This window comes from Aethalodelphis obliquidens, unplaced genomic scaffold (genome assembly GCF_003676395.1).
Source record: "Aethalodelphis obliquidens isolate GAN/ISIS:26980383/991018 unplaced genomic scaffold, ASM367639v1 scaffold42, whole genome shotgun sequence".
In the NCBI taxonomy this organism is placed as follows: domain Eukaryota; kingdom Metazoa; phylum Chordata; class Mammalia; order Artiodactyla; family Delphinidae; genus Aethalodelphis; species Aethalodelphis obliquidens.
This window is the reverse complement of record NW_020837986.1, coordinates 15,305,314-15,376,583: the sequence shown is the minus strand read 5'-3', so window position 1 is coordinate 15,376,583 and position 71,270 is coordinate 15,305,314. Positions and strand designations below refer to the sequence as shown.

The 71,270-nt window shown below is 47.7% G+C and overlaps 1 protein-coding gene across 5 annotated transcripts; it reads right to left on the bottom strand.

Moving 5' to 3' along the window:
- Window positions 1-16,572: 16,572 nt before the first annotated feature.
- STK35 (serine/threonine kinase 35) lies at window positions 16,573-57,923 on the bottom strand. Of its 5 annotated transcripts, XR_003427200.1 has the most exons (5): window positions 57,151-57,923; window positions 55,960-56,560; window positions 42,275-43,024; window positions 39,065-39,171; window positions 31,643-37,941 (listed from the first exon to the last, which is right to left on the bottom strand). XR_003427200.1 is itself a non-coding variant. In XM_027078724.1 (4 exons), the coding sequence occupies exons 1-3, from the start codon at window positions 57,454-57,456 to the stop codon at window positions 42,312-42,314; spliced, it is 1,620 nt and encodes a 539-aa protein (XP_026934525.1). In that variant the 5' UTR covers window positions 57,457-57,923; the 3' UTR covers window positions 16,573-16,680; window positions 42,275-42,311. The 5 variants fall into 5 exon arrangements, 4 of the variants coding, with proteins under 4 accessions (XP_026934525.1, XP_026934528.1, XP_026934527.1 ...); XM_027078724.1 differs by lacking the exons at window positions 31,643-37,941; window positions 39,065-39,171 and adding an exon at window positions 16,573-16,680; XM_027078727.1 differs by lacking the exon at window positions 39,065-39,171.
- Window positions 57,924-71,270: the final 13,347 nt, after the last annotated feature.

Below are 71,270 nucleotides of genomic sequence, written 5' to 3'. Positions count from 1 at the left end.
TCCCAACTTTTTAAAATAACAATTTTATTGAGGCATAGTTGACATATTTAAAGTGTGCAATTTAATAATTGTTTATGTGAATACATCCGGGAAACCATGTCCGTATTCAAGATAGTGAACACATCCATCACTCCCAAAAACCTCCTGGTGCGTTCCCATCCTCATTTCATAGTCCTCCCTCCAGCCCTTCACCATCCCCAGGCAACCACTGACCTGCTTTCAGTTACTATTGATTAGTTTGCATTTTCTAGAGCTTTATATATGAGAACTAAAACATTGCCTGCCATTTCAGTAAACAAAAGATGTTGTAGCCATCATGCCATCACATTACAGCTGCCCAGACGGTGAGCCCTGAGGGAACTCAGGATAGAGACAAACGGGGGCTGCCGACTGCCAAGCCCATCTAGCAGTCAGCCACTGCAGCCACCCTCACGTGCACCCTGAGGAAACTCAGGGTGAGAAAACACAGGAGGAATGATTTCAGTGAGCCCAGCCTCTTGCATCTTCCCATACATAGAAAATCACTAAATTCCTTAACTCGAGATGTCTGGTTTTCTTTTATTAACAGTAATCCTTTGATGTTCTGACTACCTGGTCTTTTGCTGTAAAAACTTCTGTATATCTGGCTTAACCCCCTTGCCTCTTTGGAACAGTTTTCTCAGCGTTATCTGAGATGCTGTGTCCTGGGTTTAAGTTCTCAGAAAGTCCGCCGAATAAAACATAACTCTCAACTTTCAGGTTGTGCATTTTTTTTCAGTTGACAGTATATACAGAATCACTTTTTTGTATTTTTTTTTTTAATGTCTGGTTGCTTTTTTTTTTTTTAATAAATTTATTTTATTTATTTATTTTTGGCTGCGTTGGGTCTTCGTTGTTGCACACAGGCTTTCTCTAGTTGCGGCAAGCGGGAGCTGCTCTTCGTTGCGGTGCGCTGCCTTCTTATTGCTTCTCTCGTTGCGGAGCACGGGCTCTAGTCGCCCGGGCTTCAGTAGTTGTGGCACGTGGGCTCAGCAGTTGTGGCTCACAGGCTCTAGAGCACAGGCTTAGCAGTTGTGGCGCACAGGCTTAGTTTGCTCCGCAGCATGTGGGATCTTCCCGGACCAGGGCTCGAACCCATGATCCCTGCATTGGTAGGCAGATTCTTAACCACTGCGCCACCAGGGAAGTCCCTCTGGTTGCTTTTAAGTCTAGTTCCTTTCACTCAGCATGGTACTTTGAGATTCATCCATGTTATTGTGTGTATTGAGTTCATTCCTTTCTGTTGCTGAGTAGCACTCCATTGTATGGATATATCACAATTTGCTTATCTGTATGTTGATAAGTTGATGAACATTTGGGTTGTTTCCAGTTTGTGACTATTACAAATAAAGCTTCTATGAGCATTCATGTAAGTCTTTGTATGGACATATATATTTTTTCTTTTTTCTTTTTATAAATACATATCAGTACCACTACTCTTTTTTAAAATTTTAATTAATTAATTAATTTATTTATTTATTTATGGCTGCGTTGTGTCCTCTTTGCTGCATGTGGGCTTTCTCTAGTTGCGGCAAGCGGGGGCCACTCTTCTTTGTGGTGCACGGGCTTCTCACTGTGGTGGCTTCTCCTGTTGCAGAGCACGGGCTCTAGGCATGCGGGCTTTAGTAGTTGTTGCTCGCGTGGTCTAGAGTGCAGGCTCAGTAGTTGTGGTACGTGGGCTTCCTTGTTCCGTGGCATGTGGGATCTTCCCAGACCAGGGTTCGAACCCCTGTCCCTTACATTGGCAGGCGGATTCTTAACCACTGAGCCACCAGGAAAGTCCCTATTTATTTTTCTTTTGGGTAAGTGCCTAGGAGTGGAATAGCTTGATCATATGGGAGTCATACGTTTAAGTTTTAAGAAACTATCAAAGTGTTTTCAGTGAGGTGATACCATTTTCCATTCCTTCCAGCAGTGTATAGGAGTTCCCGTTCCTCCACATACCCACCATGATTGCCATGGTCAGTGTTTTTAATTTTAGCCATTACATTAGGTGTGTAGTGATTATCTCATTGGGGTTTAATTTAATTTTTAAATTAATGACAAGTGATCTTGAGCATCTTTTCATGTACTATTTGCCATTTGTTTATTTTCTCTTGTTACATGTCTTTTCAAATCTCTTGCCAAATTTTTATTGGATTGTTTGTTTTCTTATTGTTCAGTTTTGAGAGTTCTTTAAATATTCCAGATACAAGTCTTTTTTATTAAATATATGCTTTGTAAAGTTTTTTTCCCAGTCTGTGTCTTGTCTTCTCATTCTCTTAAGTGACTCTTGAAGTGCAGAAGTTTTATATTTTGATGTAGTTCAATCCGTTCATTTGTTCCTTTATGGACTGTGCTATTGGTGGCATATTTAAGAGCTACTTGCCTAGCTAACACAAAGATTCTCCTATGTTTTCTTCCAGAAGTTTTATTGTTTCACATTTTACACTTAAGTCTATGATCCATTTCTTTCTTTTTTTTTGGCCGCACAGCATGGCATGTGGGATCATAGTTCCTCGACCAGGGATTGCACCCGTGCCCCCTGCAGTGGAAGCGTGGATTCTTAACCGCTGGACCACCAGGGAAGTCCCTCTGTGGTCCACTTTGAGTTAAATTTTGTACACGGTTTGAGGCATAAATTGAACTTAAAAAAAATGTTTATCCAGTTGTTCCAGTACCATTTGTTAAAAATGCTATTCTTTTTCCATGGAATTGCCTTCATAACTTTGTCAAAAATCAGTTGGCCAAATACGTGTGGGTCTATTTTTGGACTCTATTCTGTTATATTGATATACACGTCTCTCTTTATGCCAATACAATACTGTTCTGATTACTGTAGCTTCATAATAATTCTTGAAATCAGATAATGTTAGCCTTCTAACTTAGTTCTTTTTAAAATCTGTTTTGACCATTTTAGGTCCTTTATATTTCCATATGAACTTTAAAATCAGCTTGTCTGTTTCTACAGAAAATCCTGCTGAGATTTTGATTGGAATTGCATTGAATCTATAAATCAATCTGGGGAAAATTGCCATCTTAATATTGAGTTCTCTGACCCATGAACAAATACAGCTGAGTCTCTTTATTCCCAGTAGCTATTGTCTATACAATCACCATGAACACCGAATTGGTGAATACTGAGCCATCGCTCCTAGGGAAAATACAGGGTTAGTTTCCTGTGAACCTCTAATCACAGTTTTGTCAACTGATCGATAAGTAAACTTGTTTTATGTGTGTTTCTGTTTAAAGGTATCTTTTGTCATATCTACTGTTGATTTATTCACATTGAATTCACAGCCAACAGCATTATAACTCAGGCCTGAACAAAGTTTATCTAACACAGGAGTTTTTGTTAAGGCACCTCCCAGACTTCTTGCACAAAAGAGCACCAGAGAGCACTTCAGCACTATGCTTGGGGGTCATTTTAAAATCACCAACAAAAAGGACAAATGTGAAAAACGTAGTGCCAAATAGACTGGGAAAAGGACACTTACTAAGAGTCTGAAACAAGAAGACAGAGAGTCGGGGACCTCCCTGGTGGTGCAGTGGTTAAGAATCTGTCTGCCAATGCAGGGGACACAGGTTCGAGCCCTGGTCCGGGAAGATCCCACATGCCGCGGAGCAACTACGCCTGTGCACCACAACTACTGAGCCTGCACTCTAGAGCCCATGCGCCACAACTACTGAAGCCCGTGCGCCTAGAGCCTGTACTCCGCAACAAGAGAAGCCACCGCAATGAGAAGCCCTCGCACCGCAACGAAGAGTAGCCCCCACTCGCCGCAACTAGAGAAAGCCCGCGCAGCAACGAGGACACAACACAGCCAATAAATAAATAAATAAATTTATTTATTAAAAAAAAAAAAGAAGACAAGAGTGTCACTTTATTGACCTCAGCTGGGAACATGCGCGTTGTGCTGCCCTGGGTAGCCTGTGAATCTGTGGCAGCATTGCCATCACTGACTTGGGGTCGCAAATGAACTTTAGAGAGTAAGTGAATTCGCGAATGCGAGATCTACAAATGAGAATCGACTTTTTATATCTCTCCATTTGTAGGTTCTCTTTAATTTCTCTCAGCAGTGTTTTATAGTTTTCACTGTAAAAGTCTTTCATATGTTTTATCCCTAAGTAGTTCATTTTTTTTGATGATATTGTAAATGGCATTATTTTTTCTAATTCAATTCCCAATTTTTCATTGCTGGCATAGGGAAATACAATTGATTGTTGTATATTGATCTTGTATCCTGGAACCTTGCTAAACTCAATTAATTCTAGTAGCTTTTTTTTAGATTCTATTGGATTTTCTATATAATGTCATGTGCTAATCAAGAGTTTTACTTCTTTCTAATCTCATGCTTTTTCTTTCTTTAGTTTTACTTCTTGCCTCTTTGCACTGGCTAGAAACTCCAGTATAGTGTTGAATGGTAAGAGTGGACATCCTTTCTTGTTCTGATCTTAGGGGGAAAGCATTCAGTCTTTTACCATTAAGTATGATGTTAGTGGTAGTTTTTTCACAAACGCCCAAGGAAGGACAAACTTGGAAGGGGTTTAGACCTTGTTGGAAAAGGTATAGTTCAGCCGCCAGATAGCAGAGAAATTTGATGATTTAGCCAGGGTGGAGCTGGTCTGGAATTCCTGAGCAAGTAATAGGCAACCCTCCAGTGTATACGTGTGGGTACAGCAGGCCTTTAGCCAGCAGTGTCTCGGGCACTGGGAGAATGGGCATGTGCGGGGCAGGTGGACTGCAGGCTAACCGGACCACACACACAGGTTTGCAGAGGGGACACTACTGGGTCTGTGAGATGCTCCAGGCCACAGGCAGCTGCGTGCAGGCCACGAAGGAGCTGCAGTTTCAAGAGGGCTCTGGAAAAGTTATCACTGGGCCAAGGCTGCAAAGTTGCAGACGGATCGCATTCTGTTGCCCATGGCTAGGGTTGGAATCCACCGCAGACCTCCCGCCCTGAGCTGGAAATTGCAGGCAGCCTTTTCCTCCTGCCATGTCCTTCCAGAGTCTTCTACTGAGAGCTTAAATTCATGTTCACTTTAAAGAAGAAATGCGTAAAGGAATTCTGTTGCTAATCATACAGCATACATTGAAGGAGCATTTAGAACTGAGAGGCAATAATTAATACCTGACATAGGTGGGCAGAGCTCACTGTTTTAACCACCCTCCAAAGCTGGCTGGGGAGGGTATGTGAGGGTCTGAAGAAAGGGTGGAGCAGAGAGAAAGTGTCAAAGAAACTGCCCTGGGAAGTGAGTCTGGGGCCCTGAGAGCAGAGAACTGGCTGGCCTCTGAGGTGAAGGCAACTGGCTCAGCTCCGCAGGCATCCACAGCTAACCATCTTTTGTTCCCAGATTACTGTCCATCTGATGACTTGGGAAAACAAAGGACGGCTTTTCTGTGCTGGAATTGGGTGACCTCGTCCCCCAGAGTCCTGTCCACAGGCCTGGCTGCCTGTCCAGAACTATGGGACACAGACATGGACAGGCTGCATCCCACCAGAGACTGGCCCCAAGTCTCTTAGCCCCTTAGATCCATCTTGCCTGGACCAACGTTCTCAGGATATGTCCTCTGTGTGCCCCTCGCCTGACCCCCCACCTCTGCCTAGCTGCCTTCAGGACTGTCAGCTTGTGATGGGGGAATCAGGTCTAGATGTATTTCATCTATGAATCTGCAGCGCCCAGCAGAGTGGGTGCTCAGTGAATGCTCAAGGCGGCAGGAAGAAAGCGAAGTAGGTGTCGAGGAGCTCCGTGAGTCCATTGAAGAGATCACAGTGCTTTTATTCAGTGTTCAAAACACTTTATTGGTATTAGTTCATTGAACTCTCAGAATAATCTTGTGATGGTGTTTATCATCTTCTCCAACTTAGAGGTGAAGACAACGAAGCCCAGAGAGGTTAAATAAGTTGCCAAGGATCACACAGGAAGTGGCAGACCTGGGACTCTAACCAGGCACTGTATTTCAGACCCCACGCTCTTAATTGCCACAAAATACTGCCTCTTCACCCATCTCTTCTCTATCCTCAGCCTTAGAAGAGTGCTGACACATAGAGGCACTCGATACATATGTATTAACTAAATACCCAGCATCGGGTGGTTCCCCCGCTCGCGCCACACAGGTGGCCACTGTCCCAGCTCTGAATAAGGCACCCTGGATCTCTTCTGGCTAATTTGGTTATTTCCTTTCTTTTTGAGCCCAGGTCTGTAGCGCTGTTATTGATAATGGTAGTACCTAACCTTTATTAGAAGGAGCCATAGGCACACTCGCTACTTGCCTACCCAACACCCAGTCTCCCCTCAACCTTAGTGAGAGATCCACTGCCCCCTTGTGTCCCAGCCTCCTTGTGACCCAGTGCTAAGGTCTAGCCAGTGAGAGGTAAGTGGAAGGGTGGTGTGGGACTTCAGCGAAGTCCCCATAAAAGGAGAGGCAAGCTCTCTTCCTCCCTCCCTCCCTCTTTGCTATCACCTGGGATAAGGAGAAAACGCCTGAAACTCCAGCCGGCTTCCTGGACCGGGAGGCAACCTTAAAGGTGGAAGCCACTTGCTGAAGATGTTGGAGCAGGAAGCCAGAAGGAGACCCCTGATGACTCCATGGAATCAGCACCAGAGCCCTGGATTGCTACCTCACACTTCTTGTATGTGAGAGAGGAACTAACTTCCCTTTTGTGTCTCCTGTTTAGGCAGCCATACCGAAGCCTCACAGACACAGGTGCAGTTATTATCTCCATTTTACATATGAGGAAACTGAGTCCTTAAAGAGGTAGAGCCAGTTGGTGTGAACCAGGCAGTCTCACAGCGGGGAGTGTGTGCGGCTCCACTAACTACAGGAGCCTCCCAGCAGAGAGCGGCTGGGCTCTGCCAGCGTGGGAACCAGGAATGCGAGGGCTTTGGCAGTGGCCTTGGTCTGCTGGCTGGGGGAACTGCTCTCTGTGTTCTCACCACTTTCGAGTTGTCTGAACTGGGGCCCTACAGCACTTTGGCAGGGGACCCAGACCATGGTTATTAAATTCCTCATATTTTGGTCTGCCCTCAAGGAACCAGTTGACCCAACAGAAGCGATTATTTGGAGGCTTTTGCAAGAGGGAAGTGATTCCAGCCCCATGTGAAACATGATGGACGGCTGAAGTCCCCTGACAGGGAATTAGGATCTGAGAGCTGCAAAGATGATCTGTTTAGCATCTCTCAAAGTGGGCCTCAAAGCATTTTCCCAGAACACTAGTGTCAGGAGATGTTAATAGGCGTTCAATGTGGAAGAAATGATGATCCAAGAAGCTTGAGAAACAGAACTCACTACAGCACCTCTCATAACCTTTACTGTACATTGGGACGTGGAGCGGAGCTTTCCTTAACAGTATTTGAACTTTGAGCCTCCCACTCTTTTTTTGAGGAGCACCTTAAAGGATGTTTTTCCTCTGTAAAAAGGATTATCAATATCATTTATGGCCAGTTTACTGCCTGTGAGGCACTACGCTATGGAATATACATGCACTATCATTAATACTCAGAAGAATCTACGAAGTGGGGTAATGGTATTATTGCCATCTCACAGGTGAGGAAACAGGCTCAGAGAGTCACAGGTCATGGTCACAGGGCTGTCAGCATAAAGCGGTAATCCCAGCTTCTGTCTGGCCCTGAGCCCACCATCCGACCCAGAGACGAGAGACCTTGCCACAACCCGCGGCTGGTTGGAGGCAGTGCTGGATCTGGATTCAGGCTTCTTGACTCCTGTTCCAATTGTTTTCTCATACTTTTCTGCTTCTAAATTTATGAACATATGTCAGGTGGTGGGTGATGTCCATCTCCCCGCATTGTCCTTCCCTCCCCCACACCCAGAGCTGCGGCCGAAAGACCAGCTAGAGATGAAGCAGAGCCTCTGGGCCTGGTTCTCCCCCATCACCCTGCATGACCTCTTATTCACCCCTGTGGATGTGACACATGACCCAGGGCCACATCCCTGAGCTGGACCCATCAGTTCCAGGCCATGCTGTCTACCACAGGCCCAGCCGTAGACTGCTCTGGATGTGTGGTTTTTACATTTTGAAATGGTTGAAGAAAAATAATACTTTGTGATACTGTGGTGCCAGTCATATGAAATCCAAACTCCAGTGTCCACAACTAAAGTCTGATGGGCTCACAGCCACACTCACCTGCTTGCCTACTGTGCGTGGCTGCTCGCGTGGGAAAACGGCAGAGCTGGGCGGCGGCAACAGGGGCCCAGGGCCCGCGAAGCCCCGGGAATTAGGATCTGAGAGCTGAAGTGCTTACTTTTTGGCCCTTGACAGAAAAAGTTGGCGGATCCCTGTTCCAGATGAAAGAAATTAAAGCCCAGTAGTATCATCATCCACATCTGGTGATTCCTTCTCAAGTAGGTGGTTTCATTCCACTTCTCAGGGTTGGCAGGAATGAAATGGACTGTGACTAAACCTCAGGAACGGAGAAGAGTTGCAGGCCAGGCCAAGAGGGTGGAACGGGCTCAGGAGCCCGGGGCTCATGCGATGGGGCTGCTCCTGCCCTGCAGGCCCCTGAGCAAGTTCCTTCCACGGGGCCATGTTCCTGCAGATGCGATGTGCTCTCATGCATGTACTATGTAAACATGTAGTGAACGCCTACTATGGGCCATATCGGGCACTGTTTAAGGATGGGGAGATTATTTACATACATTCACAGACACGCTTGTGTATGTATTATATACATGTACGTAACATAGAACTTTCTGCTAGTGGTAACTGCCCTAAGGAAAAAGAAAGCACGTTAAAGAGAGAGAGGTGATGATGAGGCGTTCCTTTAAATAAGGGGCCCAGGAGAGCCCTCTCAAGTGCATGAGCAGAGACCTAAATGAAGCAATGAAGTAATGCCTTCCAGGCGGCAGGAACAGCAAGTGCAAAGGCCCTGAGACGGACATGTCCTGTGTGTGCTTAAAGGACAGCAGTAAGGTTGAGATGGCTAGAGGGTAGAGCCTGAGGGGCGCTGGTAGCAAGAGGGTCTGGGGAGTTAGAGGAGGAAGATGGAGAAGGGCCTATAGGCCAAGGAGAGGGTCTGGGTGATCCCCTAAGTGCAGTGGAGCCTCAGCAGGTTTGGGCCATGACCTGTTCTGATGATTTAAAAGGAAATCTGTGTGGAGGCTGGATTGAGGGGTGGGTCTCAATGCCACAGGCCCTCCTTTGGGTCCTCGGGGGGGATACGATGAGGCAAAGACCTCCTGGGAGGTGGGAAGATGCTGCAACTCTCCAAGTCAAAAGACTAACAAAGGCTGGGGTGCTGTGCCCACTGCAGTCTGTCAGGGCACTGCAGGCTGGGGGCCGCAGCACAGCCTGGAAAGGGCTGGGGGCCCGGGTCAGACAGCAGGTTGGACCAAGCGCAGGTTGGATCAAGCCTCCGGACTCACCTCGTCCAGCACGTTCCCACCACGCTCGCTCCACAGCCTGGGAAATTCCCTCTGTCTCAGGCCGGGCACACCATGGTGCACCTGTCTTCTCTGAGTCCTTCCTCCTCTGGATCTGGAGCTCCTGGCCCGCAGGGCCTACCTGGTTCACAAGCACCGAGTAGGTGGCTGGGAGCAGCTATCTACCCAGTGACTGAGCCAGAGGCTGGAGTCGGAGGGACTTGTGGGAGCAGGGTCGGCGGGGACAGGCAGTAAGGGCCCGCCCGGATGTGTGACCTCTCCTTCCATGGGAGAGGAGCTCTCCAGATCCCTCCCTCCAGGGCCTGGGTGACGCACTCTCTCCTCGGTAGAGCCTGGCCTTGAGAGACCCCGTGTCACAGTGATGCGTCCCACGTTCCTCATCACCACGCCCAAACCCGGCACACAGTGAGCCCCTCAGAGCCCCTCCATTTCTGATCCCGGCCCTAATTAACCCCACAGTGCCCAAGGCATGGGGAGAGAAGGAAATGCTCTGGAGTACCCACCACGTATGTGGCATGAAAACCTTCAGTCCTGCCAACCATCATATGAAGGGGATATTTACTATTTTGCAGATGAGAAAATCAAGTCAGAAAGGCGATCTGCCTCAAGGTCAAGGAGCCAACAAAACAGCAGAGATAGCGTGCGTCCTCTGAACGCACGTCCAGAACGTTCTCTGCACCCCACGCCTGCTGGAGCACTGACTGGATCTGAATCTAAAGTAGCTATCTACTATTCTCCCTTACCCGCCGTTAGCAGTATAGTGGCGAAGACATCTGTAACACCCACTAGGACGACCACAAAAGACAGTAACAAGTGTGGGCAAGGATGTGGAGAAGGTGAAACCCTAGCACATGGCTGGTGGGAATGTAAAATGGTGCACCCTCTTTGGAAAGCAATGTGGCAGCTTCTCGGAAATTATGCTTCTTTACCATATGATGTAGTCAGTCTACTGCCAAGTATGTATGTGCTGAAGAGCATTAAAAACACAGGTCCACGTAAAAACCTGTACATGAATCTTCATATTAGCATTATTTGTAATAGCCAAAAAAAATGGAAAAAATCCCAATGTCTATCAACTGGTGAGTGGATACATAAAATGTGGTATTTCCATGCAATGGAATACTATTCAGCAATAAGAAGGAACGATGCACTGGTATGTGCTAATGACGTGGATGAGCCTGAAAACTTGATGAAGTGAAAGAGGCCAGACACAAAAGGCCACACACTGTGTGATTCCATTTATATGGAATGTCCAGAACAGGCAAATCCATAGACACAAAAGGCAGATTACTGGTTGCCTACGGCTGGGGGGTGGGAGGAGCGTGCTTGGGAGGGGAGGACTGCAAATAGGCATGGGTTTCTTTTTTGAGGCGATAAAAATGTTCTGGAATTAGACAGTGGTGATGGTTGCACAACTCTGAATATGCTAAAAACCACTGTCGTGTACACTTCAAAAGGGTGAATTACCTCAGCAGTTATTTAAAAAAAAATGTACTTGTGGGTTGTTCTCCTAGCTCCAGGCTACTGCCCAGGCTAAGCACAGAAGTATCCTTTGCCAGAAGCTTCATCCCCAGCAGCCACTGGACACCAAAGCCCGGGCCTGGAATGCAGCCTGTTCACTTTCAGATTAGGCAGGGAGCCCCGTCTTATCTTTTCCTCTAAACCTACATTCCAAAGTCCTGACTCTGTCCTCCTGCAGCTCTATTATTCCTGGGCTCACCAAGTCTCCTCCGGAAGAGCCCAGGTGGTGGGTCCCACGTCAAACACCAACCCTTTCCAGACTTTTAAGCTTTACTGAGGCAGTGCAGTGCCAGGAGTCAGGGTCTGGAGTTCAGCAGGCTCCGGGAGAATCCCAAACCTGTCTCTTTGGAAAAAGCAACTATGGAACCATTTGTTGAGAGCCTACTAAGTGCTGGGCCCAATACTAGGTTTTTATGAGCCCTCAGCTGCTCTGAAGGTAGTTATCACCCACCACCACTGTACACGGGTACGCGAGGAAAGGGACATGCAGCCAGGCTGAAGCGCCTGTCCCAGCCGGCATGTGGCACGTGGCTTTTCCTGGTGCGCCAAGCACTCAACAGTCTGGATTTCTCTGGGCTTTAGTTTTCTCCTCAGCGAAGGGGCACACACTGCACCTACCACACAGGCCAGCGAAGGTAACAGAAGTGCCCGACTTTTAATAAAAGCCAGTCCGCACTCCGTATGGAATGTGGTTTCTGCTGGCTAGGCGGAGGGAGATAGATGGGCTATGTGCTCTGCCCTGCGCCCCTCCCCCACCCCCCGGCCAATCACTGGTCCCCGGACACGGGTGCTACCCCGTCACCTACAGAGCTGTTCCGTCCAGCTCCTTTGAGAGCCTGGCTCCCAGCTGAGCTTTCCAAAAATGTCCCCTTGCCTTTGCTGCCATGGTTGGGAGACTCATCTCTACATTAAAAATCCCTGAAGGCAGAACTTGCAGAAGCACAGAGCTGGGGCTGGAAGGGCCTTTGGATGTCCGGGGGGCTGGCAATGCTGGCTGGGCCCTGGGCCCCTGGGGAGAGCAGACCAGGCCTGGTGTGGTTTCCTGTCCCAGGTGTGGATGGGGAGGACCACCCAAGGCCACCAGGCGTCTTCTCATCAAGCAGCCGAGTGTCCTCTTCTCCTGCTGCTCACGCAACCAGGACCCAAACAAGCTCCTCCAAACAGGAGGCGACAAAACCACAAAGCACTTCTTTTCAAATCACGTATGGCTTCTTTGACCCCATCAAATAACTTTATTCACACAAACGTCCCTTAATTTACAAAGCCTCAGTCATTCATACACATTAGGGGGATCCACAGTGTTCAAGGAACTTAAATATAATGTATCATACCAACCCAAGTAAACCAAGTACAAAAAATATTCATATATAAAGTTGTTCACACGTAGGTCCTAGATTACCAGCTTCTGTGCAAAAAAAGAAAATAAAGAAAATAGATTTATTAACTAGTCTTTGAAACTAACCTTGTGCCTGGGTTAAACCCTCCCTCACACCCAAGTCGGCCCCACACGAATATGAATCATTGCAGCAACATTCTCTCCTGCTCTGATGGAAAGAGGCGCCTGGTACACAAGACGATTTCTTTAAAATGTCCCTAAATGAACTCCCTTCCTCCTGCGGCCTCTCAGGGAAAAAGACGCGGGGGCCTCCTTCCCATTACCCCCCGTCTAAGGACTCCTGGAGCTGCTGGCAGTGGACTCAGCCCTCGGCTACGGGTGCTGACATCAGCCTGGTCCCCCGCCTCCCAGGGCATCTCTCCAGACAGGAGCCCTGGCCATCTAAGCCTGGCAGGGCAGGATCAGAGACAGTCCACACTGTCCTGAAGGCTGCGCCTCAGCCACGAGCCAGGGGCCTGGAGAGCGGAGCAGTGTAAGCTCAGCTCTTCTCAGGTTGCCAGGTCCTACGAGACTCCAGCAGCTGGGCCCCCAGACAGGCCCAGGACAGGGAAGGAACAAGAACCTGAGCCCCACTCAGAGGCAGAGCCACCAGTGCCCCCAGGATGGGCAGGGAGGGAGCGGCACATGAGGAGCAAAGGTGGGTGGCGCACTTGGTGGGTAGGGCTGGGAGCCCGGGCGGCGGAGCCGAGTTAGGGGTGGAGGCCCGACTCCTACCTCTCCAAGCTTCCTAAGGCTGAAACCCAGACATCCACCCAAGTAAGATCTGTCTTCTAAAAAAGTGAACAGCCAACAGCAGGAAAAGAAAGAAGATTCCCACAATGCCCGCTCTTTTCCTTTTCTTAGAAAGACTCAAGCAAAAAAAAATTATCTTATTGCTCCAAACACTGGTTTTCTAGGAGACGCCTAAGTTATGGAGCGAGATCCCGGAGGAAGAGAATGAGGGGCGGGGAATGAGGCTGTGAGGAAGGTGGTGAGTGGTCTTAGCACCGCAGGGTTGGGGGCAGAGGGGGTGCAGGGCCTGTGCCCCGGTCCCCTGCCTTCATTCGCTCTGGGGTCACCACTGGCAGTGCCATAAAGGAGCCAGGCGCCGTCCAGAGAGTCAAATCTCCACCCAGCATGGGGCACGTTTCTCCTCCAGCTGTAAACATGGTATTTCTTAAGTAAACATTTAATACACTCCCTCAGAAAGGCAGCCATGGGGGCACGAACCACATGTGGGTGAGAGGAAAGAATTCCATTCTCTTGTCCCAGTGCCTCTGGGATGAGAGGGTGCTAAGGCCTGCGACCTTAGTCCTGGGGCCCAGGAGGGGGTCAGATGGAGCTGGTCTCCAGGGAAGAGACTGCATCCTCTGGGCTGGAGGTAAGAGGTGGGACGTGCTGGGGAGGAGGTGGCCGAGAGTGCACCTGTCTGCAGCACAGCCCTGTCCTCAGCAGAAGCTGCTAGTGAGCGCCCTGTGGTGGCTGGGGGTCACGTGCCTGGCTGCAGCTCTTAGGAAGGGATGGGGCAAAGACCGGGGCATCCATCCTCCCACGAGGCTATCTGTGGGCGAGGGGTGAGAGTTTGAGTGGCAGATGAACACCGAGAGGGAGAAAGAAGCCTTGTCCTGCCAACTGAGCCAGGCGGCCGGGCGGGGAGGGCAATGGAATAAGGCACTATGATCTGTCTTGCTGATTCCTCTCACTGAGGGGGAATGGAGCTCAGATCTGTAGGGCTGAGGCCCAGATCCTCCCTCCAAAGGCTATCCTTTTCACAGATCCCAGGAGACAAGAATAACTGACTGCTATTTTAAGGGTTGGAAACTCCTAGAACTTGGACAGGACTAACAAATTGGTGGCACTGAGATGATGCTCCCCAGAGCGGCTGCCAGGCCCGAGACCCAGGTAAAAGGCAGGAAGAGATGACAAGGCTGACTCCAGTGGGAAGAGGTGAACAGTGGCTAAGGGAGAGGACGGCTACCTGGGCCTAACCGAGGCTAGTCTGCCGACTGGGCAGAGCCAGCCTTGACTTCGGGCTGACTTCCACCCGGGTGCTGGGTGTCCAAGGTGGATGAAGTGGAGAACAGGGGAGGGAGAAGAGAGACAGGCACTTGGGGCTAACAAGGTAGGCCTCAGGAGCTAGGGAAGGAGGTCCTGCCACCAAGCAAGGACGGGCTGGGAGTCCTGCAAGACAAGGGTACGTGGAGGCTGCCCACCTCACCCGAAAGGTATGGCCACCTGTGACCTACAGCTCCAAGACCTTAGTCAGAGCTAAGAGACCTGGGGAGGGCGGAAGGGAAGGATAAGCAAAAGGTAAATAACCTGTTAGGCTTGAACCCTCACTAGGACTTCAGAGTGTGGGCTGCGGCCAGGGACAGGTGAGGGTGCCAAGTCCGGGGACTGTTTTTCCCACGTGCTCATGGACAGACAGACAGCTGCCCCAGAGGGAAGGCGGGAAGGTGGGGCAGAGAAGGGGTGCACACTGCAGTTAGGGGATGTGCTCTCCCAGCTGCAGCTCAGAGTAGACTCTAGGTTGTCTGAGAAGTCAGAGGGAAGAGACAAGAGACAGGTGATGACAAAGAATTTCGGCTGAGGGAGGGGAGGGAAGGGCCTAGTCACCTCCTGCTGCCCTGCTGGATCCTGCTAAGCACAGCTAGCCATCTGCCCAGGAGGAGGAAGAGGACTTGAGAAAAGGTGGAAAGAATGTGAGCAAACATATTGCTGAGTTTGCAAGTCTGGGCTGATGCTGTGCTGGTCTCTCCTAAACTCCCAGGGCCAAAGGGCTGCGGCTCTGGGGGGAAGCCCTCCTTGGTCACATACCAACTTAAATGCCCTCCAACATCTCCCCTATCCATCCTATGCTGGTTTAGAGAAAACAAACAAAAACAACTAAACACAAAAGAATTCCTTTTCCCTTCCTTGCTTTGCTGTAATGGGGTGAGAAGCCAGGTGAGGGGCAACAGGGACAGCTCTCCTTCTCCTGGCAAGGGGAGAGGACACCCCACTTCAGAAGCCCAGGAGTAGGGAGGTTGCAAGAGTCGTTGGAGAACGGAAGAAAGGCTACAGACAGACACTGGAGGTGGGGTCACAGGGTCACAGCCAACAAGCCCACAGGCACCTAATGGCCATGGTCCACCCCGTCAGCCAGGTCCATCCTTTCCCATCAGACACATTTACACTGAGGGGAGCCCCTAACAGTAAGTCCCTGCAGTGAGGGAGAGGATGCTCGGCACTGTCACCATACGTGACACCACGGGGCCGGCACGCAGGGCACACCCCTCACTGTGAGGAGACGACAGTGGCAGCCGGTTCAGGACACCCTGTTCCTATGGCAATGGTCACAACTGGGTCTTGGGGACTCAGGCGGTGTCTGACGACCTGGACATCTGGCGGGTACATCTGGGAAGACGACGATCCAGGAGGCAGGAGGTGATGGGTGCTGAGCTCACAGGAGTGACAGATGCCCGCCGAAGACCCACCTGTGTCCCAGGCAGAGGTTTGGCACACAGTTTTCTCTGGGAATCATCCTCTGGGAGGAAGATCACTAACAGAAAGGTAGGCTTGTAGAGCTGGGGTGGGCTGGCCGTTCAAACGCCAGGAAGTACGAGATGATCACCCTCTGCCCCTTCCCCCTCAGAACTCCTGGTTTTAAAGGGCAGTAGAGGGAATGGATTCCCTCTGTAAGTCCTGGTGTGGCCCTGGGCTTCCAACTGCTTAAAGAGGACAAACCCAAAATACAGATCTTCTTTCTTGAGTTCTCCTGGCAAAGCCCTGGTCCTCCCCTTCCAGGTGGTTCTTGGCCTCTGATCATCTCCAAGGCCCAAGGGCCAGCCAGGAGCAGGCCACCAGGGAGTCCAGCAGTTCCTGCACCTGGTGGGGAGGCAGCACAGAGGCCTCCTTCTGGCTTCATGTCCCCCATTCCAGGAGAAATCCCCAAATTCTCCATGGAGGGGCAGGCCTTCTCTGGGGAAGTGAGGTGTTATAAGCAGAACTAAGAGATGGGTAAAAGAAAGGAAACAGGAAAAATAAAGGACAAAAACAAAATAGCTCCCTAACCCCTTATAAAAATTAAAAATGAAATTTATACATATGCTTTGTCCATATTGAGTTTCTTTAAAGAAATTGATGCCTGTCCACAGCATAGCTTCCTGTTCTTCTGAAGTCTTAATCGTTTAAATTTTTAAAAAAAAGCGGGGGGGGGAGGAAGACAAAAAAATGAAAAATAAAAAAATTAAGCAAAACTAAAAGGAGGGGGAAAACCCAAACAAAAGCTTCACATTGCTGGAGATCCAGCTGTTGGGAGATCGCCAACCGGCCAAGCCACCGCCTGTACCCTCTGCCGTCCTCTGTGCGAGACATGATGAGACTGTGGGTCCCGAGGATCAACCTGAAAGACAGAAGGCAGGGAGAGTGGACGTGGGTCAGTGGGCATGGGGCACCTCCAAGCTCCAGAGCCCCCACTAGGTACCAGCACCCAACCCCGATGAACTCCGGAGCCGTGCTGTGCTGGGAGCCGGGGGAGCTGGGTTCTAAGCGCTCTCTATGGAGTGAATCCAGCCTCACTACAACCACCACGCCACGGACATGTTATCCCCCTTTTCAGATAAACTGTGGTGCGGCTTAAGCACCACGCCCCAAGTCACGTCACTGGAGGGTCAGACTCCAGACTCCAGGCACGCTGATCCCCGCTACAAATCCGAGCACGAGCCCCACCCCTCTGTCCTGGCTTCCCCGCACTGCTAGGAGAAAGATGCCCCAGGACCCAAGCGTTCCGTCCCCGCAGCCTTGGCAGCCCGAGTTCCCTCCCCTCCTCCCCCTCTGTGACCAATCATGCTGCACTGGAAGTTCACAGCAACCCTCTTACCCCATTTCAGAGACAAGAGAAGTGAGGCTCAGGCCTCTGAGAACCTGCACTAGGCTACCCCCCCAGGTCACAGAGGGGCCAGAGTCCCACAGGCAGGGATAGTGTTGGTCTCTGAGCCGCCCGCTGGGCCCCAGGCTGCAGGACACTGCCGTGCTTAGGAAGGAGGCTGCAGCCAGAACTGTGGTCCAGTCCACAGTCTCTGCCACTGGACTGCGGGCAAATTTGAGTCCTCTGGTTCTTTGGTCTTGTCACCTGTACCACATCACAGGTTACTACAAGGACCAAATGAACTAATACATGGAAAACTTACAACAGTGCCTGGCTGTACTGTTATTAGCTATTATTTGGGAATGGCCTTGGTGCCAGGCCTCAGAACGAGACCAGCGGCCAGCCTTTCAGGGACCTGTTCTAATGGAGGCCTAGAATACAAGAACCCGCAGAGATTAGCCCTGGGCCAGCCCCCACCCTGCCCAGCCCAACTTTCCCAGTCTGAGCCTGATTAGAGCTAAGTATAGCCCTAATACTGGGCAGGCGGGCCACCCAGGGCAGCAATGCTCCGTGGCGACCCATTGTCTCATCAGAGTTTCCAAGTGCCCACTCTCATCCTGAATGACTTAATCAGACAGTCTTACTCAGTGTGTGTGAAATCCCCCCACTGGCTTCAAGGCTCAGTAAGCTCGCTGCAGCCTGACAGGTATGCCCCCCCAGCCCTGCGTCCTCCCCACCATTGCCTGCCGCCTGTACAGTCATATCACACTGGCCTGTCATCCTCAGGTCCCAGGGAGATGCCTGGCTAGTCCTCACGAGAGGCAGCAGGGTACTGCAATATTGGACAGTTTTACTTCTCCCGGTCAGCCTTCATTTCCTCCTCTGAGAAATGGGGGCTCGTTTTCGAGGTTTGAGTGGAATACCGACTGTGAAGTACCTGGCCCACGGCAGGACCCAACTCCTCGACATCCCATCCTCTCCCAGCCATTTGTCCCCAACCAGAAATTATGAACGTGTCAGGCTTAACAGGCCGCGGTCCTCAGCCAGTGAACCATCCAAACTGCTTCCAGCCGGGCGAAGGTGCCACGGCAAGGACACGCACTCCACTGGAGGAGTGTGACAAAGCCTTCTAGGAAGCAATTTGGCAACGTTTTCAGAGCTTCAAATGGATTGAGACCCTATAATTACACTTCTGGAAATCTAGTCTAACTGATTATCCTAAATACGAAACGGACTTTATGAATAAAGATGTCCACTGAAGTAGTATTTAAATTGAGGTAATAATCGCAAATCCAAAAATGAGAGATTGAAGCAAATGACCCATCTACTCAATGATACATTACAGAGGAAATGAGAAAGCTGTGTGGCATTTTTTTTTTTTTTTTGCGGTATGCGGGCCTCTCACTGTTGCGGCCTCTCACTGTTGCGGCCTCTCCCGTTGCGGAGCACAGGCTCCAGACGCGCAGGCTCAGCGGCCATGGCTCACGGGCCCAGCCGCTCCGCGGCATGTGGGATCTTCCCGGACCGGGGCACGAACCCGTGTCCCCTGCATCGGCAGGCGGACTCTCAACCACTGCGCCACCAGGGAAGCCCCACACTTCACTTTTTAATGGGAAAAAAAAGTGTATTTAATGAATAAAGAAAGCTGGCAGCCCCATGAGAAAGGTCTCTGGAGTAGCGAGGGGTCCCAGAGGCCAGACCCAGGCTCTTCTTTGGCCTCTTCCACACACAGTGGACAGTGGAGAATCTTCCACACCTGTCAGACGAGAGGCTAGACTGTGTGATTCCTTCCTCCACTGCACAGGTGAGGGGTGACTCAGGGTCCATGTGTGGAATCAAGTGGGGATGGATGATAAAGGCATTGGAAAAGTATTTGATCCAAGTATTTGATCTCAGGCCCAGCCTTTTATTCTACTGCTTCTGTTTCCCTACCTGTTAATTCCCCTCAACAAACATCCACTGGTGGGTTTTATATGCCAGTTTTGACTTGGAAAAATACAATCATCATGAGCACATCCTGTGACGGTCCAGCAGCCACCTCAAACCTAGCTTTATTCAGCAGGCCTAAGGGCCTTCTCCCTGTTGCTTTCAGTAGATGAAGCAGAGCAACCAGAAGATTGGGGGAGGGAGGGCTTGGGGGAACCTCACCATCTAAGATGCTAAGTGCTTGTGAGAAAGAAGAAAGGCCCGGGAAGTTGTATGGTCATGTGTGATTTGCTAAGATAATCTTTGGAACCAGTTATGACCTGTTTAACACTGCTTTCCTACCTCCCCTGGTTGGACCCAAGCTGAGGACAACCTCAAATGGATGACCATCACAGCAGGAAGGTGACGCACGGCAGCAGAAAAGCGGTGTCGACAGGGAGGCAGAAGTCTCTTTACATAATAAACTAGCAGAACAGACTGTGCCTGCAAAAGGTCACACCAAGCACCCAGCACTGCGAGAGTGCCTGACACCAGCGTCATGACCACTCTAACCCTGGCTCCCCTGCCAGGAAGCGGCTGACATTTCCCACAGGCTCCTCCACACTCCCTCCCTCCAGCTTTGGCACTGGCTCTGGCCCTCCTGGTAGGACGCCTCAGGACAGGTTCGCCTCCTTCTGCCCAGTGGGCAGGGACAAGAGAAATAGGGTTCCTTCTTCCACAGAGAGAACCCCGGCTTTGCATTCCTTTCCCGTCTTCCATTAGAGAAGGTGTACCTTCCCCCAGGGAGCCAATAGCTGCGACCCCCCTGGAAAGGGGGGGTGGGGGGTGGGGGGTGGGTGGGCGGGGTGGGGCTTTTTACAGCCCCAGGTAGGAAGGGCTCAGACCACGTGGCTCTGGGGTAAAGTAGCAGCAGGCCCTCCCAGGCACCTGCTGGAACAATGAATGGTTTAGGTCCCAGCCCAGTGGGCCCTTGCCCTTCGTCCTAGTAGATGCCACACCTCCACTCCGACTGCCTGGGCTATGGCTCGACTGCCTGATTGCCGGCGTCAGCCAGGACTTGCCATGTCCCTTTCAGTTGGAACGCTGACTTCTGAGCACAGAGCCCTCCTAGAGGGCAAAGCCACCCCTCTGAGCACAGTGAAAAGCAGTGATGTGGTTAACCTGCAGGTGACGCCTGTAGTGCACTCCCATCTCTCACCTGCCTGACAAGTTCATCCAGCGAGGAGTTAACGAGTGAACAGGTCCAGAGATGGAGCCACTTGCCCCACACCAGAGCAGCAGGACTGGCACTCAGCCCCATCTTCTCCGGCCTCACTGCCCACAGCCTTTCTACTACGAGCCTCCATTTAGTGCTTCCAGAGCCGGCTCTGCCGTGGCTCTAACAGCCTGCATTTGAGATGGTCCCCTGCGGGAAAGGTGTCCAGGAAGGTGCTGGCAAATGCTTCCCTTTCTTATTTCAGCTCTCGGACTAAGTTCCCTCAGTACATCCAAGCTCCTTATTTCTCTATGATGATCGTAACAGCAATCACTTACTCAGCATTGAATATGTGCAGGCATGTTCTACAATGGATAAAGGTAGGACACTTTTCTATGTAACAACCTGGTAAGGCTGTGTAGGAGGGCTGACAGCCTTACCAAGTTGTTACATATAAAAGTGTCCTACCTTTATCCATTGTCTCCCAGTGAGCCATGCCCTGCCGTATCCTGGGCCTGCCGCTTGCAGCCATGAGAGCCTGTGTCCTCGTTGTGCTGCGTGGGCTGCAGGTTGGGCTCAGCTGACACACATAGAGCCCACCTCCTCTTGGTGACATTCGTCCACTTTAAGGGAGACTCAGGTTCTGCTTGAAAGCCTGTAGAAGAGGGACCTCACCATCCTGCTGTTCTGTTTGGAAGGGCCCTGGTGCAGGAGCTGGAGTCGCCCTCCCTCCCTAACCCCCCATCACAGCGCCCAGGCCTCTTTTGCCTGGGAAGCCCGCATAGCACTCCTGTGCTGCCTTCTGGTTAGGGTGTTTCCTCAATCGAGAAGGAGCCTACAAAGCTCGTCTTGATTCTCAGTACTCCTTGGGTCCTGAGAATCTGAATGTTGAGGATATTCCTCCAGAAAAATTCATGTGACTTACACACACTGAGATGCTTCCTGTGCCTTCAAGGGGATTGCTGTGTGTGCATCCTTGGAGTTAGAAGGACCCTGGGTAAGGACCCCTGGTCCCAAGCCCCTCAGCACATGACAAAACCAGGTCCCCAGAGAAGAGTGGGGAGAGCTCGATGAGACTGGAAGCCGGCTTTCCTACCTGTACTCTCAACACTGGGCGGGTCAGTGTCTCTTTAAAAAAAAAAAAAAAAAAATTTATATGTATATATATATATATATATTTATCTTTGGCTGCATTGGGTCTTCGTTGCTGTGCACAGGCTTTCTCTAGTTGTGGCGAGCGGGGGCTACTCTTCATTGTGGTGCACGGGCTTCTCATTGCAGTGGCTTCTCTTGTTGAGGAGCACAGGCTCTAGGCACACGGGCTTCAGTAGTTGTGGTGCGCAGGCTCAGTAGTTGTGGGCTGTGTCATGGACCCAAGTGTTTTACATCTACTGCCTCATCTCACTCAACCACCCTACTAGGTAGGAGCTGATGTTGCCCCAGTTCTAGAGATGAGGAAATTAAAGTTCAGAGACAAGATGTGCATGGCTAGTAAGTGGTAGAAAAAAGGGTTGAACCTAGGTCTGACTCACTCCAAAGCTCCTGCTTTTAACATGTAACTTTGTAATGTAAAATCCCTTCCTAGAGAGACAAAAAGAGCTTAAGTGGAGTTTAAAACCCATTTAATCCCTTCACCTATAAACAGATTCCCTCAGAGAAGGCTTCCAGAAGGCTTGGCTGAAGTACCTCTGCATGGGTCTGGGGTCCAGAGCACAAAGGGGGATGCAGTGCCAACCAGGTGGTGAGCAGCCTTCTGGCAAGTTCCTCTGCCAGCCAAGCAGTTGTCCCTTCTGTCCAAGGAGACTGAGGAACCAAACTGCTCCCATTAAGGCCATCAGCAGGTTGGAGAACAGAGGCTGGGGAAAGCTGAGGTGGGAGCAGGCAGCCATGGGGCTGGGGACCCAATGGGCTCCCACGGCCAACTCCCTCCCCATGTCTTCAGCTCGCAGACTGGGAATGGCTGGGTGAACAAAAGATTACCCTTCATTCTAAAAGTATGGCCTTCCTACCCTGGTCAAAATGTCATTTCTTTGATGAAATGACGATGAAAGTATATGGGAGTGGTTTAAAAAACTGTTCTTCCATCTCCTACCCCCACCCCCGGCTTTGAAATTGTACTGTCCTTCAAAATGTGTAAGTTTGGCAACCACAGGATTTAAAAATCTCTGGGAGCCACAGCTAAGCTTTATTTTATTTTTATTTTTTTTTAAGTTATTTATTTTTGGCTGCATTGGGTCTTCATTGCTGTGTGCAGGCTTTCTCTAGTTGTGGCGAGCGGGGGCTACTCTTTGTTGCAGTGCAAGGGCTTTTCATTGCAGTGGCTTCTCTTGTTGTGGAGCACAGGCTCTAGGTGCGTGGGCTTCAGTAGTGGTGGCACGTGGGCTCAGTAGTTGTGGCTCGCGGGCTCTAGAGCACAGGCTCAGTAGTTGTGGCACATGGGCTTAGTCGCTCCGCGGCATGTGAGATCTTCCTGGATCAGGGCTCGAACCCGTGTCCCCTGCATTGGCAGGTGGATTCTTAACCACTGCGCCACGAGGGAAGCCCGGCAGGCGGATTCTTAACCACAGTGCCACCAGGGAAATCCCACAGCTAAGCTTTAACTCCGCACTTTTACTCCAGTGCAGGCTGTGGTGAACAGTCCTGGGTTCAGATTTGAGCTCTGCCGCTCACTAGCAGTTTACATTATCCGAGCCTCCTTTTCCTTCCTAGCAAATGGGGATGCTGCCAGTTCCACTCTGGGGTCAGCTGTAAGGAATGAGGATCCCCAGAAGTGGGGCAGTCAGGGAGCTCTACCTTGTTATTAGTTATGTTGATGGTCTTTTTGGTTTCTAGGGGGGTCACACACTCAACTATGTATAACTTATCCGGAGTCAAAGTTTAATTCAGGAACTTTCTCTCCTGTGTTTTCAAAATGGGAGATTGAAGAATGAGGGCAGTGAAGGTGATGGTGGAGGGGGAAGGGAAGGGTAGCTCTCCACTGCCACACCTTTACCATAATGCCCCAAGGACAGCCAGATGGTAGCAGAAGCATCCTCAGCACCTTTCGACCTGCTCAGGCCTAAAGGTGGATTTTTTTTTTTTTTTTTGATGTGGACCAGTTTTAAAGTCCTTACTGAATTTGTTACAATATCGCTTCAGTTTTATGTTTTGGTTTTTTGGCCGTGAGGCATGTGGGACATTGGAAGGCGAAGTCTTAACCACTGGACCGCCAGGGAGGTCCCCTAAAGGTGGATTTTTTGAAGTCCAGGGACCTAGAAATCAGAAATACCACCTGGCTGTTTGAGAGGACCAATTTTCTGTGGCTTCGCACAGAAGTGTCACAGCTACTCGTTCAAAGGGTGGGCCAGTTCCCCAGGTGACCACTGGTGCTCCTCAGGAGGGCTCCTGCAGGCTTCAGGGTGGCACTCGAGTTTGTGGTCTGTGCTAGGGTAAGCAGGAACGCTGAGCAAGAGTCCTCACAATACTCTTTACTTTATACAGACACATCTATCCATGAAAAAGGCTCTCCCCACGGATGAGGAATTTTAGTCTCAGAAGTTACTTAGCAAGTTGCAAAAGGTTAAATGGGTAGTAAATGGTTAACTGGGATTCAAATCTAAAGTCTAGTTTTCTCTATTCCTCTCTGCCTCTCACCTATTTAACAGGAAAGAAAGTCATCTGACTGGCATACTCAAGTCATGGTTTACTGGGTGGGAAGCCAAGAACTCACCCTTACCTAAGCTCCCCTAAGGTACAGCCTGGTCTTATCACTGTAGTTAATGATGCCTGTGATAAACTAGACACTATGCAAGGCCTGATATGCAAAGCCTCCTTTGTCCAGGCAAAGGACCATGTAGGAATTATCCCCATTTTACAGATGAGCAAACTGAGGCTCAGGTTATTTATTTTCAGCATATCATGCTGCAGAAGCCCAGAGGAAAGGTAATCTCAGGGTCACAGGGGGCAGGCCTCTCCTTCTAAGCAAGATTAGCTTCAAAATGAGTCATTTTTCATTTGTTTCATACACCAGACAGCTGGCTTTTCATACTCAGATATCAACATACCACCCTGGGGGAATCAGCGGCTCTGGCACTACTGTCTACTCTAATCTGTCAGAGGGACTGAGGCCAGGGAGCCAAGCTTGGTGCATCATTGCTCTAAGGCTCAGCTGAGCAACAGTGGTGCTCACAGCAGGGCAAAACCAGGGACGACTGTGCTGTGGGTGGCTCATGGCACAGCATACGAGGTCCTGTCATCAGGGTAAAAGAAAATGAAGTAGACATTATAAATGGGATAATGGTGCCTTCAGTCTCCAGGTTTACAGAAGGGGAATGGCGTTAGGGTAAGGGATGGGAGGTCAGAAAGCACCGAAGCTTACCCAGCAGGAGCTTCACAGCAGATAGGGACAACAACCTGGAAGGCCGTGGTGCTGTGTTTGCGGTCTCTGAGTCCTGACCAGGGGACCAAAACAAGGCAGAAGTGCAGGAGCAGGTCCCCAGTGTGGTGGGAGTACCATTCAAAGAGCATAGGTAGTCTGGTGCTCTGTCAAGGGCTTGGGCTTTGGAGTAGGAAGATCTAAGGTTTAAACCCCAGCTCAGCCAATTACTAGCTCTCATCTTTATCAAGTCTGTTTTCTTAACCTACAATGTGGAAATGTCTACCTTGCAGCGTGTGAAGCCCAGTGACAGTCTTTGTAACGGTGTCAGTGAGATACGCAGGAGGTACTTAATCAAGCTGCGATGGCAGCCTTAAATCACATCCCCAAAACCAAAAACCTCACAAGTCATTCGCTCAGGCAAAAATTCCAGACAAGATAAATTGGCCTCATGTTAGTCTTCCCTGGAGGAGACAGTGTCCTTCCTGCTTCGGGCCTCAGGAACTGCGAGTCTGGTTGCACCCCCCTTCCCCTTGCCGTCAGCTCGGATGGTGCATGCCTCCTCCAGGAAGCATTTCCAGGGGCCCAGCCTCGGTAGGGACTCTTCTCTGTTCTCTGGTGAGTAGGCACAGGAAGACCACAGACCCCCCACTAACCATGCTGCGCGTCCTCTCACCACCCCCTAACTACAAGCTTCCTGGGGGACAGGGACAACCCTCTGCTCCTCTGAAGACTCTCAGGTTGCCAAGCACAGAAGGAGCTCGAATACTGGGTGACTGATAGGAATTGGGAGTTAGTATATGGCAATAAAAAGTTAATTCACAGGCTTCCCTGGTGGTGCAGTGGTTGAGAGTCTGCCTGCCGATGCAGGGGACGCGGGTTCGTGCCCCGGTCTGGGAAGATCCCACATGCCGCGGAGCGGCTGGGCCCGTGAGCCATGGCCGCTGAGCCTGCGTGTCCGGAGCCTGTGCTCTGCAACGGGAGAGGCCACAACAGTGAGAGGCCCACGTACCGCAAAAAAAAAAAAAAAAAGTTAATTCACAAACTTCACGGAATCATTCATTCAGCAAGACAGGAGTTTAACATAAAAATATGGCTATAAAATCCCTGCCTTTGGTTGAGTTCCTACCAAACATCCCAACAAGCCAGGTGCACAGAGGGATGCCACCCCACCCCAGGAGGTCGGCCGCCTCTCCAGCCCCCACTGGCGCTATTTTTCTCCCGTGCTCCACTGTGTCCCCACCCTACCCTCAGAGCCCAGTGGGCGAAATGGGCACATGGGGAGGAAGGGTTTTCCTGACACAACACAGCCTATCAGTGACAGAACCAGGAGGCTCCTCCGTGACTCCCCCTGTACCCACTTCCCCACAGGAGGCCGGCCCTCACAGGGGAAGGACACAGCCCGCAGTCTGCAAACAGACTGTTTCATCTGGAGAGGGAGCTTGAAGTCCAGCTGCAGCTAGCTGGAGCCGGCCTGGCTTCAGAGAATGTCCCCAGTCTAAGTCAGCCACAGTAAGAGGTTAATGAGAAGGACTGGAAGACTTGGGTTTGGCCTCAACTCTTTGCACTTCTCAGATGTTAAAGAACCACTGTGGCCTCCTTCCACGCCCAGCCATCTGCAAAATGGCAGAAATGTCCAACAACTCTCCTTAGCTGACAAGGGGCTCAAGAGGTGGTGGAGTTCATACCTGGCGGCCTCCCATTCTCCACAATGGAAGGACATGGACTATGGAAACAGGCAGTAGGACAGGGCAGCCCCATGAGGAGCCAAGCACCTGCCCTTGTGCAGCCAGAGGACTTGTCCTTTGCCTGAGAGGCCACCCCTCCCATCTTTCACATCCTCCTCACCTACTTATGCTCGTCCAGAGCAAGTGCCCAGTGAGTTCTCTGAAAGGCACACTGTCATGCAGGCTGTGACAGCACAGACACAACCAGAGGAGTGTACCCCCGCATGGCAGCCTCTTAAGACACACTGGGACTTCTCTGGTGGTGCAGTGGTTAAGAATCTGCCTGCCAATGCAGGGGACATGGGTTCGAGCCCTGGTCCGGGAAGATCCCACGTGCCGTGGAGCAACTAACCCTGCGCGCCGCAACTACTGAAGCCCATGCGCCTAGAGCCTGTGCTCCTCAACAAGAGAAACCACTGCAATGAGAAGCCTGTGCACCACAATGAAGAGTAGTGCCCGCTCACCACAACTAGAGAAAGCCTGTGCGCAGCAACGAAGACCCAATGCAGCCATACATACATACATAAATATATATATATATATATATATATATATATATATTTTGTTGTTGTTGTTAAAAAGAGACACTGACCCGCCCAGTGTTGAGAGTACAGGTAGGAAAGCCAGCTTCCAGTCTCATCGAGCTCTCCCCACTCTTCTCTGGGGACCTGGTTTTGTCATGTGCTGAGGGGCTTGGGACCAGGGGTCCTTACCCAGGGTCCTTCTAACTCCAAGGATGCACCCACAGCAATCCCCTTGAAGGCACAGGAAGCATCTCAGTGTGTGTAAGTCACGTGAGTTTTTCTGGAGGAATATCCTCAACATTCAGATTCTCAGGACCCAAGGAGTGCTGAGAATCAAGACGAGCTTTGTAGGCTCCTTCTCGATTGAGGAAACACCCTAACCAGAAGGCAGCACAGGAGTGCTATGCGGGCTTCCCAGGCAAAAGAGGCCTGGGCGCTGTGATGGGGGGTTAGGGAGAGAGGGCGACTCCAGCTCCTGCACCAGGGCCCTTCCAAACAGAACAGCAGGATGGTGAGGTCCCTCTTCTACAGGCTTTCAAGCAGAACCTGAGTCTCCCTTAAAGTGGACGAATGTCACCAAGAGGAGGTGGGCTCTATGTGTGTCAGCTGAGCCCAACCTGCAGCCCACGCAGCACAACGAGGACACAGGCTCTCATGGCTGCAAGCGGCAGGCCCAGGATACGGCAGGGCATGGCTCACTGGGAGACAGGGAGTGGACAGAGCTTAAAGCCAGGATGGCATGTGGATGCAAACACATGGCAGCTTTATCTCTAGAACGTCCCAGGTTCAGTCAGGGCAGCGACTGGTTCTATGCAAACTGCAGCAAGCAGTCACTGCGAAGCTCCTAGATAAGGTGACTCGGTCATATTTTAGCCGTGGCCGTGGTGTCACCATTGCTGACTTGTTTGATATTGTTTTAAACCTTCCGAATCCCTGAAGTGTGCTGCCCAAAATGCTAGTATTTAAGTTTGCCAAATGCACAAAAAGAAGAATCACTGGGCAAGACCTAAGATTCTGAGATTTGGAGGTCTCTGGGGATCTGCACGCTGAGTCATCATCTACGTCTGAGGATGCAGATCCAATTAAACCCAGTCTTTTTGGCCTTGGGAAGTCACCAGGCTGTCAGGGCCTGGGGGTTGGTGTGTCCCTTAACCAACTCAGTTGGTAAACAGGTATGGGTGGAACTCACTCAAGACAAACTAAGGGAGAACTTTTTGTCTCCAGAAACAGCCCTGGTAATTGGCAGTCAGCTGCGGGGATACCCTAATTCCCTTCCTCAACTTATTAAGTGTGGGGATGAAATGAAGGCTGCCAACAGCCTCAGCTGGCCCCCAAAGAGACTGGGGTTCAGCTGCGGCTGCTGTGATTAGCAGAGAAAGGGCTTAGGGGAAGGCTGGGCTGCTGGGAGAGATCTCCTCCCCTCTTGGGCCCTTAGCCAGGAGGAAGATGTCTAAGGAGTTGTCAGAGCTAAAGGGGAGAGGTGGCTCCTCTATATGGGGATGGGACAATTTGTGGTTGTGAACGGCGTGGCTCAAACAAGGTCATGCCCAGAGTGGTTGGGGCCGAAGGAGACCATATGGACTCTGGTTACAGCAAGCAGTCCAAAGCCCAGTGTGCTGAGGGGAACTCACTGGGGGCACTTGCTAAGGGGTTTGGCACTCTCTTAGGGAAAAGAAGGGCACTGCAAATTGTTAGTGAGAAGTGAAGCAGAAACGAATGATTAACCTATGAGATCCGGCAAAAATAGAACAAGGGAGCTACACAGAGGCAGCCACCATTTTACTGAACTCCCGCTGTGTGTTAGGAGTTGCACTGGGTACTTTGTTTCTTGTGCATTTTGTCCTTACAACAGCATACAGTGAGCATCACTGTTAAAGGAGCATCATTTAATGGATTAGGAAATGGGGGCCCAGAAAAGTTAGATGACTTGCCCAAGGCACCCTGCTGATAAGAGGCAGAGAGGTGACTCAAACCTAGGTTAATCGGCATATCAGATTCAAAAGCAAAAATGGAAGCACAGGGCCTGTAATCGCCCTGGTCAGTGGTGGCCCTTTCTCCCCTCCTGTGCTCGGGCAGGTGCCAGTGCAGTCTTGCACCTTCTGGAGAGCGGCACTGTCAGGTGCAGCATCTTATCTCCCTCCCCTAGGGGGCTAACAGCTCTCCCCTCATTGTGACCGACTCATCTGCCAAAACTCCAGCCTTGTACATCACCGCCACCTTTTTTGTAGGATGAAGTTCACCTTTCTTAGGCTGACAGTCAAGGCTCTTGGCAACTTGGCGCTACTTCACTCTCCAACTTGAGCCTCTGCGTGAACCAAACCAAAGATCTGCTCTTTCCACAAATTCTCAGTGTTCTGCTTTTGCGCACATTGTGTCTCCTGCTTAGAAGACGCTCGTCTGCTCTCCATTCTTCAAGGGCCATCTTAAGTCACACGTCCTACAGGTTGCTGTTATTTACTTCTTCAACAAAAAGCCAGTACTCGGTCCTCTGAGCTCCTGGGAGCACTGAGACAGTACCGTGCTGCAACATCTTTGGAAGCTCGATGGAAAAGAGCACAGACACCCGAGCTTTAGCCTGGAGCTGGCACGCGCTAGCCACGTGGCCAGTGGGGCAAATCACTCTCTGGAGTGGGAGCAGGGCAGACACCGTACCTAGGATGCACGTGAGCATTCAACGAGACAGTAAACGGGAAGAGTATGAACCTGGCAAACAGCCTGGGCTCAGTAAGTTTAGGTAAGAGAAAGTGCTCCCTGGCACCTCCCCACCATGCCTTACAGATGATAAAGGCTCCAGGCTGTAGCAGGCTTGATCCTACACAGAAACAAGTGCATGCAAGATCCCCAGCAAGCTGCAAAAGCTCTCCGCAAAAGCTCTCCTTAAGCATTTGCTAAACAAGTGCAAAAAAGGACTCTCCTGGGTTCCTGAAAGGAGATCTGGTGGAAGGCAGGTGGGGCCATCCTCCACCCCAAGGCCTATACAGAATTCAAACCAAGGCACGGCAGGACAGCTGAAGGACTGACCTTAAGGGAAGGGCCACCCCTCTGCTCCTGGTAGAGACCTTCTCCCTCTACCTCCGTCCCCTGTACTCCTTTCCTTAACCCCAAATAGAAAGTATTTCCCAATTTACAAATTAAAGTGGCTCTCAAAATCAATTTTATAGCCAGCAATCATGGTTCTAATGTTATGTAACTATTAAAAAAAAACAAAACCAGTGAGATGCCAGCGCTAGAAAGCTGCTCTTTGGCAGAACCACCAGCCTGCCCATGTGACAGCACAGGTTTTCAGCTCTAAAAAGCAAAAGTAAATACAAAAACAAAATGCTATGTCCTTGAGACATAATTACAGCAGAATGAATATGCAAATACAGACTCAGAAGAGTAAGATACATCAGTCAACTAATGAGAAGCTGATTACAAAGGGGGTTAGAACAAAACACAGCAAGACTCAGCCATCAAATAAAGGCTGTGAAGGCAACCCTGGGTCTATGGAGGTCACTCCGTGCCCATGAAGGCGCTTTACGTTCAGTGTTTTATTTTTGGGGGGCGGGGGTGAGGGGGAGCCAAGAACCTGCATATATTCTGAGATACAACTTCTAGCTCTGTTACCAGCATGGCCAACAACTGGTATGAAAGAACGGCAGGACTCAACAGCTGTGGAGTACCTACTGCATACCCAGCACCCCTAGGCTAGTTTTACATGAATTTTTCATTTACTCACAAAAAGCCTATGGGTTAAGTGCTGGCAACCCCACTTTATAAACGAGGACTCCAAGACTCAGAGAGATGCCTAAGGTTTAGATGGACTGAGGCTGGGAGCAATATTTATCTCCACGGCCCACACCAGGCACACAGTAGGTACTTAATACATGCCTGGAAAGAATAAGTGAAGTTTCCCAGTCTGGTTCAAAGCCACGTCTAAGACTCCACTCAGAGACGTAAGCCCAACTCCAACCCCGCTGCTTCCCCCTTTCCTATGCCTGCTGCCCCTCGACTTCCCCTTCCTCTAACAGTGACCTCCTGTCCTATCACAGCGGCCTCGCAGGGATCTGTTATGTCTCTGAATGACTCTCCGGAGGGCACCCCACCCCTACACGCTCACTGTTATCATGGCTTAGAAGCCCACTTCCCCAGGGTCTGGGAAGCCCGAGGAGAAGTTCAATTGTTTTCCTCCTCCTCCTCCCCCCAGGAGCAGATGGCCACAGGGCCTCACCTCATCCTCAAGACAAATGCACAAGGCAGAAACTAAGCAAGAATTAGAGGAGTCCCCGTCCTAGAACCACACCCACTGCGGAACTTGAACGCACCGGGGCTGAGGGGCTGAGGGACGAGGGGAAAGAGGACCACCTTTTATACTCTGGTTTTCTGGATGAGGAAACGACAACCTACAGGGCGTGACCTGTCCAAAGCCCCGTGCTACGTAAGTACAGAAGACAGAGCCCCAATTAGAAGCTGGCAGGCCCTCCTAGTTCTCAGGCCTCGATGCAAGCTTTCTAAGGGTAGAACTGTAGGATGCTAGGCAGATGGTGTCTTTACCCTCTTCTGCCAGGGCAGTTTTCAAACCTGAGCGTGCCATCAGCATCACCTGGAGGTTCCTGTTGAAACACTCACCCCCAGCTTCCAGCTCTGTAGGTCTGAGGTGGCGTCAGAAATATGTTTTTTTTTTTTTTTTTTGCGGTACGCGGGCCTCTCACTGCTGTGGCCTCTCCCGTTGCGGAGCACAGGCTCCGGATGCGCAGGCTCAGCGGCCATGGCTCACGGGCCCAGCCTCTCCGTGGCATGTGGGATCTTCCCGGACCAGGTCATGAACCCGTGTCCCCTGCATTGGCAGGAGGACTCTCAACGACTGAGCCACCAGGGAAGCCCAGAAATACGTTATTTTTAAGAAGTTTCCTGGAGATGCTGCCAGTCTGGGGACCATACTTTGAGAACCAACAGTGCTGAAGTTTGTCGTGGTCACCGTGTGTGCTGGGGGGGGTGCGAGCTGGTGAGGGGGAGCAGGGAGGAATGTGGCAATAGCATGTTGATGTCTTCAAGGTCACAGGATAGACTCTGGATCTGTTAAGTAGAAAACTTCTTACTCCTGACACCCTCAGTTCCTTCCACTGATAAAATGGAAGCAGTCTTTCTAAACTTTACCCAGGGTGTGTAACATGAGTCTGTGGATTCTGAAGATGCACATCTGGGTCTGCCTATGTCATCACTATCGTATGACCATCTCAACGAAATTCTAAGAGTAGGTGGGAAACTGGACTTCTGGGGACAGGTGTCCCCCTGCTATAGGACTTCCAAAACACTGGGCTGGAGTGATGTGCTCCCGAAGGCTCTCCATGCTACACCCGGTTGGTGCCGGTGCCCCGAGATGCTCAGGGTCGGGGAGGGAGGAGGCTCTCTGGATCACCTCAGTGGTGCCATCTGGATTTCAGTTTAGGCAACTGGCCTAAACTCCCAAGCAATTTTTTTTTGGAAGGTGAAAGTCACCCTGTTCTTTGGTCTCGGGTGTGGTACATTCACACTCATTTCCGCTGTCCCATGAAACCAAGGACTCCTTCCAAACATTCATCACATCCAAGCCTGCAATCTGGTTACTAACAACAAATGAGTCTTTAGTTGTCACTTCCAGCTCTCCTTATGTCTGGTACAAGGCTGGGCTGGGCTGGAAAGGCCCATGTATTCTGCCAAGATCTGACAGCACTACCCTTTTTTCAGTCCATGCCTTAGCTTTGCCCTAGACTGGGAGGACATGCCTTAGACATGTACGAAAAAAGCAGGAAAAAAACAAAAGGGTGCTGTACATGACATTTAAGGGCTTCCTTTTTACAAAAGCATGGAAGTAAACACGGAATGAGTCAATTGGCTCACATCATCTGTGTCTTTCCCACTGGAACAGATGGTCAATACCAAAATCCAACATGATGTACCAGAGCCCACCTGCCTTCCACTACTGCTCCAGTGCCAGGCCTTGGAATTATAAAAAGCCAAGGTTACCTACCATTCATAAGATTACCTGCCCAGGCCCTACTTCTGGCTCCTTTATGCAGCCTGGGAAAATAGAAGCATTTTCATCTTCTTCATTATGCCCTAAGGTGTGCCTGGGTGGCTCTAATCCACTCCTCCTGAGTCCCTAGACATCACTTCCTTTTACAAAGAAACAAAATACAGAATTCTGACCTGTGTACAATGCAGGCTGAGTTACAGCTTTCCCCTGGCACCTGTAACTGAAAGCGTAATTCCTTTAAAGTTGGGAAATTCACTGCAGTATTTTACTGTATTGATTTATTTTAAACTTCGCCGGCAGTTTTAAGGCCTGCATGCCTCTGAATCCTAGAAATGCTGGAGGAGGTCTCCATTTCCTTTGATTTTGTAAAATCACAGAAGACTCACTAGTAGAAATGAAAAGAGCGGCTGGGAGCTTATATGTTGCTGCCCTAGTTTATCAAGACAGAACCCTGGGCATTCTCTCCAGGTCCTCATCTTGAATGCCCCTCCGACGGTACTTCACTACAACGACAGTCCCCTCTCCCCTTACCAGCTGAGTCCTGTACCCAACAAAGCCTCAGTGTGCCAGGGCGAGTTTCACACAATCCCTGAGATGTGACCTCCTCACTCACCACCTGGCTTACAAGGTGCCCCTAAACCTATCTTCAAGAACCAGCCCAAGGCACCACCTTCTCCAGGAAGCTTTCCCTCCACTCTCTCCAGGCTTCCTGTATTTCTACAACTAAATGTTGTCTTAGGTCCACAGCTAACCTGTGAGCTCCTAGAGGACAGCATTGGGGTCTACACTACCAAGACCACCGCTGGGCAAGCGCCTGTCATACGAGGGCTCCTGCTCACCAAATCTGACTTGGCCTCAGAATCTTTCAACGCAGGGCTGCAGGCAGCCACATCAACAACAGGGACGAATCATGAAAGCCCTCGGCTTTGGCCAAGAGTCAATAAATGAGCTGGAAGATGGGTCAGGGAGAAACCCAGCAACCCTGCCATTTTGCTTTGGATCCTCATCAACCTTAAGTGTCCAGGCTAAGCTCACTCAGAACGGGCTTCTGCCAGGTCCCGGGGAACAGAGACAACAGGGTGCCTTTGGGTCACATCAGAGCCCTTCCTTGTCCTGGTGCATAGACTGTCCTGTCAGCACCCCCTCGGTGCCAGTGCTTTCCTGCTGCCCCCAAAGGGGATGCACTTTGGGTCTCCCGCTTTCCAACCTTTTGGGAATTTTAACCTCTGCCTGCTTGTGTGGCTTCTGCCACTGTCGCCCGGCCCTTGGTTATGTGGGTGCCTCACCATCCCAGCCTTGCCTCGCCTGCCCATGTTTGAGGCTGTATCAGTGTGACACAAGAGGAATCAACACACAGGTGATCTCACCTGAAGGAGCAGAAGGTGGCCCTGCTGCGGTGTGCTGTGCCGAGACTGTCAGACTCTGAAAGATGCCCACGGGCAGCACCGACACTAATACCTGGGGGCCTCTGTGTGGAGATAATAGGAGGGGGAACCCACCTATAAACCCATCAAAAGCTGCTTTCAAAGAAGCTGTAGGAGGCAGGATAGAAGAGTGGAATTTCCAGTCAGCTATCAGGTTTCAAATCCTGCCTCTGAAAACTGTGACAAAATGATTCTCAGCTTCCTCATCTGCACAATGATGGCAGATAACAGAACACTTACGCAGATGATGTGATAATAAGATACTCTATGTAAAAGTACTTAATTCAGGGCTGGAGATAAAAGGGCAGGGCCTCTGCCCTGCACAAGTCAGAGGGCCCCTCAAAACAGGTTTTTAGAACCAGAGCTGTTATTGTTGGAGGGAGTATCTGTGTCCCTAGCGTAAGAGAAAATGGGAGTTGGAAAGACCCCAACCGTCAGGCAGCTTTGCTCACAGCTGGAGGATTACAGGCGCTATTCTGATTTGCCCAAAGGGATGCTGCCTAGGCTGACAGGAGCCAAGGATGCCAGGGAGGAGGAGAATGTGAGCAACAACAGCCCTGGGGCAGGCCTGTCCCCTCATGAATGCTTTGATGTCCTGCAGAGCTTCAAGGGACAGATTATCCTTGTGGGCAACCAGCCCCATTACATAACAGACAGCTCAGTTTCCTTGTGTTGAGACAGCAGGAGTGACAGACAGAGAGGGCAACAGCGGGGGCAAAAGCTGGCGCCCAGGGAGCTACCTGGCCTTACAAATGCCAGCCTTCCCCACCTGGGGGATCTCCCAAGAAACACCAGTAGACAGACCCAGAACCAAGGGATGGCCTGCACACCAATGGTTCCTAGAACTGCCAGGTCTTCAGTGAACGCTGAGCTTTACATTCCCAGGGAAAAGAGCAGCAAACCCACAACCCTCTGCTCTCACACAGCCCCGTGAAGTCTAGTGAGACAGGGTAGAAGCAAGGCTGGGGCCTCCAGTTATAGACAGGGACTCAAAAGATGCTCAGCAGTTCTAGTTCTGCTTGGATCTAAGAATTAACAGTCACTGGCTGAATACCAACACCCCCGCCCCCAAATCTAACTAAAACTTCCGTTCTTTCCAAGGACCTAATCATCCACTTCAAGGTGAGGCTGGCACTTCCCTCTTCTGCTCCTCCCATCCTCCCTTTGGGCAGTTCAAGGCTCCACCAGACACTAAGAGGGATGAGCCTCTGGGCTGTGAGAATCAGACTTCTGACTTGGGTCTCTTCGGCAGTCACACCCTCTCCGGGAAGTCTTCCTCCATTGCTGTCCTTTGGGCTACCTAGGTGTTTACCAGCACACTCTGAACCTTCTCAGAGTAGAAGAAACAACCTCCCAACTGGAAACCGACTAAATGCCAGGCTCCTCCGGCCCACCTTACTCAACTCAGAATGCATTTCCGGCCCCATCTAGTGCCGCGCAATATACGTGAGGCTCAACTGTTTGTTGAATTTTGAAAACATTTGAGATTTACAGGCAATTCCATGAGGCAATACACCATACTGGTTACAGCCATGGACTTGGGCCTGGGTTGAAATCTAGGCTTTGACCCTTACTAGCTCTGAGAGCTTCAGGAACTTACTTGAAAAGCAGTAAATGAAATAATGGTCATAAAGCACCCAGCCCAGGGATGTCCATTAATTATCATCATCTCTGGCACTGTTGCCCTCCATCAAAGCCTTAGCCTTCTAGACTCAGGAGGTGAGGCTCCAAGTGGGGGTCTTACATTCTCAGAAGCTAGGTCTCACCCATGGTCTCATCCTGCTCCTTCCCACAGGGAGGGCAGTCCTGTGAGAGAAAGGCCTGTCTTATGTGTTCCTGGGTTAGTTCCGATGGCTGGGTCAGCAAGTCACACTCAGAGATGGGGCCTGGAGACCTCTCTAGTCTTGGGTTCCCAATTTCGCACTTAAAATCTTTTAAAAATTTACCACCACCCGCCCCGCTACCCCAGATTCTGTTTTGAAGACTCTGTTGTTTAAAACAAACCACATTAACTAAACATTTCCCCCCCATTTTTAAGTTTTTAGTCTTACTTTTGATTAACTCGATACCTATAATGTGACACAATTTGGGTATAATTCCAGCCGAAAGGAAGCGAATGACCTGAATTGGCTTCTACAGCTTCAGTGTAAGCATATGTGCTGCTTGCTGCCCGTGAGATGAGCTGAAAAAGCTTCTGAATCTCCAGCAAAGGGGTTCGACTAGGGGTTTAGGAATCCTCATGTTAAAAAACCTCAGATCTCATAAAACAGAAACAAAATCTGAAGCCCAGGTCAAGGGGCCAACCGGATACCCAACATGTTAGCCCAGAGCCACATCTTTGGACCCTAGGCCAGGGAATAATATATCATTTATTACTTCAACAAGAAATTAGGCCCAATTTCTTTCTGATGTTGGGCAGCTACCAAGATCGCATATGGTACAAAGAACATTCTCTGTGACCCCTTAGGTCACAACAACATCTGATTTCCTTCAGCAGACCTGAGCTGCCCACTCCAAATAAACATCATTCAAGGCCCTGGCTTCAAAAGGCCCTAGGTAACTGAGGTTTGTGTATTAGACAGCAAACTTGGCCATGAATGCAGAGTCCCTTATCCCACAGCAACCTCCCCGGTAACGTGTGGGCAGTGGTACCTGGAACATCAGTCTGGCTGGCTTCCTGCTTTGGGTAAGGCTTTTGGATGGATGGTAGGAACCATTAGGGATTATTAAACATCTTCAAAAAGTGACAAGTAAGAGAGAGCTAGGACCCCTCACTGAGTAACCTTTAAAAACAGAGACATTTTTCTGGAACAAGCAATTGGACAGAGTTGCCTTGACTATAGCTTTGTTTCAAAGAAGAAAGCTATTTGGCAATCCTCAGAAACAAGGCAACTAAAGACCACCATCTTCAGAGGAACAGAAGACACTGCTTCCACCTCAAGCCCAAGCGTGCATCTAAGACTGTGCCGTCCAGCATCTCACTTAGACTGTTTCTACGGGGCACTTTCACAGCCTCTTGCAACTCCTCCAACAACCTCAATCAGATAAGTATGATCTACTCCACTTTATGGATGATGAAACCCAGAGAGGTAAAATAACTTGCCTGAGGTCACAGAACCAGTAAAGCACAGAAGTGGGACTCGATTCTGGACAGTCCACGAGGCAACACTCCTCTCAGAGGAATCCCATGTTTCCAACCCAAAGTGCAATTCCATTCATGGTTGCAAAAAACTGAAACCATTTAGCCCCAATTTAAACATTACTCTGAAATCTACAATCCTAGATTGCTGAGGCGTTCCTTCACCATTCCTTCATCACGCTGTTACTGGGAACGACTGGGTTTCCTTTATGCAGCTAGAGTCTGACCCACGACAAAAAGTTTCATAGGAAAGCTGGTCAGGAATCAGGACACACAAGTTCTGCCCCTTCATTTGGGACCTTGAATAAGTCCCTTCTTTCTAGGTCTCTCCCTACTTCTCAGCTCCCCTTCACAGTAAAATTCCTCAGGAAGAGGCATCAAAATGTGGTTTGTAGCTCAGCAGTACACGAAGCCAAAACTTTTCATAGTTATTTGCCTTTTCCACTTTCATTCTCTCACAAGTGTACTGTGAAGTTTTCCAGAAGTTACATGATGAGTGACATAGCACCAGTCTACAAAGCAAAAGCAAATAAGAATCCAGCTGACTATCAAGGCAGTTGTTAAGATTTGCAAAAATATAAAACAATGCCACTCTACTCACTAAATACGTTTTTGAAAAGTCATTTTTCATAAATTATGTATGTTAATATGTAACTGAATTACTATTCATTTGAAAGGAACGTTTAAAACATTTCTCAGTTTTAATTTCTAATACCAATACCCGTAGATATAACCCAAAACAAAAACTCTGGAATCCTCAATTTCAGGAGTGCAATGGGGCCTTCAGACCAAAAGCTTTGAGAATCATTGGCCTACTCTCTCACGGTCTCCAATTCCACCCCTTCATTCTCTCTGAAACCCACTCTAGTTAGGGTTCTCCTCATTATGAGCCACCAAAATTGCTCACGAACACTAATGACTTCCCAATCGCTAAATCCAATGGTCAGTGGCCAGTCTCATCTCATCTCACTCAGCCTACCTATAGAACACGCCGCGGCTGATTCCTTCCTCCTCCTGAGGTCTTTTCTCCACCTGGCTTCCAGGACACCATGCCCAGGTCTCCTATACCTCTGGCTTCCTTTCCTTCTCTCCAAGCTGTTTTGCTTTGAAATCTTCTCTATGCCCACTTTAGAACCTTAGTCATCTCAAAATTTGTACCTCTAGACCATTCTCTCCTCTGAATTCTAGACTCATACAACAGCCTACTCGACCTCTGTACTTGGTCACCAGTGATTATTTTTCTTTTTCTGCCGAGCTGCATGGGTATGCAGGATCTTAGTTCCCTGACCAGGGATGGAACCAAATGCACCCTGCAGTGGAAGTGTGGAGTCCTAACCACTGGACCACCAGGGAAGTCCCTCAACTTCTGTACTTGGATTCTAAACAGGCATTCCAAACTTTCAGATGACCAAGACCTAACTTTCTCCAGTCAAATCTGTTCTTCCCCATCTCATTTGATCCTCTCTATCCTTCCAATGGCTTCCAAGGCCAAGAACTTGTAGTCATCCTTAATTCCTCTCTCTCACATCTTATGTTCAATCTAGCACGAAACCGTGTTGGTTGACTTCAAAATTCACCCAAAATCCAATCATTACCTCCCCTGTTCCACTGTTCAAAGCCACCATTATCTCTCACCTGGGTTATCATAGTAGCCTCCCATCTTGTCCCCTCACTTGCTCCCTTCAGTTTACTTTTAGCACAGCAGGTACAGTGATCCTTTCAAAAGATCAAACATCATACAGCTGAAAACACACCAATGACCAGAAGATTAAAAGCCAAAATCCTCACAGTGGCCTACAAGGGCTATTCTAGTTGACTCCTAATTACCTCTCTAGCTTCTTTTCCTATACTCTCCTCCCTGCTCACTCTATCTAGCCTTCAAGCTATTATAATGGCTATTGCCTCTGTCTGGGATGTTTTTCCTCCAGAAATCCTCATGGTTCACTCCCTCTACTCCTTCTAACCTTTGCTCAAAGGTCACTGTCTTAAGACCATCCCTGATCTCTTCCACTTGGAAGTATACCTCCATCCCTCACCTCCCTGCATTCTGATCTCCCTTATCCTGGTCTATATCCCTCCACTAACCCACAGCTAAGTTATGTCTGTCTCCCCAGTAGATGTAAGCTCTACAACTGTAAGAATTTTTGTTGGTTTTGCTCACTAATGTATCTTCTGTGCCTGAAATAGTCCCTGGCAAATAGTTTCTCAATAAATGTGTTGAATGAATATATGGAATTAGCTTCTCCATCTATAAAGCTTGATTGGGAGAGAGGGGAGTTTAGACTCAACAGTTCCTCCCAGCTCAAGCCTCTGATTCTCTAACCAGCCAAATACTCATTTATACCACAACTGATTTGAACCTCTGGCACTACAAGGCTCAGCTCCTGGTCACAAAGACCAGGGCCCTGGACCCGGCCCACAGTTCTAAGTGCCCAGCTAGGACAGGGCAGCATAGGTACCAACTGACCAAGCACTGTCCTCATTAGTTGTCAGAGTCTGGGACACTTGGCCGTAACTATGTTTCTGATCTTTTCTCATCCCAAGGTCACCTATTTCTCCTACCTGAAGCAATCACTGCTATTAAGCTTTAACTTTAACTTTGCCCTGCAACAAAGCACAAATCCCAAGTGTGGATGTCCAAGTGGGAGCCATGATTTCAATTAGTTATGACAACCCCATAATCCTAACCCAAATTCAGATCCCTCTTCCAATGACAACCTTCTTTCTACCCCAGGGCAAACTTGAATTCTAAGAGGTTTTTTTAAAGTAGAAAAGATGAGATGGAAATGGAAAGTGACAGCATGAAATACAATTAAAATACTGTCTAGCCAACCCTTTTTAGGCTCGAACATGGTACTACCCCAAACCTAGCTTTAAGAACGCTGTTCTCTTACTCACTGGGCAGTAGGACAAACTGGCCTGGCACCTGGAAGATCATGTCTGTGGAATGGAAGAATTAAAGCTGGAGTGACTCATTTGAGAAGTAAGTTCACTGAATACTGAAGCATAACCAGGCTCAAATCAGCATTAACCAATACCAACCAGAAATGTGAGGGTGATGAAGGGAAAGAAGGGACTAAGAACCCACCTAGGTAATAGAGGGCTCTGTGCCCCAGGTGCTGAGGCTCCTTCTTCATGACCACTGGGATCTGCTTCCACCCCCTATCACCTCCTCTCAAGCCTTCAGCAAAATCTAAGTCTAGCTTATTTCCAGTTTGCCATCTTGATACTAAGAAAAAAGGGGCTGGGGGGGGAGAAGGAACATGAGTTAAGATATACCTGCCCTTAAATTAGTAGGATCGTGGGCAAATGACTTAACCCTTGCAGGGTTGCAAAGGTGAAACAAAATGGTACATGTGAAAATACCTAGCATTCATGGTAAGTATTCAATGTTCTTTTCTCTTCCATTCCCTTTAAGGAAAATGAATCAAACCTGACCAATACGCTAGCCAGCATGTATATCTACTGACATTAATCTCCCAACATCTATTACTTCCTTCTACTTCAATATTGGCCAGTTGCCTTGCCAATTCTGCCCCAAAGATCCAAGCACTCCTCTATCCTCAGTGCTACTACATTTAGGTTCAACAACATCCCTTACTAGCGTGAATCAAATAATTGGTCCAACTGGTCTCCCAATCTCCGGTTCAAATCAGCTTACACATGCTGAAGCTCTTAATGCTACATTGCTCTGCTCTGCTTTGCATATGGCTCCCAAATGCCTACGAAGTCAAGGTCAAATTCCAGGGTCCCATGTTTCACCTTATTTCTAGTCTTATTTCCCTTGCTCACATCTCAGACTCTGGTCCAACTGAACTACCAGTGCTGTTCCTGGTACACACTTTTGGATTATCCACCTCAGCTCTATCCACGCTCCAGCAGGCCACTGTCCTCCCCAACTACCACCTGTCCACTACAACCTTCACTACTCCAAACTGCTGGAGGCTCTCCAATATGCTAGGCTCCCGCTGGCTTCAGGTCCCTTGCAGAGGCTAGGCCTTTTACCTGGGATGCTCCCCTCAGCTTCCAATTCCCTACTCTTGCTTCTGGGCACTATTCCCTGAAAGGTCAATTTCCTTACGTTCGTTGCAAAGCAACTATGATAAATACTGATTTAATGTTTCTCTCCTTGACTAAGCCGCAGAAGTCATGAGGATGGGGTATGTTTTCTGATTTTGCTTACCACTGTTATCCCAGAGCCTAGCACGGTACTTGACAAATGAAAGCCCGCAATCAATCTGTTAAATAAGCAAAGATTTCTCTAAAAGAATAGTCACTCACACACTGTTTATAGTATCTAAAATGGAGAAATGGACATGTGCTATCTGAAGTGGGAGAATGGTTACGTTACTGTACCTATAATAGAATGTCAAGTACTGAAGGCCATGCTTTCAAAGTATGACATGGAAAATGCTTGGGTTAGAGCTGAATGGAAGAGCAGGAAACTAAACCTAAAAGAGCATGATCTAAACTATGCAGAATTGGATGTGCGAGTAGGAAGGATACAAATTGGGGACAGTGTTTATAGGCTGAAAAAAATGTCCGTACTTCTTTTGCACATTTTCTACAGTAAGCATTTATTGATGAGAAAGTATTTCTAAAAAACTTAAGAGACTCAGCTCAAATGCAATGTCTACTCAAAACTTCCCTAGACTTTCTCATTTGTACTCAAATAACCCCTCAATTTCTTCATTGAGACTTGGGAGGAATCTTTGGTAACCAGCACTTAGTTCTCTTCAACGCTGCATTTGCCCCCAACTCCATACCCCCCGCCTCCCTGGGCTCAGATTGAAGAATCCAGTAGTCCAGGAAGTGTGCATGCAGAACAAAAAGAAGTACACTCACCTAGTTTAAAAACACCCAAGATGCTTTGCCCTGAATTTTAAGCAGCACATGTGACCTGGTCCATTCTGGTTTCAAGTTCAAAGGCATCAGGCCGGTCCTGTGGGTTAGCAGCTAACATATCTTTCAAGAGCTGCTTGATCCCCTCAGACATGGAAGTCCTGCGTTTCTGGGGGATGTGCAACTCCATCTTTGGGTTTTCTAGCAGCGCCTCACCAACAGGGACGATCTCAGTCCCCTGTTTGATATAGGTCCCCAGGAGCTCCTTCTTGGTCTCAGAGTCAATGAAAGTGATTCTTTCTATCATTGCCCAGATGATAATGCCCAGGGCAAAGATGTCAGCCTTGGCTGTGTAGTGTCCCTCCCAGACTTCAGGGGCCATGTAGAAGTCTGAGCCACAGGCTGAGGACAGCCAGTATTTATTCACATTCACATTTTTGTTGTCTTGATTGCCCTCTTTACCTCGGGGGGCCAGCCCAGCACAGACCTTGCTTAGTCCAAAGTCTGCCACCTTGAGGATGGGGGTGCCAGACCGCTCTGTGATGAGGATGTTGTCTGGCTTTAGGTCCCTGTGCACGATGTGGTTTTTGTGCAGGAAGGCAATGGCGCTCGTGAGCTGTAGCATGAAGCTCTTGTTGGTGGCTGGGTCCGGCCTCCGGGACAGGACATACTGATTCAGGTCTCCACCTTCACAGAACTCCATGACAAACCAGAGATAGCAGGGCTCCTCAGCATAACCCAGGATCCTTTCTCCTAAATCAAGGGAAGACCAGAAAGAGCCCAAGTGAGATGGACACAGTCACACCACTTGTAGACTAAAGGGCTGTAGCATATTAGAGTAGGAGTGACAGTGATGACGATCGCTCCAATCCAAGAGGACCAGCATAACTGGCACGGAGCCAACTCTGCACAACAAGGCCCATCTCTACTCATACAGGGTGAGTCAAGTGATAACAAGATAAGGGAACCTGGTTTACTGATGATTAGCCAGGAGGCAACTTAGTTCACCTTTCCCAGTTTCCACTTTTGCTTCTTCACCTGTAAATGGCCATGTGTAACACAGAGTACCAACACTGGCACCTGACGTTCAATTTAATATTTACTACCACCCTAGGAGGTAGGAAGAAATAGCCCCATCTAATAAAATGAAGAACCTGAGGCTCACAGCGACTTAAGAGTTAACAGACTCAAATCCATGACTGCAGCGCCACTGTGTTTCATTATACTGTCTCCAAACAGCCAGCACCATACCACCCACGTCTCCCAGGGCTGCTGCTGAGACGAGGGAAAATATGTGAGAAGACCGTCAAATGTCTGTTACTCCATGCTAAGCCAAAGACCTTCCCTCCCTTCCTTCCTTCCTGCCTAGTGTAGGGATTCTTGCCGATGCAACTAGAATGGCACTACAAGTTTATTTCAGACACACTCCAACTCAGTGTTTTCTGGTAGCCCACCACATGCCTAGCACAAGTTAGGTAAGTGACAGGCCCATCTCTATGAAGTTTAGTTTGAAGGAGATAACGGATGTTTAAAACAGCAAGCATCATTAGCTGTGCATCTGCATCAAGGTCAAGTTTTACGAACAGTGAAGGGTGGGTAGGAGTCACCAGATCTAAAGAAGTCCGAAGGGGCAGGACTTGAGTGACCGCTAAGAGACAGGCAGTAAATCAGCAGGGAGAAGCCAGAAGGAAACTCTAGGCTGAGATGGGATGGATAACGAGGCACAGGAATAAACGGACCAGAGAGGTGTACATAGGAAGTCTGAAGTGGATGTAAGATGTCATCAAGTTATGTGGAAACTTGAAACTCCAGCTCTGCCTTCCTCAGAAAGTCTTTCCTTTTGAACCACAGAAACTCCAGGAAAGCTGCTGACTGGCATCTCCAAACAAATCCCAATACACTTTATAAAGCAATTAACGGTACACTGAAGCCTTAGCATGAAGTTATTTGGTGACTGCAAGAGCCCAAAAAGCTTGAGCCTAAGTAGGCAGGTGTCTCATCTTGCTGATGAGGCTGGGTCAGCCCCAGGTGGTCACATGGATCATTCGTGACTGAGCCAGACCCTGAGGAAAAGTCCTCTGATCCCCCGTACAGTGTCTCCATTCTACCAAAAATGAAGGCTGCAACCCCTCACACAGCCTCTGCCAGAGGGTTTCTTTCACTAGTCATTTACTTTATCACAAAGAGAATGGGTGATCCAGATGAGATGTTGCTAAGCCCCGAAATTACCAAGGAACATAGCCTACAAAAAGCCAGTGGTCTGGAAGTTCTAGGTTGATCCAAGAAGATGACTAGACGGACAAGGCAAAAGCTTTAGGTTTTTCTGTTTTGTTTTGTTTTGTTTTTTTTGTGGTACGCGGGCCTCTCACTGTTGTGGCCTCTCCCGTTGCGGAGCACAGGCTCCGGACGCACAGGCCCAGAGGCCATGGCTCACGGGCCCAGCCGCTCCGCGGCACGCGTGATCCTCCTGGACCGGGGCACGAACCCGTGTCCCCTGCGTCGGCAGGCGGACTCTCAACCACTGTGCCACCAGGGAAGCCCAGCTTTAGGTTTTTGACCACGATATGACAGACCACATTTCCCCTGTAATTATATAATTTGTTTATACTGCTCACAATCAAAAGTCATACAGGTAGAACTAGTTTAGGGCAGATTTTTTTTTTTAAATCAGTTGTTTCCCATCTCATAATCCTCTTTCTAGGTCATCTGCTCCAGTAGGCTGAGGTTCTATCTAAAAGGACCCCAGGGACTTCCCTGGTGGCACAGTGGTTAAGAATCTGCTTGCCAATTCAGGGGACACGGGTTCAAGTCCTGGTCCAGGAAGATCCCACAGGCCGCGGAGCAACTAAGACCTTGAGCCAGAACTACTGAAGCCCGCTGTGCCTAGAGCCCATGCTCCGCAACAAGAGAAGCTACCACCATAAGAAGCCCATGCACTGCAACGAAGAGTAGCCCCCGCTCACTGCAACTAGAGAAAGCCCGCATGCAGCAACAAAGACGCAACGCAGCCAAAAATAAATTATAAATAAATAAATAAATAAAAGACGGCAAAATGAAGTGGTGATCTGAGCCCTGATCAATCAACCTAGACTCCCGAGTAAAGACCCATAAAAAGGAGAGCAAGAAATGTTTGGGGGTGGTAGAGCCAGAAAGGAAACTATTAAAAAGGCATCAAATTCCTTCTGCAAAGGCCACATCAGAAAACAGTGAAACTTCTGGTGGGGAAATAAAGGGTGGGGAATGATGATTATTTTATACACAAAGTTGGTAACTACGGCAATTGAAATAAAAAGACAACAACTCTGTAAAACAGACTACATATAAGTCCAGGTTATGAGAATCCAGGGAAAGAAAAAAAAAAGGTAAAAAAGTGCCCTCAGTCAGTGAGTGAGTGGGTAGATGAGACCTGGGATCGAGGGACTTGCTCTGGGGAATGAGCTAAGGTCAGGAGACGCCAAAGAAGGGGGCTGTTTGTAGAGATGACAGAACTGGACAGGAAGCAGACAAAGCATCAGTGAGCATGACAGAATGGAAAGTGGGGGACGTAGCTACTTGTCCCAGAGACAAAAAGCACTTTGCACAGGGTAGGACCTTGGGCTTATTTCATGAGAAGCTGCAGTATGTGTTTTCATGAAGGAATCCCAACTGCCCACAAAAAACATAAGAGGCATGTAAGAATTCCAGCCCTTTCCTTCAGGCAGATTGTCTACTGGGCCTCTCAGCTACCTCTCATCACAGCCAGATGGAGGGAGGGAACGCGGCACTCAATGCAGTGGGTGCATTTCTGTTGAGAAGCAAGTAGTAGAAGAGCACACAGTAACAGAAGAGTAATAGAAGACCAGAAGACAGGAGTCTAGCTTGAGACCCCAATTCTGCCCCCAGTTTACTGGGTGGTTTCGAGACTGAGTATGATGGGAAGATAGCTAGAACCTGGGGCAAGTCCCTGAACCTCTGAGACTCAGTCTTCTCATCCATCAAATGAGAATGACACTTACACCACATACTCCTGAGTTAAGTCACAGTCGGCAGAGTATAAGGTACTTTGGGGGAATCACATCCTTTACCATCTCCTACATCATCATTCCCACCAGACCCCAGCCAAGTCCTAGCAAGTCACGGATTTCAATACTCTCAGTGCTGGAGGCCAGAGAATACAGCTTTCACACGTTAGGCAAAAGATGAAACTGAGATCAGAAAATGAAAATGGATGATGATATCACATTTCTCAGGCTGTAATAGCTAAAATCCATATTCTAGCCAGAGCAGGCCACTTTTATTTGGGGTGACCTCTCTACGTAAAAGGTGACCCCTCTCCCCACATCTGTGCAGGTGCATCTGAATGTGTACCTTAGGACCCAGCCTGAAAGCTAACCTACTCGACATGTGCCTGATTTCCCAGGTAACTTTCCTCTTCTGACCTGCCAAAGCCCAAGTCTCATTATTTACCAGGGTGACTGCGCACTGGGGAAGGGAAAATGGTCAAACTTCCAGGGATTATCGAACACTGGTTCTAAGCTGACACAAATTCCTGGAGACTCAAAACGTCACCATGGTCCAGTCAGGGTAGGGGGCCAATAGAGGTCAGGTGACCAGTGGAGTTTCAGCTCAGGTCTGTTTCACAGCGACCCCAGTGGGTCACTGAAGCCACCCTGTGGTTACTTCCCCAGTTTTGGGATGTAAAACTGGAACAAACAGATGCAGACACTAGTAGAATCCTCACATGAAATTCAGTTTTTTGAACTGATAGAAACAAACAAAATTTACTTAAGTTTTATAATTCCCTTGTTTGGTATAAATCTGATAGTTCTGTAAGACTAAAAAGGGCTGAAAATTTAGCTGCCCAGAGCTGTAGAAAAGAGAGTGTTATTTGAAGGTGATAAGGATTTGTGGCAAATCAACCTTTGAGAGCCCACTGGGTCCCAGGAACTATTTATCACAGCCGTGAGTGGTTGGTAAGGTGCGATCCTGCACAGCCACATCCCTCCACCAGAATGTGCTAACTCCCAGGTTACAGGGGGCAAAGAAATGCACTTTGATCAGCGGCAGGCCTACCTTCAGGGGCGTTTTATTACCTTTCCCAAGTCCAGTAGCCAGAAGACCACAAAATAAACTCTGTATTTCAAAACATATCCTATGCCACAGTTCAAAGGGAAACAATTAAAAAAAAAAATCAAGCAAGGGACTTCCCTGGTGGTCCAGTGGCTAAGACTTGGTGCTCCCAATGCAGGAGCGATCCCTGGGTTCGATCCCTGGTCAGGGAACTAGGTCCCACATGCTGTAACTAAAAGATCCCACACTCGGCAATCAAGATCCCAAGTGCTGCAACTAAGTCCCGGCGCTGCCAAATAAATAAATTTTAAAAAATAAAGTTAAAAAAAATCAAGCAGGTGCCTCGCATCTCATTACTCATGGGCATAAGCAGTGGCTGAAGTCTCCCAACAAAATGGGCTGTATTCAGAAACTTGAGGTCAGGAGGCTCAGCACGACGGTAAGTCAGTATGAGCTGTGGAAAGGCAGGCACTTCCTGGAAAGGGATACAAAATACTCAGAATTTTATAAGCCTATTTCCAAGCATCCTCCAGAAATTCGACTTTTTTTTTATATTGAAATATAGTTGATTTACAATGTTGTGCCGATCTCTGCTGTACAGCAAAGTGACTCAGTTATACATGTACATATTCTTTTCCATTATGGTTTGCCACAGGATAGTGAACACAGCTCCCTGTGCTGTACAGCAGAACCTTGTTGTTTATCCCTCCCCTATATAATGGCTGGCATCTGCTATGCTCTAGTATAAGTACACAGTTATGCTAGAGCATGCACTGCTTGGCAGACCCCAAACATGCGATGAGCAAAAGCCTCTGCCCTTATGAAGGCTTCCAGCCATTGGAAGCAGAATGACTGCAGCTACGAGAATAAGGAAGAGGAGGCAGCTCTGCCTGAGGGGTAGGGAAGGGTGGTTAGGACGAGAGAAGGGCAGGCTGAGAGTAAGCAGCTCATGCACTGTGTTTCCTGGGGTGAAGAGAGTGAGCACACGGCACAGGGGGGTGTAAGCGTGCAGCGAGGGACCCACGTAACCTGGGGTAATCACAGAAGAGATGTGGTAGGAGATGGGGAGAAATGAGGCTGGAGGTGAAGCTGGAGTCTGCTCATAATGGTATCTGGCAGACTACAAGAATGTGAACTCTAAGAAATGGGAAGTGACTAAAAGTTCTTGAAGTATTTTAGAAAGATAAGCTGCTTATTGAAACTAATAAGTCACCAATGTAAAGTTAGATGTACCGTTTAGGTAAGACATCCAAGCTGTTGACAACACTCTGGTTTGCCACTGACTGAGTTCTGATTTCAGAGATGTTAACATGTGGAAGAACACGTCTGAGAATCGACGAAACAGGTTCCCTCTGGAGGCAAGAGGAGTTAGAAATGGAAGACAGACTAGAGGCCAAGAGATGCATCAGGAGGTCCTGAAAGCTGAAGAAGTGAGGGCTGGCCAGGGAGGAGGCAGGAAGGGGATGGGAGAAAGGTCTTGGAGGTTTAGAATCAACAGAACTGAGCAACTCGTCACTTCACATGTGATGGAAGGAAGGAAGAAGCCAATCCTCTCTTCTTACTCCCAACTTGCATCTACGTACATGACCCTTTCACAAGTGAGGAAACTGAGGCTCAAAAGATTAAATAACTTGCCTTCGGTCTCACTACAGTCTCACAGAGGCAGACCCCAGAGTCTCCACAGCCTGGATTCCTAACCCTGATGCTTTACTGCTGCCTCTCACTGCCTGCAGCAGAAGTTAACACCTGGATGTTCCACTTCCCACTGTGACAGTTCCTCCTTAAGTACTCTTATGGACGCCCCCAAGGAGTTCAATGTTCCTTAAGTCTCCAGTATTGATAGGCCAACCACATAACTCACTGATTCATTTTTCACAGAGGATTAATTATGATTTTGATAAGCATGCTGAGATAAACAATTCAGCAATATTTATCACAAGTCTTCAAAATGCTCAACACGACATAAAAATCCCACTCCAGGAATTTATTCTAAAAGAAGAGTACCAAAAAGGCAAAACAAAAACAAAAACCTACCACTACCAGCAACAAAAGGGCACACCAAGCACTAAAGACACACAGAACTGGTATTCCACACAGCACAGTACAAGTAAGGAGTTAGAACAACTGTCCACGAGTAATTAATGGTTAATAATGGCATTGCCACTTAGTTGAATGCTTAAAGGGCCATGTTTTACTTCAACAAAATTTACTTAAAAAGCCAAAAGAGAAGATCACATAACACATCATAAGCATGTTTAATGTGAAGTGAGACATAAGATATAAAATTTGAAAGTTATGTTTAAGAAAATATTATAAAGGAATCCAGAAATGAGGTTTGAATTTGTTATGACCATAGCTATCCCTGCTGATTAAATAAAAATTTTAATATACAACTTTTAACTAAAGAAGTGGTTCAGAAGATCAGTCCTGAGAAGATGCTGAAGATGAGGACCATTCAGCACATTCTCCCAAAATGAGCACATAGACCAAGCCCTCCTCCCAGCCTCAATGACCTTGAGCTGTGTCACTATAAAGAGGCTGGGTCCAGTGTCAACACCACAGGGTGTGTTCAATTCAAAGTACTTCATTAATCAAATGTCTTTGTGCACTACAGAACACACCCACTCAGGGTGGCTGCCAGGGCAAGATGCAGTGTCCTGTAGAGGCCAAGAGGCCAGTTAGGAACTCTCAGGCCCAGGGGGAAAGGAGAAGGAGCCAGCCAGGCCTGGGGTCAAAACCACCCACTCCCACACTTTCATGGCTAATGTGACCCTGGGCAAACTGCTAAAAAAGACCCCATGAATATTTCATTTTCCATAAATTGGGAAGAGACACTTACCTCAATGGGCTGTTGGGAGGCTTAATTGTGACATACGAAGCCTCTTGCAAGGTGCCTGGACACCAGAGCAGACAACTACTGGGTGTTAATCATGTTAAAAATTGCAAAGACATCTGGATATAAACCTAGAGCCTGACCTTTCACCACTGTGGGAATGGACAAGTTACTTGACTTAATGGATCTTGATTTTCTTGTGTGTAAAACCAGGTTACAAAAACTCCAACCTAAAGTGGAGAGGATTAAATGAGAGGATGAACCATAAAAATCTAAGGTTAGCTATTAGGACTTGGAACATTGCAAGGTTCTTGTTAAAAATGCAGATTCCACTGGCCAGGCAGACTGGGGAGTAGGGCAGTCCTGGTTGTTTCCCTCTCCATGTGCAATGGTCCTTGCCACATGCCTAGCCTTACTGCGTGCCAGGCTCACTTCTGGTTTACCCTTTTACAACTCCTCCTTCCCTCCTCTAAACTTAGTCCACATTCCTGCCAGCTGTCCCCCCTAAAGCACCTCTCACGGGCTGCAGTGAAGTATCATTGGTTGTGCTGTGCCCACCTCCTCCCTTAGACTGGGCACCACAGCGGAACGAGACCATGTCTCTGGGCTCCCGCAATGCACCTCACACACATTGAGTAGGTGATCAATAACTGGGTGAAATGAATCAAGATGAGAACTGTTAGCTGGAGAGGCTTAAAACAGAGAAATATCAGAGAACATTCTAGTATAGGGCATGAAGAATGTTTAGATTAAGACAACTATGTAAGCATCCAGAATTTGTGAGTTACTGAGGAGGGCCCGTGGCTAAATACCACCAAAAGCCAAGTTCGAGCTGAAAATAAACTGATGTTCTATTGGGAAGCTAAGCTCTCTTTGAGAGTGTACTTACACTGTAAAAAGCCCTACCCAATACAATGCCAATTAATCAAAGCTCTCAAGTAAGTGTTGCTTCTATCTCCTGGGGCTGGTATCTAAAACCCCCAATGCACACAGAAGGAAAGCAGTCTGTCAGTAGCAAGAGAAAAGGAAAGTCTGTGTGGTTGTCCCAAGACAATCGAGAGCAGAACAGAAAGGAGGCAGAGGGTCCCTGGCAGCTGAGACCTAGGGGAGGCACCAGTAGAAATCAGCAGTGCCACAAGTACTGGTTAACACATAATTGAAAATAGATAGTAGCCATTAGCTTCTGAGTAAAATATGATTACACCCATTTAACAACAAGAAAAACAGGAGAGCCCAGAACTTAAGCCACCTGTCCCAAGAGTGCAGCGCAGCTGTGAAGGAAAGCGGACTCAATCCAGAATGCCGGGGCTTGGAGCCTGGCTTGGTTCTGCTTAGCTGCTATACATCGGGCAATGTCACTAACCTCAGCGCCTCAAGTTGTCTCACTCGTAAAATAGGGATAATTATAGTATTGACTTCAAAAGGTGGTTACGAAGACTGAAACAGTTAAGAGGCATAAAGCCTTTAGAACAGCTCTTGGCACACAGCAATCAGTGAGTTTTAGCTTTTATTAACAGGGTGAAACTGGGACTAAGACCTTCCGACTCCCAGTCAATACCAATGTTCTACTGTATCCCATTCATTTCCCGGGACCCTAAATGCTGCCTTTATATCTAGGTCAGGGTAGCCGAAGACTACCATTCAGCTCCCTGCCTTTACCCAGGGATCTCTAAACTCTGAGACCCCAAAGCTGCAGTAGAGAATTCAGAGGTGCTTTCCAGCATCCTGGGAAGGGGGCACCCAGCTCTGAGCCCAAGATTTCCCTGGGCTCTCAATGGGCTGAGAGGAGTTTGCAGGCCAACAACCCATCCACTAAGACACTGGCTCCCCCTCAGCTTCCTGAGGTCTACCTCCTTCCTTGCTTCCCCAGGCCTCTATGCTCCCAGAGGGAACCTCTACTGTTTTCTGGGACACCCACCACTCATGACCTTGCACGACTGTCATGGCCAAGGCTTCTGCATGCCTCGTGGAGGAAACTCTGCATAGCTTCTTCTAGTGCACTGTATGGCTCACAGTCACACCGTGCATCGGCGTGCAGACAAGACTGCCTCGCAAGGGCCAAGATTCCCACCCATGTGAAAGCCCCTCCAGGTATCTCGAGTACAGCAAACGTCAAATAATTGGTCAAGCGGAACATGTCACGTTTTACCAAGTTGGGATAAGCTAGGTTCCTGGCTTTTCCAAACTTCTAATTATTCAGTTTTATGAGCCTTGACAGTTTGTTGTGGATTTTTTTTTTTTGTCTTTATTTGCTGCTATTTGTATAAGGATCAGTGTGCACTTTGTAGAGAGCATCAGAATTTCTGAGTTTGACAATGAGCTCTGGCATGCCTGCTGTCTAAGTGGCAGTAATCTTGAATTCAGTTTTAGGTGCAATCAGGACAGGGTCCTTTGGCAATGGAAACAAGGGGATAAAAGCAAACTGTTAACCCTTTTTTAATTAAAAGTTCTTAAAAGTTAAACAAAGCCACCAACCCATCAACCAAATAATTTACAGGATTGTTAATCTGGTTTAAAAAAGCCTGGGAGACTAGTTTGAATACTACCGCTAACTCATCTGGGGCAAGTCCTGTCTCTTTTCTGGGCTTCAATTTCCTTCCCTGTGAAACAGAAGGCCAGATCAGACATCTAAGATGGCTCACTACTGACTGTCTGAAACTTCTGTTCTCTATTTAATGCTCTGGGTAGGACTTTTTGGTCTTTGTTCAGAGAGAAAGGAAGGACATAAGACACAGAAGTCTATCTAAGTGGAGAAGATGAAGAACTGCATTAAGAAGTCCCCTTACCCCTTTTTTGATATTGGTTTATTCATACATAATTTTTTAAAACTAGAGGAATGCCTTCTGGTGGAGTTGATACTTGGAGAGGGGGGAGGAGAAAGGAGACAGACAACCATTCTCTATTTGTTCTCTATTTGGCCAAACTGTGAAATAAATAGCAGTCTCTTCTCTACCTATTCATGTGTTCCTAGGCCCCCTTCTTTCAAAGCCCACCTTCTCTGCTAACTTCTGGCTAACTCCTGATTCTCATTCTTGTTAATATGTACAACACAGAACAAAGCCATTAATGAGCCAACTTGCCTTTTCTTCCATGACCTTGATTAGCATTTGAGTCTTCTACGTGTCCTCAAACTTCAAATTAATTCCTTTGGGACAAAGAGTTTTTTTTTTTCCTCTGCAAATACCACCATAGGGACCTCAGTAAAAGTTTGTGGATTTGGTTCATTGAGACTTTAAGGCAGATTAACACTTTTCAGTCTATTCAAAATTATCCTAAATTGCAGGAGTCGGGGCAAGAGGTGACCGCATCTGTTTACAGACAGAGCTGAACCAGATTACTTGCAAACTAGAAGGAATCTGCCCCGGCGGCATATCAGGATTGCTAAATTTTGGAAGCTGAAGTCAGGAAAACTTAACCTGGAGTAATTTGGATATTTGTTCTCCACTTTAATACTGATAGCAAAAAGCTTAACGCCTATTAACTGCTTGTTAACTTTACACTTGACACGTAAATCTGAATATCAGTTTATAAGCAGAGGCAACATGCATCGTCTTTACTGCTCTCTCCCTAAGCCCAGAATACTAACTGACCCATAGTAGAGGCTCATATATTTAAGACTCCAAATAACTAAAAGGGACATATTAAGTATGTGGGCTAAAGCAAAATACTTCGTTTCTTTTAGGCCTCAGTTTTAGTTCACAAAGGGAGGAAGAAAATACCAGTGTTTCTGTCAACTTGGCGCTGCCTACAGTACAGGAAACAGAATGTGTTCCATGGTCAAGTTTGGGAAACTTGAACAGGAACATTGTGAATTTCGAAGGGGATGACAGTGGAAGAAGATTCAAAACGTAGCCTGAACTTACTGAAGCAGCAAATTTCTCCTCATCTGGAGCACTTGTTGACATTCCCAGGCTGCACAGCAACCCTATGACAGAGGAACCCTCACCCTATTAGTAAAGGAATGCTCCCCACAGGTTTGAAACAACTTGTCCCATGCAGTCAGCTGAGACAAACTATGACTAAAAGTGAGTCTAACCCCAAAGCCTGTGTTATGCTGCCACTGTTTACTGCGGAGTTTTGACAAATTCTACAAGTGAGGAAAGTTTGAACAGTATACGTAGGGACACAAAGCAAAGACTTCCAACCCAGGTTGAAGTTTCAAAACTGGTATCAATGAGCTGAGGATAGAAGAGGATCCTTTGGAAAAGCAAACTCCTACATCCCAAGGCAGTCATGTAAGTTGGAAGTCCAGACCATTCATTAACCACAGAAAAGACAGTCTGAGAGTGAAGTGAAGAGCCTGTAGAATACAGGTAAGCTGAAAGAATCTCCTGGAAAGTCTTTTCAAAACAAATATATTTACCCTGGAGAGAGGGTGGGCTTTTCAGGATGGATGGGGCAGGGATGGGCATAAAAAGTAGAAGCCTATTTTGAAAAAGGACCCCGGGTAATATTGAGCATGTCCTCAGTCCGCTGTCAAACAACTGACCTGAAACAGGACCAGGAGTTCTCTTGGGATGGGCCTGGAGGATCTTATAGTCAGGCAAAAGCTCCAAACAAAACGCCCTATCCAACCCCACCCCAAATCCTACCTGCTCTTACTAAGGTCAGATCTAGATCATCCTTTGGGGAGGGAGGAAACCATTACACCTTTTAAAAGGATTGAGGCCTTGAATCAAGACAGATCTGAGTTCACATCGCTTAAGCTATGAAAAATTGTAAACAAACCAGGAGTACAACCATACCTCCCTTACAAGCTGATTAACCTTCATCAACTTAGGTTCGTTCACCTCTAAACCTTAGTTTCTCCACTTATAGAAAGAGAAGAGGATTTACTTTTCAAGTTATACCTCAAGTCACTCTGTAAGAGATCAAGGGCAGAGCTGGGTCTCAGATTAGCAACTTCTCCCCTGAGGAAGTCTCCTCAGGCCTTCCTAGTCCACTGGCTCTCTCTTCTATGAACAGACCCTTGGCTACTTGTAGTTTGAACAAGGCACGTGAGCACTCAGGATGCACACACTCCCTAACTGCAGTTAAAACCCCGAAACCAGGACTAGCCCTCCCAGGACTGCAAAATCCCCTTGCTTCACTGAGCCCCATCGTCCCTATAAATAAAACCACTTGGAAGCCAGCCTCAGAGGGTGGCTGTAAAAGGGAAGAAAAAGATGTTAGGTGTGTTGTGTGACAGCTCTCGACCCACCTGTGGAGTTATTATTCTGCAGGCCCCTAGAGGACCTAGGCTGAAAACTGCCGGTTTGCTTGACTGCCCTGGGATGAAGGGCTGGTGGGGGGGGGGGTCTCAGAGGAAAAGGAAGACCAGGAAACAAGAGTTAGCCGGGTGGAGTCGGAGGGTGTCAGGATTTTTGGAACCAGACAGGGAGCGGGTGTGGGTGGGTCCAGCAAAGTTTTTTTGTTTGCTTTGGGAGGGAAACAGAAGAGGCCCTAGAGTGTGAGGGGGCTCGGCAGTTCTTCCACCGACTCTGAACCCAACGCCCTCCACTCCCAAGTCCGACCTTAAAAGTGCTACACGTTTCATAGTAATGGTTCACACTTACGGAGCACTTCCTACGACAATGGTTAGCACTTAATGAGCCCTTGTTATTAAAATACCAGCTAACATTAGTGCCGGGGACTAATCATGGATCCGGAGAAGAGAGGGCGGCCCGAATATCTGCCCCGGAAAGGAGGGTGTGTCGGGTCCAGGGCGACAGAACCGGGACCAGGGTCTAGGGGTCAGTTTGGGCCGAGCCCAGAAGATTCGTGGGTCCAGGCCATGCGTGGCCAGGGCGGCCCTCGGCATTCCTACCTTTGAGCGAGGTTTCCACCAGGCGCAGGTAAAGCTGTGAGCTCTTGTTGCCGTGGCTCATGCGCTGGGCTAGCCCGTTGCGCTGCAGGACGCACTCCTCAAACTGCACGACGTTTTGGTGGCGCCGCTTGAGGCTGGTCAGGGCCCAGAATTCGGCTAGCGCCAGCTCCACGTTCTCGGGGGCGTCGCAGCGGATCTTCTTGACCGCCACCCGGGCCCCGCTGCGCCCGGCCACTGCCTCGTACACCACGCCGTAGCTGCCGCGCCCGATCTCCGCCAAAAGGCTGTAGCGCGGCCGCGCCGACCCGCCGCCGCCCTCCGGCCGCCGCCGCGCCAGGTAGGCCTCGCCCGGGGCCTCGGCCGCCACCGGATCCATGGCCTGGGCCACAGCCGCCGGCCTCAGCTTCGCGCTGAGCGCCCGCGGCACTGGGCTTCGCCTTTTCCGCTCGGGGCTTTGTGTACCTCTGCGGGCGCCGTCCTCCTCCCCCGTTTCCATGGCTGCGGGCGGCGGGGGGAGCAGCAACGGCGCTGCCCGGGACCCCCCTGCCTCATCCCTCCGTCCGGCCCCGGGACGCGGAGGAGCGGGACCCTGGATTGTGACCTGCGGGCGAAAGAATCGGTTAAACGACCAGGCCAAGGCCGGGAGGCAAGCAGCGCAGGCCTCAGGGCGTCCCACCACCTCCTCCGGCCACCACGGCCCCTTTAAGACGGAAGGCACGGCTGCTGACTGAACGGGGGAGGGGAGGGGAAAGCGGGAAAGACGAAACCACGGGGCACTGGCTCAGAGGGGGAGCCGGAAAGAAAAGCAGAAACTCCCCGCCTTTTCAGTTAACTTATTGTATAGCAATACGAGAAACAAGGACTCGCAGCTTTCGTGACTTATGAAAATCGCCCTTAAGAAGAAATTCGGACTGTGGAGATCTTTTTTCCGCTTGGCTCCCTCTGGGATGCCCCTCCCCGCGTCCCGCCCTGTGTTCTCCCGGGTGTAAACAGTCCATTGAATTAAGCCGGAGCGGAGCCCAGCGGACCGACCCAAGTCCCGCCGGGCTGCGGGTGTAAGGGGTTGGCTTGAAAGTCTGGAGTCCCTGAGCGCGCCCAACCGGGGGCCCAACTGCCCTCCCCAGACGCCCGAGGCGGCGGGCGTAGTTCCAGTTTGGGTGCTAGCTTTCACTCCGCGGACCGCGCCCTTACCTGGCCTGCGCCCTTCCACTTCCGGGCAGCGCGTTTCCCCTCTAAGGCCCCCAGCTGGGGGTGGTCCGCTCCGGGCCACGGCTGCTTCGGGTACCTAGCCGGGCGAGAGACCGTGGCCCGGGTCGGGCGTGCGACAGAGCCTGTTGCTGTACGGGTGACGGCAGCGGTGCTCTCGAGGGACAACTGGGCGTCAGGGCTCCCGCGGCTCTCCACGTGTTCGCGCCAGCTGAGCCCTTTACGTAACCTTTTTATATAAGCCGCACGTCCCGCCCGCACTCGGGCCAGCGGGGGCTCCTGGTGGCCCATCCCCCGGGAGGCCAGCCGAGTACTGCGCCGCCGGGGTCCTGCCAAGGTCGGCCGACCAGTAGCAGCCGGGTGAGCCCACGCGGGGCCGGGGCCCAATCACAGGCGAGAACACCCAACCAACAAAAAACTGGCGCCAAATTCCCGCGATCGGGCAGCGGCCTCCGGTCTCCGCAGCCGCCTGCGCACCGCAACCTCCTCTCTTCCTTGCCTGCGCTGCATGAAGAGGAGCTGTACCCAGTAGGCCCTAATAAATACTGATTGGTTGATTGGATTGGTCGGTTTAATTGATTCATAGGTCTTGCCTGGGAACCGCCCGCACTGGGATGGAATCCACGCCCAGTCTCCTGTTAAGCCCCTTGATCCTGGGCAAAACATTGCCCCACTTGGAGCCTCAGTTTCCCCTTCTGAAAAATGGGTAGACTCGGCCTTGCCTCCCAGGGTTGATAGCCCCAAATAAAAAATATATATATTATATAAAATATTAATATATATATAAATATTAATATATAAATATTTAGATTTTGATATAAATCTGAAGTGGCTAATTGGGTGCAGGGCTGAGAGTGCTGAATGTAAGCTCCATTTAGACATGAATCTTTAAATATTTTGTTACTGCTTTGTACCTCAGTGCCGAGTAGGTGCTCCATATTTGTAAACTGAATCTACAGATATTGAGTGCCTGTAATGTGCTAGGCACCGTTTTTGTTCTAAATTGTTGGGGAAAGAGCGGCGAACAAGACAGTCTCTACCTTAGTTGAGGTTCTGTGCCTCGTCAAATCATATGGGTGACTTTGTGCAAATAACACTTTCTTAAGTGTCTCTTGTCCTCATCTGTAATATGGGAAGAACAGTAGTTGAAGGATTCACTGAGGTTAGGCAGTTAAAGCGCTTAGAATAGGACAGGGCCTTGCACACATTAAATGTTAGATATTATTAAATAAATACATAGGATCATTTTTGACAATGTAAGTGTAATAGAGGAAAAGAATGAGCTAAAGAGTGCCTGGGGGTTGGGAACAGGCCACTTTGTTAGTGTGGTCACTAAAAACTTAACTTTTTTTGGATAAAATTTCAAATTTACATATAAATTACAAGAATAGTAAAGAATCTCATATTTTTAACCATAATAATAATTTGTTATATTTTACTACATTTGCATTATCATATTCTCTCTTGTGTATTTGTTTGTGTATGTATTATATATAATATGTTTTTGTATTTTCTTTTCCCCCAAAACCACTTTACACTAAATTTCAGACATCATTCCCCTTTCATTCCTAAATATTTCTGTGTGTTCTTCCTAAGAACATGGATATTCTCTTGCAAAATCTCAGTACAATTATCAAAATCAAGAATTTTGACAATAATGCAATTCTTTAATATGTCTTCCATATTTAAATTTTGCTAATTGTCCCAATAATATAGCTATTTCCTATGATCCAGTCAGGATCACTTTGCATTTAGTTGTCATGACTCCAGAGTTTCCTTTACTCTAGAAAGGCAGTTAATTATTCAGCTTTTCTTTGTCCTTTATGACCTTAACTTTTTTTTTTTTTTTTTTTTTTTTGCGGTACACGGGCGTCTCACTGTTGTGGCCTCTCCCGTTGCGGAGCACAGCCTCCGGACGCGCAGGCTCAGCGGCCATGGCTCACGGGCCTAGCCGCTCCGCGGCATGTGGGATCTCCCCGGACCGGGGCACGAACCCGTGTCCCCTGCATCGGCAGGCGGACTCTAAACCACTGCGCCACCAGGGAAGCCCTGACCTTAACATTTTTGAAGAGTACTGGTGAGTTATTTTGTAGATGTCCCTAAGTTTAGATTTGTCTGGTATTTTCTCATGATTAGAATTAGGTTATGCATTTTTGGTAGGAATGGCACTGAAAGGAGTTGTGTCCTCAGTGTACCACATCAGGAGGCACATGGCATATTTTTATTCCAATACTGATGATGTTCACTTTGATCATTTGGTTAAGGTGGTGTCTGCCAAGGTACTACACTGAAAAGTTACTATTTTTCCCTTTGTAATTATTAAGTGTCTTGTGGGAAGATATTTTGAGACTACCCTGTTCTTCATCAGACTCTCACCCACTGGTTTTAGCATTCGTTTATGGTTCTTGCCTGAGTCAGTTACTCCCATGGTTACAAAATGCTGATTGAAAGGCCTCTGTATTAGTTTGCTAGGGCTGCCATAACAAAATACCACTGACTGGGTGGCTTAACGGAATTTATTTTCTCACAATTGTGGAGGCTAGAAGTCCAAGATCAGAGTGTTGGCAGGTTTGGTTTCTCCTGAGACCTCTGTCCTTAGTTTGTAGACGGCTGCCTTCTGGCTGTGTCCTCATAAGACATTTTCTCTGTGGGGATATCTTTTCCTCTTCTTATAAGGACACAGTCGTATTGGATTAGGGCCTACCCTAACTGGCTCATTTAACTTAATCACCCCTTTAAAGACTTTATCCCCAAATGTATTATTGATACATTCTAAGGTACTGGGGGTTGTGAATTCCACATATGATTTTGGCAATGGTGGGAAGGGGGGAATTAAGTCTATACCAGTCTATAACAACTAAATCTATAACAGTGACACAAGCTGAGACCTCAAGCCAGCCATGCTAAAACTAGTGGAAAGGCATTTCAGGCAGAGGGAGTAAGTACAGAAGCTGTCAGGAACATGACTGATGTCAAATTTAAGCCAATGGATGAGAATGTGAAATGGTACAACCACTTTGGAGAAAAAAGGTTTGGCGGTTTCTTATAAAGTTAAATATATATCTACCCTATAGCCCAGTAATTGCATGCCTAGGTATTTACCCAAGATAAATGAAAACCTGTGTTCACTAATACACTTGCATAAGGATGTTTATAGTGGCTTTTTCTATAAGTCCCAAACTGGAAAACACTCCAATGTTCATCAGTAAATGAAGGGATAACCAAATTGTGGTATTTTTGTACCAAGAAATGCTGTTCAGTGGGGGGAAAAAAAAAGGAATGAAGTATTGATACAACATGGATGAATCAAAATAATTATGCTAAGTGAAAGAAGTCAGGAACAAAAGGGTATATACTGGATGATTCTATATACAATTCTTGAAAATGCAAACGAATTTATGGTGACAGAAAGCAGATTAGTAGTTGGGGTGGGGGAGAGGGGATGGAATACAAAGGGACTTGAGAAACTTTTTGAGGGGATGGATATGTTCGTTATCTTGAAATTACCTTGTGATACTTTCAAGGGGGGAATATGTTCAAAACACTTCAGAGTGTACACTGTACACTTTAAATAAGTGCAGTTTTTGTACATCATTTTTGCAGCGTTACCTCAATAAAGTTGTAAAAAAAATGGGGAAAAAGAGTACATACTATTTGATTCCATTAATGTAAAGGCAAGCTACACTGATCTGTGGCTGCAGAAATCATATCAGTGGTCACCTTTGGGTGGGAATTACTGCTAAGGAGCAGTAATGCATACCAACTAGAAGAACATTCCATGTCAGGGGGAAGAGCAGGTGCAAAGGCCCTGAGATGTAGCACCCAAAGCGGCCAGTGTGACTGCAGCGCAGGGAATAGGGAAGAGTAGTGGAAGCAGAATGGTGATGCTCCCTTCCCATCCCCACTACTTCAGTGGGTAAGAACGCCCAAGGGGCAGCTGGCCCTGAGGTGGGGGGAGGGGTTCTCTGGGAAAGCAGTAGGCTCTGGGCTGGGAAGGAAAGGTTGGGTGAGTGGAGGAGTGTGGAAGGGATGGAAGCTGGGAGAAGGCTGAGACTGCTCCAGTGGGCTGGGTCAGAGGGTAGTGGGAATGAGGAGGGGGCTTGGGAGTTGAGGGTTGGGGGCTGGAGGTGGCACCGGGCCCTGGCAGAGAATCGTCTGAAATGGCGGTTGTAGCAGGGGAGCTGAGGATGGGAAGGGGTTAAGGGGAGAGAAGCTGATATGGGGTATGGGAGGGGGACCTCAGAGGGGCTGTGGATGTTCTGAAGGATGGAAGCTTGAGGTGGGTGCCTCAGTGGAGGGTGTACTCTGAGTGGGGGACGCTGGGGAGGGCTGTGGGGAGGCTATGCCATTGGCTTGAACTCCCCTCGCATGATAGAACTGGATTTCAGAGGCTCCAGGAGGGCTGTCCGCAAGAAAAACTGGAGCCTGTCATGCTTCCTAACAGCCCAAAGCTCACAACAATTACAGGGAGATACGGTTGACCCCATTTTATGAATGGGAAGATTGAACTTGGAAGCTGTCACATTACAAGCAAGTGGAATTGCTGAAATCTGATCCCCAGCAGCCTTGGGTTTTGGTGCCCAAACTCTTAACTTTTACACAAACCGCGGTTCTCCAGCTCAAGTGCACCTCAGCATCACCTAGATTGCTGGACCCCACCCCCAGAGCGGCTAACCAGTAAGTCCTGGGTAGGGCTTGATTATTTTCATGCCTCACTAGGTCCCAGGTGATGCTGATGCTAACGTTGTTGGTCTGGGAAGCACACTTTGAGAACCACTGCATTACACTATACTGCCCCTAGACTGAGCACAAAGCTGAGGCAATTGTAGAGGATTGGAGTTCTGGCAAAGAATTTGAGGATGGATTGGAGCTACTCACAGAAAACTAAGCAAATAAGCCAAGGTGATTATTAAAGCCAAGAAAACAAAGACAATTTGTAAGAAGAACATTGTAATCATCATAAACTACAACACTCAGCTGGAAATAATATTACACTGTCATTATAATGTAAGAACAGTACATTGATTTAACCAGAAATTATGATATAATTATTTTGGGAAAATTGGAGCAGGAGGGTATGTGTGTGAGTGTGTGTGTGTGTGTGTGTGTGTGTGTGTGTGTGTGAGAGAGAGAGAGAGAGAGAGAGAGGGAGGGAGAGACTAAATTTTTATTCTCCATAGCTGTAAGTTAATAGAAAAGGTCTAAAATTTGAAAATCTTGAAGTGGCACCATAGTCAGGTATAAAGAAGTAAACATAGAATGAGTTATTGCTTCATGGGATGGGACTTAGTGGTGAGAAAGGGGATTTTTGTTATAAGCCTTGTAATAGTATCTAACTCGTAGTAGTAATTAACTCTTAAACATTATGTATATTTATTACTTGGATTGAAATTGAAATTAAAAATAAGAGTGGGTGTGGGCTTTGGCCACCACTGAAACAGCCTGTCAGCTTGGTGGCGCTGTTCAGCTTCTGGCCATGAGGTGCTCCTCTTGTCCTTGAATCGCCTAGAAGCGATTAACAAGTAGTTAAGTACCCAAATCACACCCTGGGGACACCACACTAGAGGTATTGCACCCACTGAGACTCAACAGAGAGGGCCTCTTGTTATTTAACAAGGGTCTGAGTCACAGAAAACAAAGATGGAAGCAGATACAGCCACCCTGTTTCCCGAACTTAACGGATTGTTCTCATTTCACATGTTCTTCCCATCAGCCACTTCAGGGCTCCGAAATTCCAACCTTTCCTCCTCTCCCTTCTGGAATGTCATAGAAATTCTTTGTCAGGCTATCATCTGAGTATTTGCTGCAGAAAACTGGTTGCTAAGTTCTTAGGAGTTGTTTATGGTTTTTAGAAAGGTAAAGGAATACAGTGAGCTAGCAGGGCAAAGTCCTTGATTCTATAACTACTGGGACATTCAAAATAAACTATTGGGGAATCTGGTTGAAAGGTACACAACCATAAGGCACCAAAGTACACTCATTGATCAAAGTATGAAGCATACAGCCTTTTAGGAAGGCAATTTGAAAATTTGTCTATTAATATATTTAAAAATCCATACACTTTGAACCAGCAATCTCATTTCTAGGATTTATCCTATAGAAATACTTACCCATTAGTGGAAAATATATGTGCTGCAAGAATTTTTATTGTGGTCATTTGTAATAATAAAATATTAGAAATACTCAAGTGCCAGAGATGGGATTAGTTACATACAGCCACATATTTGCATATAATGTAGCCATCAAAAAGGAGTTAGCTCTGTATATGCTACAGAACAAGTATTCACAACATATTGTATATGTTGTGAACAAGTATTCACAACTTATTGTTATATAAAAAGCAAATGTAAACTAGGATCTATAGTATAACCTCAAATTTTGTTTAAATATATATAAATAGTTGCTAGCCTTCATTGAGTTGTTTTTCTGTATTGGGAGCTGTCCTAAGTGCTCTGTACATATTAATTTATTTATTCCAATACACTGTAGGGTAAGTTTCATTATTATCTCCATTTTCCATAGAAACTGAGGCACAGAGAGGTTATGTGACTTTTTCAAGGCCATAGCACTAAGAAGTGATGGAGCTTGGTTTCAAACCAAGGCATACCTGATTCCAAAGCTCGTGGTACTTACATGTTACATGTACTTACGTGTTAGTTTCTACATACATAAAGGAAATATTTGGATAAATAATACTCTAGATGCCAAGAAGAATTCTCTTTAGGTGATTCTTTCAACACTTCTGTATTATTTGAACGTTTTACGTACATATTTTTGGTATTAGTTTTTAAGTACTTTTTTGTAGATATGAAAAAACAATAAAATTCAGTTTAAAAAGAATGTGCAATAATGCAGACTGCATCTCATCGCTCATTTGCTCAGTGAGTACTGATTAAGTTCCTACTGTTTGCTGGATTAGGGACTGAGATGAATGAAACCCAGTTCCTGTGATGGAGGAACATAGAGTCTTGTGAGGACCAGAAAGAAGCAGCCAGTGCTCAGTCTTTTCTGGCTCTATTGCACTGTGACTTTCCTTTAGATTTTGGTTGGCCAGAGAGAAATGAGGCTGCGCCATAGGTATCAACACTCAAAATTTCTTCTTTCAACTAATGGAACCAGGTGCTATGCAGGGCCTGAACATTATACACTGTCTCTCTTCCTCTATAGAACTTACTATTATTGGTTCAACCAACATTTAGTGGGCATTAGGCCCTGTGTGTGAGTTGGGGATCCAGAGATGAATAAGACAAGTTCTCTGCTGGTAAAATCTGGTGTTGTGAGGAAAACTGCTATGTTTCTAAATAGTTATAGTTTTCCATTGGTGAAAATAATGATTCCAACAAACAATTAAGAAGTACTTACTAGGCACTGATTCATACACTTCTTACATATACTAACTTACTGAATTCTTAACCCTCTGAGATACTATTGATATTATTATCTCTGTATTATAGATGAGGAAACTGAGGCACAGAGAGTTTAGGCAACTTGCCCAAGATCACACAGGTAGGATGTGGATGATCAGGAAATTCCAATCCAGGTAATGCTTAGAACAGCACAACCAAACAGCCCAGCTTGTGGGAGAGCAATCGTGATAAAAATAATATTAACAACTGTAACAGTACCTGTCACAAACCACACAGAGCTTTGTGGGTTTTAAGTGTTTGTACATACATGTCTCAATGTTAGGTGATCCCCAATATAAAGTGGGGATATAAAATATCCTCCCATATTTCACAGTGAGAAGGTTGCAAAAAAGAAAATATTTGGAGGGCCGTCTTGAATATATAAATTCTTAAGGCTGTAGATGAAATAATCAAATGTCTATGTATAATATTTAATTTATTATTTTAGGTATGCACATGCTTTCAAGATTATTAATATATTATTTAAATACTGTTATTTAAATATATTATATATTAATAACTAATATATTAATTTAGAAATATTGGGTTTTTTCCTAATCTGACACTTTACGAAACAGCTTTATTTCATCTTGTCCTGTGCATCTTTGATCTCATATCTTTATTATCACTGGGGATAGTTTCTGAATCACCCAACTCACTTTCTAGATCACATACATTTCACTCCTAATTTGTTTGTGATCCAGCACTTTCTGAGCCTTTATATAATGCTGTCATTGACATATTTTATCCTTAAAGTCCCAGTTCACTCAGTCTTAGGACAGTGTTGTTCTTCTGTTTGCCCTATTGGTTTATATTTGTGATCACAACATCCTAACATTTAATGGATTACTTTTAAAGTCCTCTTTATAAGGCTTGCATCTTTACAAGGGGTATGAGATCAGCCCCTAGTATAATGACTACATCTGTGTCAAAAACTGGGTTTTTTTTTTTTTTTTTTAAACCCCTTCCTTCAGGTGACTTCTATAAATTGGTCTTTTGCAAACAATACTTCGTTGTTTAAAGTTATTGAGAGAGTCTAGGGAATATGAAAGACTGTGAGGCTTCCTAAGAACTTAAATATAAGGCAACTCCCACTTTCTTCTGAGGGATAATTTTTGGGGAAAACCATCCTGCCTTATATCCAGGTGTAAACGACACATTAACCTTATCTGTTAAACTTGGTAAACTTGCCTGTACAGATCTGTATAGTGGGCACTATCCTCACTTAACACATGAGTAACTTGAAACTCAGAGGTGAGGTGACTTGCCCGAGGCACCTCACAAGTGGCAGAACTGGAACACAACTTGAACCCCAGTCTGTCTGATCCTCTCACCCACCCTCTCCCATAAAAGCACCGGGTAAGTTTCTAAAGCACTTTCCTAATTTAGATTGCTGGCCCTGATAAGAATGTGGGGCTGTGTTGACAGAACACTAACACTGATTAATTTATTGTTCTTCTATTGCCTTATGCTTGTATAGCTGTGTGCAGTATTTCATAAAGAGAATGGCAAAGCAATTTGCAAATATAAAACCCAGATGCTTAATTTTAATTTCTGGGTTTCTGTTTCAAATTTATTGTAAAACAAGGCAGGTTGTTTATACCATAAACAAATGCCCCAGCGTCTATAAAGATCCCTGGAAGCTGCTCTTAGGTCCTGAAGTGGCATATTTGCTTACATTTGTTTTGTTCTTGAAAGACAACCCCTTCAGGTATGAGGTGGGAAGAGTCAATGGTAGCTTGTTTGGGGGTGCAAGTTCTCCTACAAGGCTGTGCTGGGGCTGCTTCCCCCAGGCTCCTGAGAGCTGTTCGTGCACATCTCTCCCCAGCACTGCTCAGTGACATCACAGCAGCAGCTGGAAATCAGCCAGGTAGGGAGTATTTACACCATGGAAACTGGCAAACCTTACAAATCAAGGTTCCTTCTATCCCCCCTCGGCCCCTCCCCCAAATAATTTAACCTCCCTGTACCTTGTGAATAGCAAAAGTACTTCCCTTCTAGGTTTTCTGAAAACTTAGTGAGATAAAGCATGTAAAGCACATGGAACTGCTTCTATGTTTACTTATTTAGAAAAGTAATGCATATACCAGGTTGAAAAAAATCAAACAAAAAAGTTTACAGTAAAAAGTAAGTTTCCTTCTCAACCTGGACTTCCATTCCAATTCCTATCCTGAAAGGCAGACTGTTTCTCAGAATCCTTTCAAAGATGTGCTCTGCATATATAACCATATATACATGTATACAAATGTGTATATATATATTTAATAGGTATATTTGTTTTTAATTAATTAATTAATTTTGGCTGTGCTGGCTCTTAGTTGTGGCATGTGGGACCTTTAGTTGGAGCACGCATGTGGGATCTAGTTCCCTGACCAGGGATCGAACCCCGGGCCCCCTGCATTGGGAGTGTGGAGTAGTCTTACCCACTGGACCACCAGGGAAGTCCCACAAATGTGTATATATATAAATATATATGTATTTATATATATACACACACTCACACACATTTTTATTTTGGCTGTGTTGGGTCCTCGTAGCTGCGTGTGGGCTTTCTCTAGTTGCAGCGAGCGGGGCGACTCTTCGTTGCAGTGCGTGGGCTTGTTGAGGTGGCTTCTCTTGTTGCAGAGCACAGGCTCTAGGCGCATGGGCTTCAGTAGTTGCGGCGCACGGGCTCAGTAGTTGTGGCTCATGGGCTCTAGAGCACAGGTTCAGTAGTTGTGGCACACGGGCTTAGTTGCTCTGCGGCATGTGGGATCTTTCCAGACCAGGGCTTGAACCCGTGTGCCTTGCATTGGCAGGCTGATTCTTAACCACTGTGCCACCAGGGAAGTCCTGTATATATTTTTAAACGGCAGCATTTTACAACAGTGTTCTGCCCCTTGACACGTGCACGCGCACACACACACACACACACACACACACACACACACACACACAACAAGACATATACTTCTCTATCTCTATATCTATCTATGATTATTATAAACTGGCTTACATAGATCTAACTTGTTATTTTTTTTTATTTTTTTGCAGTACGCAGGCCTCTCACTGCTGTGGCCTCTCCTGCTGCGGAGCACAGGCTCCGGACATGTAGGCTCAGCGGCCATGGCTCACAGGCCCAGCTGCTCCGCGGCATGTGGGATCTTCCCAGACTGGGGCACGAACCCGTGTCCCCTGCATCGGCAGGCGGACTCTCAGCCACTGCGCCACCAGGGAAGCCCCTAACTTGTCATTTTTAAGGGCTGCCCATTTCTCCATTTTTGGATGCACCATGGTTTATTTAACCAGCCCTCTGTGGGTGACATTCAGGTTTTTCCCCATCCCTTGCCAGCACAATGGGCATTGAATAACCTGTCTTTTGCACACAAACACGAGTGTATCTGTAGACTCAATTCCTGGAAATGGAACCATTGGGTCAAAGGGTATAGGCATTTAGAGTTCTGGTTTGATTGTCACATTGCCTTTCAGGAGTTGTACCAATTTTCTCTCCAACCCATGGTGTAGGCGAGTCCATGAATCCCCACAGCCTTGGGACGTGGTCCGACTTTTCAATCTGTGCCATCTGGCACCCTGGATAGGTAAATGGTCCTCATTATTATTACTGATGGAAAAACTCAGGTGTGAGAGTGGCCCTTGGGCACTGGATTCCCATGAACTCTGCTTTGCAGGCTCTTTATCATCCCTGGTTTTCTTGAGTGAGGTTTCTCAGGAACATTAAGGATCAAGAGGGTGAGAAGCTGTAGTGCTCTGGGAAGCTCTAGTACAGCTTGTTCCCTGTCGTTGTAACAGAATCAGCTTTTTGAAATACAGGCCTTGTCATCTTGCTCTCCTCTCTAAAACTTTCTGTGGTTCCACATTTATCAAAGTTCTTGGACTAGCAGTGCCAGCATCCCCTCGAACTGGTTAGGAATGTACATTTTCAGGCTCCTCTGCAGACCTATTAAATCAGACACTCTGCAGGCGGGGCTAAGCTTCAACAAGCCCTCGGGTGATGCTGTTGTGCACTCAAGTTTGAAACCACTGCCTTACAGAATGAAGTGGCCCCTTTCCACCATGTGGCTCCAACCCACCTTTCCTACTATATTTCCTTCTGTGTCCCACAACTTCTAAACACACCTAGCTACTGGCTTCTCAAACCTCCCTCCACTTTCTCACCTCTGTGCTTGGAACAGAAACCTCTAGTTGTCCCCCAATTTCTTATAGAGCAATAGAAGCTCGCATTTTATTCTTTTTTTTCTCTCTCTCTTTTTGGCCGCCCCACGCGGCATGTGGGATCTTAGTTCCCTGACCAGGGATCAAACCCATGCCCCCTGCAGTAGAAGCGTGGAGTCTTAACCACTGGACCACCAGGGAAATGCCAAAGCTCGCATTTTAAAATTGCATTTCCCAGACTCCCTTGAAACTATGTTCTGGCAGATGGTTTATGAAGTGTGCAACTTCCGAATTGTACCCTCTGAAGGAAGGAGCATGCCCACCCAGCCTTCTGCTTGCCTACTTCCACCGGCTGGAAGGCAGACGTGGTGGTTCTGAACCACGAAAACAGGTGAGGGCTGGGCCTCAGGTGTGGTGGAGCATCAGGAGGGATGCGTCTGGGACCCTGACACTGTGGGGTGACCACAGAAGCCAGAAGACCACTTAGCCTAGACTGTGAAAACAGAAAAAGATAAACTTCCATTTTATTTAGCTCAGTGTTACCTGAGGTTTGCATGATCACAATTGACCATCTTACCTAATGCAATGCCTTCAGGTGCTCTGTGTTCCTCCACTTGCCTGGCAACAATCTTCTCTTTCCTTTCAAGAGACACTTTTAGCGAAGCCGTATTATTTTAATAAGAATACGGACAGGGCTTCCCTGGTGGCACAGTGGTTGAGAGTCCACCTGCCGATGCAGGGGACACGGGTTCGTGCCCCAGTCCGGGAAGATCCCACATGCCGCGGAGAGGCTGGGCCCGTGAGCCATGGCCGCTGAGCCTGCGCGTCTGGAGCCTGTGCTCCGCAGCGGGAGAGGCCACAACAGTGAGAGGCCCGCGTACTGCAAAAAAAAAAAAAAAAGTTTCTATTTTAATTTCAAATATAGTAAATACCAGTTGATATAGCCTACATAAATGAAAATCTCTTTGTGGCCCTCAGTTCTTTATTTAAACTTTTCATTTTGAGATCACTGTAGATTCACGTGCAATTATAAGAAATAATATGGAGAGATCTGTGTACCCTTCACCCCGTCTCCCCCGGTGGTAACATCATGCATAACTTTAGTACAATATCACAAAGAGGAAATTGGCAGTGATACAATCCACCCATCTTATCCAGATATCACCAGTTTTACATGTATGTGTGTGTGTGTTTAATTCTGTGCAACTCTATCGCATGTGTACATTTGCGTGACCTCTACCAGAGTCAAGATACAGAGCAGTAGTCCCCTCGCAAGGATCCCTCGTGCTGCCTTCCTGTAGCCACAGCCACCTCCTTCCCTCTCCGCTCCCTAACCCCTATTCTCCCGCTCTATTATTTTGTCAGTTCAAGAATATTATATAAGTGGAATAATTCACTCTGTAACCTTTTGAGGTTGGCCCTCTCACTCAGCATAGTTCCCTCGCGATCCATCCATGTTGTTGCATGTATCACTAGTGTGTTCCCTGCAACGGCTGAGGAGTGTTCTAGGCATGGAGGCACCACCGTTTGTTTAATTGTTCTCCTGTGGAAGGACATTAGGATTGTTTCTGATTTCTGGCTATTATGAATAAAGTTGTTATGAACATTCATGGACAGGTTTTTGTATGAATGTAAGTTTTTACTTCTCTGGGATAAGTGCCCCAAAGTACAATTGCTGGGTAGTATGGTAAGCACATGCTTAATTTTGTAAGAAGTCACTGTACGTTTTCCAGAGTGGCTGAACCATTTTACATTCCTACCAGCACTTTATGAGTTTCTGGTTTCTCTGCATCCTCACCAGCATTTGGTGTTATTAGTATTTATTCTTTTACCCATTCCAATAGTTGTGTAGTGATACCTCATTGTGACTTTAATTTGCATTTCCTGATGGTAATGATGTTGAAAATATTTTCATATGCTTGTTTGCCAGCTGTATATCCTTTACAGTGCAATGTCTGTCCATGTCTTTTGCCCATTTTCTGATTGGATTGTTTGTTTTCACTCTTGAGTTGAGAGTTCTTTATGTATTCTAGATACCAGGCCGTTGTCAGTTATGTGGTCTGCAAACATTTTCTCCCAGTGTTTTTGTCCTCTTCACAGGCTCTTTCTCAGAACAAACGGTTTTCATTTTTAAATGATCCAATTTATCTTTTTTTTCTCCTTTATGGATCATGCTTTTGGTATTAAGTCTAAGAACACTTCACCTAGCCCTAGGTCCTAAAGATTTTCTCCTATTTTTTTTCTCTAAAAGTTTTGTAGTGTAACATTTTACATCCAATCTTTAATCCATTTTGATTAATTTTTTTGTTAAGTTGTGAGGTTTAGGTCAAGGTTCATTTGCCTATGAATGTCAATAATTTCTAAGGGATCCTGGAACCAAAGATTCAAGAACTACAATAAGGTGTATGAGGTACTCCAAGACAGGTATGTGCAAAGTGCTATGGAAAGGTTAACTTTGAGCAAGGTAGTTCTGGGAGACTTCCCAGAAGAGATGACATTTGAGTTCTGCTTTGGAGAATGGATAGGATTTTACCAAGCAGAGGGGAA

Coding starts and splice junctions, on each gene's coding strand:
- STK35 (XM_027078724.1), bottom strand. CDS start 57,456: ATGGGCCACCAGGAGCCCCCGCTGGCCCGAGTGCGGGCGGGACGTGCG. Junction 56,561..57,150: donor AGTGGAAGGGCGCAGGCCAG/GTAAGGGCGCGG, acceptor TTTCGCCCGCAG/GTCACAATCCAGGGTCCCGC. Junction 43,025..55,959: donor GGTGGAAACCTCGCTCAAAG/GTAGGAATGCCG, acceptor CCCTTGATTTAG/GAGAAAGGATCCTGGGTTAT.